A 72,089-nucleotide genomic window follows, 5' to 3' on the forward strand; every position below is an offset into this window, starting at 1 on the left:
ATTGGCTTAACTTTAGATGCTGACCAAAGTTGGACATTATAAATAGGCACATTTTAAATAAAAAATATTTTGAAATTTTGCTGACGTCAGCATATTTTTGCAAAATTGTGTTTTTTACTTATTTCTGCTGACGCCATCAAATTTCTAAAAATAACTTTGATCGAAAATGTGCTTTTCAATATTCTCTTGCATTCTGCAAAATTTCAGCATCTAAAAATTTTAAGCCAATCAAAAGTTATTTAAAAAATAAGTTTTGCTGACGTCAGCATCTTTACATTTTTTGCATTATTTATCTATATATCTTTATTTAGGCAAACAAAACAATTATCGAACAGCACTTTTCATATTCTACACCCTAATACGCTTCCAAAAAGGTATGAATGAACACCTCTTGGCGAGTGCTACAGTATTGGTGTTTAAAAATTACAGAAAATTTGGACAGGCCTTAAAATGCCTGAGAAATCCAACAGCCCTGCCTAAATCTGACCCCCCAAATAACTGCCATGAAAAAAATATCTATGTTTACAAACATTCCCTCGCTCCAAACCAAGTTGAACAATAAACTATATTGCAATAACTCTCGAAACAAAACATCTAACAAGATGACTAAAATGTGAAGATATCAATTAATGTGATAAAAAAAGTGCGAGCTGTAAAAATAATTACCTCTATTATTCTTTTTTATTAAAAGAAAGCCTGTGGTCTTATCTTTCCAGCGGTATATAATATAACACTATGGATACGGGCTAGACAGCAAATTGGTAAAGTGCTGAACGTTTTTGCAACATTTTAAAATCTGTCTGCTACAGGGAAGAAAAAAGTTGTAACTATTGATGAACAAATGTTTCTGGAAATGGAGGAAAACACAGTTGAAGGCTGAAACTTTGTATTTTTATCAGAAAAAGGGTGAGGAATTCAAAAATCACATTCGCTAATTTTAGCTCTTTCATTTTCATGTAGTTTTTTTTCACTTTTTTGCTTCTTTAGCATGGGAATATCCCAAAAAAAAGTTTTTATTTCTGCTGAAATAGGTTTTCTTTTTTATTTGGGGTTTCTCCTTTCAGAAAAACTTATTCTTTACTTATAACTTTTTGTTCTTCCATTTCCAGAGACCCCTTGAAAATGGGTCCAACCACTTTTTTTGATCATTTCAACCTTTTCCAAGCTATTTTCTTCAAAAACAAAGATAAAACAATGTAATGTCTTCTTTTTTCAAAAAAAGATATATCTTTCGTTATTTTGATAAATATACTAAATATTTTGCAAATAATATTCTAACACCAGCAATGAATTCTCCCTCCAAATTTCAGGTCTCTAGCTACACTAGAAAAAGAGATGTGCAAAATTAAATAAGAAGATTGGGCAAAAAAATTTTTTATGATTTGACACATTTTTCGAATTTTTCCAAGCTATTTTCCTAAACTTTTTTTTTGACAATGTTAGTCAAATTTTTGACACTAAAATTTGAATATCTTTACAACCACTTATCCTCTGGAAGCCTATGACCTCTTAGGAGAAGAGCGCAGATTCTTGACTGTTGTAACCAGAGCTGGTCTCTACACTTGTACTGTAATTTTCACGCTTATTTGTGTTGACAATGTGGTGCGACAAGAGTGTGAGAAAATTTGAAGGCCTTCAGAAGTTGAAATTTCTGAAAGTTGAGTGAACATCGAAATTTATAATTTGTATTTGGAGCGAAGAAAGAGTTTTGCATGCTAATATTTTGGAAAGTTGCTTTTCACATGATTATGAAGTAAGTAGAAAGTGTCTTGTTATTATTTTTAAGCAAGGAGTCCCTTTAAAGAATAGCTAGCTAGATGTGTTTAGAGGCATCAAAAAGCGCGCAAAAATGGCAGGCAAATCTTTAATGAAAATTACACACCTCTATGAATTATCACTTTGTCTTTAAACGTTGATTTTTAAAGGGCTAAACTCTATCACACAATCTTTTTTGGAAATTACCTTATTCAGGCAAACCTAATTTTTCAGAAATTCAGGAAATTTTCCAGGAAAAATTTCGGAAAAATTTGAAAATCAGGGAAATTTGTACAAATTCACGTATTTGTAACACAAAAAAAAATGGATCAGATTCACGCATTCATAAGGCCATATTTTAGAAAGGCAGGGCAGCATCCATTGGCTGTCAAAAAGGGCACTTTTTCTAGTGTTTTTTCCACTAAAAAGGCTGTTTTTACCAAAATTTTAGCGTTTTCAGTAGGGGCAGCGTTCGATAACCGGACTTTTTAACGTCATATAATTAAATTGATTCCTTGAATGAAATTCCTGGTATTATTCTTAACAAACAATTTCATCCATCAAACTAGAAGTTCATTTAACATTGCAATTATGCAATAATGGGTGTTTTGACTTGCCAAAAATTACTTATCGTTAGAACACGCTCTAGGCGCCCTATTTTCATTTTAATTGCCCATAGGGCTGGGCGGAGTTGTTGGTGATATGGCGGTCATATTAAACTCAAAAGGAAACCTGGTTCTCTTTATTATTTCCGTTTCACGGTAAAAGCCTACATCCCTTGCATGCCAAAAGTTGTTTTGATATGGATATCTTCGTGGAAAGCATGCTAATTAGTTTTTTAGTGATGACTACATTGTTAAAAAGTTTTCTTTTCAAAAATGACATTTTACATTTCTCATACGTCAACAATCTGCGACGTGATAGGGAGATTATAATTTACTCATAGTGTGCAAGGGGGTTCCAGGTCCCACCTAAAAATTCAGGTCCCACCTAACCCTAAAATTCCCACCCTCAATCCAGACTCCCAGATCCCAGCTAAAAATGCTATTCTCACGAAAAGTTACACTATTTAGAGGAACATTAAACAAAAATTCTTACAGTAAAATAATAATCTCTCATTGATAGAGAAAAGAAGCAAGGAGCAAAGATTACACGGTTGGAAAAAGTTTTGAGGAAAATGTATGGTCGCTATCAAGTTTTGAGAACCTTTTTCAGTAATGCGAAAAAAATTTCAGATTCATTACTCCACAACTAAACAACAAAAACATTTTGGACTTGTCACTGTTTCTTTTTTACTAACTTACTAATTTTTAATCGATAGAGTCGTTTTATATTTCAATGCGTTTCAAATCTTTTTCTCTGTCCAGTATATTTGTAGTTTGTGTCTAAGTTTGTTGAGTTTGTCTCATTTCCTAATTCGTTTCCAATGTGTACGGCCATTCGGTTACGGGGTTCCGAACCGGGCTCTCGGTCAACCTTTCAACTTCTTCTCTTTCTTTCTGCTGTACTTCACTGTATGGTCAGAAATTTTAAACTTTTTTGTTTACAATTTGTTTTATATTTCCCTTTTTTCTGTTTTTTTTTATGTACGAAATAGTGTCTGATCAACACTATTTCTTCAGAGAGTGCTTACTCTTGGTACCACACCTGACTCTAGGCTTTGTCTTCATCTTGTCATTTTCTTTTTCTTTTTCTTTGTATAGTTGTTTCTTTGAATGTTTTGTCTGTTTTGTATCACATTTGTTTGTATTGTCGGTCGATCAATTGGAGTGTGATGGTGTTTCAGTTTTTGCTGAGATTATGTTGAGGGTAGTGTTTTGATCCATGAGAGATTTTCAAACTTTTCTTAGGAATAAAAAGGAGAAAAGTTTAGTACTGTATAGTAAAAGAATTATTTATAGAATATAGAATTTAGAAAAAATTCTAATTAAATTGAAATAAAAAAAAACTAACATTAACTTTTACCAAAACACTAAAAATCCCACCTAAAGAAATTAATCCCCACCTTAACTTGTTTCTCCCATCTAAAACCTGGAAATTTCCAAATCCTACCTGGAAATTTTCGACCCAAAACACCAACCCCCCCCCCCCGACTATTCCTGGGGGGCGCACACTATGTTACTGATAAATTGGTAACTTTGGTTTGTATTTGTTTATGTTTGATTTTTTATTTTGAAGACCAGCCTACAGTTATGGTGAGTTTAAAGGAGAGGTGTCCATAATACAATAGACAAATCTATGGTACAAGATAATTTGTATCGTTTTACTGGCTGGAGTAATTTGTTATTCAATAGATCCTAGCGCTCTCCCAAATGACTATTCACCATCACCCAAACCGGTGGGGGGGCCTCCTTTAAAAAGCAATAAACTTTTTTTACTGTGTGTATTATACCGTAAGTTGGTCTAATGTCGAAATTCTTCTTCTATTTTGGACATCCTTCTTTAGAATAGGATAATTAGGAAGGTCGGAATCACTGATGGACTCCTCAACTGATTGCTAAGCAAAGAAAATTAGTTTCAATCAGCGATTCCAACTATCCTATCTCTAAAGAAGGGTGACGAAATTAGAAGAGGGATGTTTACATTAGACCAACTTACGGTAGTGACCACAATCTCGTACACTGTGTATTATCAGCTTTATTATGCTTACTGATAGTGCCTGATAATACTCTGGCATTGTCTGCTTTTCGAATGTGAAAGATTACATACATATTTCAGAAACAAAGAGACAAAAAACGTCAGATTTGATTTTTGACTGTACGAAACAGTAAATCGTATTGAAGCAAATCTGAAAAACCACATGGGGAAAATCTACTTTTAACCATTCTCAGGATACTTACCCATTGTATTGTTTTGAGTTTTATTCACTGCGGTCTTTTGTATGCTCAAGTCAGGGATTTAACCCATTAATTTGGGCTCTGGAGCCAGGTGCTCTACTATTGCACTATGGTCTATCAATCAAACATTGATTCTCGATAAATTACATATGATCGAATCTTAATAGATACTTTAACGATCGCCACATTGGGTATTAGACTTTCCTCACACTCAATCAAGGCGTGTCCCTGGTCTAGACTTTAGGTTCCCCTTTTATATAAGCATGGACAAGTAAACCTGCACTGTATGTGTTGCTCTTGGTTAGGTTTTACAACCTTCAGTATCTGCAGTTTTATCAAGGGAAGGTATAGTAACCTCTATTGTCAAAAAATGGCAATAGTAAATGAAGATATGTATAGGTTTTTTTTAATGTTTTTGCCAAAAAGGTGCCGATGTCATCAGTAAATTGATGTAGCTCCCTTGAAAATGTTTTCAAATGGCCCAAGGGAAAACTCAACCAAACTTAAGGCCTCTTTGAAGTGTTTTTGTCATAAGACCCCATGGCTTTAATTCCTATGCTTTGTGAAAAATATAGATTTGTACAACATCGAAAGCTCTAGTTCATTTTTTAACTATTAAGAATGCTATTTTTGTTTATTTTTTATTACACTTTATGAAGTCATGATTTGATTTGACTGAGAAATTACAAGTTAAGATCAAAAAAAGAATCTTGACTGTGTAATCACCGACATAGCCAGATTCATCATTTTACAATAATAATGTTTGTTTCAAAATTGTTTGCATTTAAAAGACACATCAATATTTTCGTGACGTTCGTTTTTCCTTCAATGGTTTAAACTTCCATTAGGAATTGGTAAACTAATCAATGGGAGTCAAATAGTAAACACAGGAAAAGCTATCGAATGACATAACGCTGCTTGATCTCACTATGCATACCAACTTTTTTTTACTATCAATAATTAACAGAGATCCATTTTTAACTGAATATTTCATAATGGACAACAATTTGTCATATTAAAACGGCGTTGGATTTATATTAACTTGTCATAAACAAATCAGTGTGTGTTCATTAAAATCTGATTCAAACACCCAAGGAAGACCACGTATAAATTTGACATCAAATATTAAAATCTTATTTACGTTTTCCATTCTTAGTCCATGTATCAAATCAAAAGCAAAGTATTTCACAAATGAGTTTCAAAATGTCAATTTGTATCATATCAAAAGCAGGAATAGCGTACTGTTCCCCTAAAAATGAAAATGAGTAACTGAAACATTATTTTTGCTTTCTGTTTCTGTTATATTTTTGTATCAAATTTCATTTCATTCGTTTATGTACAAATTCTTTCAGAAAAAATATATTTACATCATTCTTTTTCAAAATTATATATTGGGAATTCCTTCCCCTAGGACAATAAATTAAGGTATACAAAAATTAATTTTATAGATAAAATGCCATCATATGCAGCATCATAATAAATAAATAACTACGTTCAAGATATATTAAATTTCTATGATATTATTCTATCGTTTTTACAAAAGAAATTACAAAAAAAGTTATAGTTCTTCTTAATGTAATAGTTCACCAGTTTGGTAAAGTGGAGATTCTGGAGATCCAATAGGTGAATAACTATTGTTGAAACCGCTTTTCTTATCCTTCTTCCATTTCACACGTCGGTTCTGAAACCAAATCTTCACTTGTTTTTCCGTCAGATCTAACATAGCTGCAATTTGAATACGCCTTAATCTTGAAAGATATCGATTATTTTGGAATTCTTTTTCAAGTTCAAGAAGTTGGATACTAGTATAGGCTGTACGGATTCGTTTGCTTTTGCTACCTCCTCCTTGTTGTTCTTCAAGTTGTTGTTGTCGTTGGTGTTGTACCTGTTGTTGAAGTTGTAAGCGACGGCTATCTAAGTCTCGTACTGTTGAAAGAAAAAGGAAGAAGAATGTTAAGTTTCATTCATTGTAGCTTTACAGAAAGGGAGGGGTCATCTTGATAGTACTTTTCTCTGTAGTACGCGATCGTTTTGTCAAAACAAGAATGTTTTTAATGTTCGCGTCTTCATAAACGATCGAACGTTTAAAACATAATTATCAAACAATTCAGAATATCTACTTTGTTTGCAATTATCGCAACACGTAATATGTGTTTTTGGCGCGAAAATATCATTATTTCAGGCGCAATATTCTTCAGCATAAATATGTTTACAATATCATGCAAAGACAATTTGCGCGCTTTTACTTATACCTCAATGCGCGCCAAATTTCTTAAAATTGTATTTGTGTCCTTTTAAAAATGCAGAAAGTCAAGAAAATTTACCCTTCCAATGTAAAATTTGTTTGGGAGTCAAGAAAAGAGATCAAGAAAAATGATAGAATAATGAGATAATGAAATTTACCATAAAGCGCGGGAAATTGTGGTCGAGCTCTTGAATTGATCGGAGATGCAAGAGAAAAGATACGCCCTCTTTCGCTTCCACCATATAAATATCTTGTTGTGTGATGAGTTGCTTCTCTTGGTGATCCGAACGGCGCCGCTTCCCCTTCTCTGGGTCCGCTCTCACACGAGGAGCACATGCATAAGCGTGAGTGTGGCTGTGGTGGACAACATCCGCACAATGCGGAGCCATGGTGTAACGATGTGGAAGAGATATTTTGCGATGATCTTGAATAATCTTGATGTCCAGTCGGTGAGGGAGGTGAGCGAGGTGATGGCGATTGATTGTATCGGGATATCGGTGAAAGTTGATATTGATTTCCGTGTTCGGAGATCGGCGATGGTTCGCGTAATGATGGCGACGACGATGCGATCGGTTGTTGTTTGATCGGCGAGGTCTGTCGTAACAACTTCTCTTTCTCGTGAATGATCGTATCGATGAAAAATGATCGCGACATTTTTTTAATAAATTTTTCTTCACAAATAAAATTCCTTTTAAATCTATTTTCTGCTTTCTTCTTCTTCTTCTTCACTTTCTGCGTGTGCAGTGTACTGTGACGCGACGTTTCTGTTAATGATATATCAGAATTTTTTAACAACCTCTTTATAGATGTTGTCTTACTTTGGGCATGCGCACTTGCGACACAGATTTTAAACTATTTGACATTTCTATCTCTCTATTTATGCTATTAAAAAAGAATGTTCTTTTTCTTTTTCATCTTCATTTTCTCTCCCGTCCATTTAAATTCTTTTGATTTCTTTACTCCCATGAATATATCGATTTTTTTCCATTCAAATTTAATACTATAAACAGAAGAATAAATCAATCATTAAGAATTAATGTGAATTAATGAAATTGAACTTTATATTTTGTTTTTTTATGCGGACTGTTTCAAAGCTCAATAATCATGAAATAGGGGAAATAAAGTGAAGGGCCAGGGGTTCCTTCAAACTTTAACAAATAACAAGCATTCAGGAAGAATATGTTCCATTAGATCTCTCTACGGGATTTTCTGTAAATATTACCCCTACCACCATAGTTCGATAAAATCGATAAACTTATGGTCGATTTATGGACTTTTATTCATTCTTGATAGGTTTTTAGCATATTTTTCATGTAATATTTTGAATGCATGTAGAGTTCATCCTGTATGACTGTGACGTCACATGACAAGGGCTTTTTCAGAAAATGCTCCCTACATAGCAAATAAGTACATTACATTAGTATTTTCAGGTTACTTATTTTTCCAATTTCCTGTTGCCTTTTCCTGTTTTCCCTTAGATGCATGTCGAATTTCATCGAGATATATCTATTCAACCCTAAAGTCTCTAGTAATTTTTGTATGAGAGACCAACTAATATTACCCTAACCTTTTGGCTTCTTTGCACATTGCCCTACAGCGCGCCCTACAGTTTCTTATGGGAACTGACCCGGACAATGCAAAGTTGCTTTGTACCGGACGGTCACGGATTTTTTTCGACACTACCTTATCGGGGAAAACTTCGTCGGGGAAAATTTTCGTCACTTGGACAAAATTTTGTCACTTTCCCCGATAAGGTATTCCAAAGTGTTATAAAAAATCGCGTGGTAGAATAGAGATGACTTTAGTGCAAAAGTCCCTATCAATCGGCGCTAATTTCTTTGAAAGACGTTTTTGGAGCAGCAATTGATTTTATTATCAATGTACATTTTTAAGAAGGAAACCTTCCTGTGTTAGCCCGGGCTCCAAACTGAAATGGCATAAAATTTGTCAAAATTCATGAAAATAAAAAACCCGTTATAATGGTGTTTTAGAAGATACAAAAAGTACAACCAACCACGGAGGTGGTTTTTTTGCCCAAAGTTTTGACCCCCTCACTTCAAACGATTCGGTCGACGGGGCCCATGAATAGAAACCTTAAAAAAAGTTATTTGTATGAATATAGCCGAGATGTTCATGATTTTTCTACTGTTGATCATTATTGCCGAGGATTTCCAATAGAGAAGGGAATCATTTAACCCACTGGTTTATTCCAACAGAATTGCACACTTTCTCAGGCTTCGATTATTCTTAACTTGTTCTTGATATTTTGGTTGTTAAAGCCTTATGTTCTTATATAGTTGTTCATATAAAAAGAACGTGTAGAAAGCTAAAAAAGTCTTTTGTATAGATAGCCTAGATGTTCATGGGTTTTTCCAACGGTACTGCACACTTTCTCAGCTTCTATTAAATTTAGTTCTTCCAACACTAAAACAACCTTTGGTTGATTGAGCGCCAAAACCTGATTCAGGAACCATCAAAACAAAGAGAAAACAGGAAAAAAGGTTTTTTTTGTTTATCGTTACCACCCAATTTGTTTGTTATATTAAACAGATCAAACTTTTTCAGCATTTGATGCAATTTTAAAGAGTTTCAAATTCTACTTTTTTATTGCAACAAGTTTTGAATGTTTTAAAACAGAACAACTTTGAGGACATAAAACCTTCGAAAATGACGCTCTGTTCGCGTACATACATTATTTTCAATTCTTGAATATAACCAATTAAGTACTATTTAGCCATATACTTTGAGCATGAAGTTTTATCTTATCAAAACGGTTGAAATCTACTGCCGAGCAGTTCAGTCTTTACAAATTTTCATTATACGGGTGTGAAAACGTCTTTTTTAGCGTGAAACAATAATGGTCTTTTGTGCGACATACTTTTTAAACCGAAAATTCAAGCTGCGATTCTAGCAGAAATCTATTGAATATAGATTAAAGGAAAATAACTAAGGCCTACAGCCATCCATGGACCAATTACTGTACAGCCATCGCTAGAAGCAAAACACTGCGGTAATGTGCAAATTGAGCAGCTTTTAATGATGATGAAGAGTACACTCTTATATACATGTTTTATTTACACTCCTCTCTTAGACCTTGTTCAGACGTATATTTTGTATCGCTCCGGTGTGGTATTTGTTACGGATAGGAAGTGCTCATACTCATTACAGAACGTTTCGGAGCAAGAAAACGGAGCAGTTCCGTTCGGATGAAAATAGTGGAGCAAAACCGTTTCGATCTGTTTTGCTTTGTAACTTCTTCTTTTTTGACGTTTCCAATTTTGACCTTCACACAGTGTTTCGGAACCGTTTCATTTCGGAGCGAAACGGAACGTAGCGTGTGAACGTGGTCTTAGTATGGCCCTGTTGAAATCTGAAAGTTCGTCAGGTCATTTTGTGAGGGATGGAATTTCTTCGCCAGGTTATTTTGTAATGGAATTTCTGGTTTTGAACCCAGAAAAGTCAGTGCATATATTTTGGACCAGATAGGAAAATCTAAAGGTTTCAAACAATACTTTCCAGGTTACAGGCTCCAATGAGTGGTGCTTATTAGAATTGCATAAGATTGCTAACGTAATTTTGACTAGAAATGTTACTGTCACGCGCGGGCGTTCTGGATGGGAAATAAGTAGTTTGATTTCCCATCCAGGAGTCTCGAGTCTAGCCCTTCGGATTTGGAAGTCAATGGTCACCTCCATGAACGCAGGGATTTTTCAAAAAAGAACTTGCAACGTGCAACTTAAAAAAGAGCGCCACAATCTAAAGAGCACCTCGCCTATAATCTTGAAAACGACTTTTCCACTGAGAAGGCTTTGATTTTCTTGAAACCACCGTTTGAAATTTTTCTTTGTTTGTGTGTAACTGGTTTATTGATTGAGCGTACTTTTTCAGTTTTAAGCTTAAAAGTCTTTTTAACATGTTGTTATTTTCACCATTTTGTGACCATTTTTACATATTTTCTAAGAAATCGGGTGTTTTCGAGTCCGCAAAACCTTAAAATGTTCCTAAATTGTTCTTAACATTTTTGCCATTGAAGTCTTATGTTCTTATAGTTTTTCTTATAAAAAAAACGTGTATGTAAGATATGATATTTATGACTTTAATGTTTTCTACGAAAATACCCCGCTTGAGATAAATTGTTTAAAATTTACCACTACTGGCAAAATCTGGGGTTTTTTCAATAGAAAACATTACGTCATGAATATCATTAATTCTCAACATTAAGTCAAAGCGATCATCTGCAAATAATTTTCTGATAATCTTTTTTGAAGTTAAAGAAATCTAAGAATATTTTGATACTCTGCGAATTTTCAGTTGGTTATTGAAAAATTTCAAAAGTTTTTCCTTTTAAAGCGCTTAGCTTCTGAATTCATTGAATTTCGATAAATCAAAAGAATAGAAATTAGTTAATGAATGAAGAAGTCTTAAAAAAGGAGCTCATTAATTTTAATCAGGGTAGGGGTCAGACTTTTTCATTTTGCTTTCTTTCAATCAAAAGGATGTTATGATAATGTTTTAAATTATCTTTTCATTCCTTTTTATGATCTAATTTAAAGAAAAAGATCTTAAAAGGGATCGGGACAATAAAACTTCCCTGCTGAAAGCGAGACTCCAGAGTTAATTAAAAATTATCAATAACCAACTATTATTTGATACTTTTTCAATAGAATTTGATGTTCAGTTTTACGATGTTAATTAAATGTTTTTGTTATCTTGCATCCCCCCTAACTCCAGGATATTTTAGTATGCAAATCGCTGCATTAGTGTGATAATAAGTAAAACAAATCGTGTGTCATTTTGTTCATATCCTTTTTATTTCAGTTTTATTATTTGTCTCTTGCTGGATTTGATATTTTAGGTGAATTTATTAAAAATCACCTGCTCATAAATGAATTTCATTAAAAAATCATTCTCCGCTTTTTAAACTCACTTTCTATCAAATTTCGCCCAAATTTTCAACGATTGAAGTTAAAAAGTCTATTTTTTTGATTTTTTTCCTGGCTTTCCCTTCTACTGAAATCTCTATTCTTACCACCGTGCATTTCGGTTACCTCAAAACAAACCCAGAGATAATCTGATATTCCGATGGCGGATCGGCGACCGCCCATGCTAAAGCTCTAAAGATGTGGGCCAATTTCCCATCGGAGATGATAGATTGTCGGCCTTTGATATGCCGCATCCCCAGTCAGGTTCAACTACCCTTGTGCGTAAACCTAAAAAGATTTTGGTTGGACCCGCTAATCCCCAAAAACGGTAACCTAGAACACAGCCCTCCCGCGGTGAAATCCTTGACGCGGTCCTGTAAAGTTCCGTCATCTAAACATTCCAGATGTTGAAAACTTTCCCGACCTTAAAAGCTTTAGCGTGTCGGGTGAAAATCTCTGCATCTGGATACTAGATAAACCCAAAGATCTCGCAAATACCGTCAGACGGCCGTTTTTTAGTTTTTGAATTGTCGATGACCCATGGGATTTGCTCTTCTCGATCGGGTTTGGTATTTATGAGATTCAGGTCTTGGCTTTGCATTAATGCTAATTATTGTGTAACGCCACTAGGGCCACTAATAGATTGTAAAGAAAACCAGTATTCGAGGTTTCTATTTTTAACTTTATGACTTTATGAATTTAATTTCAAGAAGGGGGACCTTCGATGATGCAAGTCCAACATTTTCAAACATATGTTTGATTTTGGTTTTAAAGGTTTAGAACCTTGAGTTTGCTAAATGACCAACCTTTAGGTAAATACAAAGCCTTGCAAAAAAGCTCGGCAGCTATATCAGAACGAAAGGCGCCTATTATGAAATTATTTGAGTTTCGTCTGTTCCATGATAATGTACTCTTGAATTTTGTTAGTCACTTTTTAAATAATTTCCCTTCAATAAATATCATATTTCATCGAAATGTTTTGAAGGAAATTGTTTAAAAAATATGTTTATATTGATAGTTAAAGAACTTTTGATCGCATCTCATTTTCAAACGGTTTTTTGATTACTTTTCATGGTCATTCCAAAGCAGAAAAATATGTTCCACCCCTTAATTTCCACTCTACTATCAATTTTATTTGAGTTGAAATTCCGTTCCCCAAAGACAAATTATTTTCTCACATCTACTTATTAACAAAGTCCTATAAAGTCTCTTCATAAACTTTTTTGCCCTCTCTCAAAATAAAGTTTCACATAACGTAATTTTATTTACTTTTTGAGTAAAAATGTTTTCGCTAAATATTGAATTATGAGTTATTTTTCAATTATTTTTTTTCGCAAGCGAAAGCGAAATATCTACTTTGCAAATTGTCATTAGGTCTAATTTTCAAAGAATAAGGTTCAGGCTTTCCAAACTTTCTTTACCTACTTAACTTTGATTGAATTTTGACTTCAACTCGCATTGAATTAGGGTGAATTTTCACTGCACTGTAAAAGATCCAGTTTTGAGCCCAAATCTTTGTCCGCGGATACGGTAGTTTTCAAAACGAGTGCCCCCGGGGTCTCAAACAAAATCTCAACCGAAAACCTAACACCCTTTTAATGAGGATAGAAAATTATCAATTCAAGGTTCTGACGATTCTAAATTTGGCGAGGATAACTTCTGGCGAAGAAAATTTTAGCTGAAAAAATGTGAAAAAGCATCTTGAGAAATGAAACTTCTGCATAGGAAAATAGGATGAGGAGAGAATTAATTTTGACAGAAAGAAGTTTTGGCGAATTTGGCTAATTTCTAATATGTTTAATATTCAAATACTTCAAGATCTCTTTCGATGGCTCTCTTTGAAAAAATCAAATGGCATTAACTCTCAACAAGTTAAAATATCCCATTAGTACTAAGCAGTAACATAGTTTGTATGAGTGATTCTGGATTAATCGCCATGCTCGCCTCTTTTACATCTCCAAGCTAAACGTAATCAGCCATATAATTATTTATTGTTACAGTCCATTTAAAATATTTAATATTATCCAATGGAGGGGTTGAAGATTAATTCTCTCCTCATCTTATTTTCCTATGCCGAAGTGATGATGATGCTTTTTAGTTGTCTGTCACATCCCCTGTCTATTCCAAGATAGGTAAGAGTGTGACCAGAGTTACCTTCACCCTAAAGCAGTGACTCATCAAGAGCCATTTCTAAGTACTTGGATTTGCAATTGTGTACACGGGTGTTGCTTGCTCTTACCTTTAAGCTACAGTCGCTAAGGAGAAATGGGGGGGGGGGGCAGAATTCAACTTTGTTTGTCCAGTTGAGATTTAATTTTCTCACTGGGATTGACTTTCCTTATTTTTGATTCCATAATTTTCCAGCCAGGTTATTTTGTCCTTGAGCAATTTTAATCCGAGCAATAAAACTAGACCATAATTTTTCCACAAATAGAATCCCCACAACGACACTGAGACAGAGATGTTTTGTTTGAAGGTTTAGGGAATCAGGGGTTCATTAGTATCTCTTTCCTAAGAAAATCGTTTTGGTAGAGATTTTAAATAGCTGGTTCATTTCACCATAATGCAATTAAGCTTCGAAAGCTATTCTCTCTAGAAAAAAATAGTCTCGGATAATATTTTCAAATCATTTCGAGAACGGAAAATGAGAATTCGGATGTACATTTTAATTGAAAATCTAATCATAAAATATGAAAAAGATAACTTTCGAAGAATTGAAGGCAGATGAAAATATTTTTATGAGAAGAACATTAAATGTTAGTCTTTAATAATCTCAGTGGGTATTTAATTATTTTATTATTTTTCTCTTACTTTATTATTACTCAGAGTTTAAGCTACTAGTCTCTCTCTTTTCGTACCTTTTTAGAACTTATTTACGAACATTTTGAGGCTAATCAATTTAACAGGCCCTCTTAGATAGAGTTTATTATGTTCAATCGGATCTAGTGGGTAGATGGATATTTCAAAATGATATTTTTTAATTAAGAGAGCAAAAAAAGTTTTGAAATTAAATGAAAAGAATACGTGCATTTGAACTTTTCTTAATTTCATATTGTTTTTTGAATAAAAAGGGACTAATTAGACCAAAAAGCCGAAAGATAAGATCTTGATGTCAAATGTTAAATCATTGGAAAGAATCCTTGCCTTAATCAAGTTAAGTCTATTACCATTTTAAAGCCCGTTTGCTTTTATCTATTCCTTTTTACAGATGCTTTGATTCCTAGTCGAAAATAATCCCCAAAAGAAATCCCCCATTTTGAAACATTCAAATTCAAACGATCTTTTGAATATATTATAGAAATAATTTCCAACCTTCATAATATCATAGAAAAAAATATTATTATAAAGAAACGATAGCTTTGATTTCTTTTTCATTTGTGACGTCAAAATCAAAAGCCTTCAGGAATCTCTAACACTCGGTAATCTCTCGTTTTTACCGAGTATTAATTTTGTGAAACGTGTTTGCCTAAATAAGGGCCATCTATTATGTATTCTTTAAAAGAACTGTTTAACTTGTTTCATAAAAAACCGTGCACGTGTTTAAGCCGAAGAACGAGTCTATCCTACTGATATGTGTCTTTATTATCCTTTTAATTCATTTACCAGTTCAAAAAGAACTTTCGTAAAGCGATACTCGTCGTTTTAAATCGTCGCCGTTTTTAGGTGCGTTCTATAGTCAAAGGCTTAAATGTGAAAGCAATGTGTCGCGCTCTGGTTTAAAAATTGTCGGAGAAAAAATATTCCCCTTTTACTATCTTGATAACTGCAGGGTGCCAAAAAAGGTTTCGCGAAGTGATAAAGTGATTTTGAAATATTATAAGCTTACCCTTGAAACCATCGTACTTGAATTTCCAATCAAATCAATTTCTATTACACCCTCGTCTCGTAGACTGACTGGGACCCCTTCCCATTGAAAAAATTAGCCAAAATATTGGAAAAATTGTCCTCCAAAAAAAGATCAAATAAACCGATCTGCACTGCAAAGTCTTAATATTTTTCCCATCCCCACTAAATTTTCTAACTTGAAAACAAAAGAATCGAAATCCCCAGCCATAAGAACTATGGAAATATCAATCCCCAACGAGTTTCAGTCCATTATTTTTATCCCTACTGACTGTGACCGAATGAATCTTGCCGGGTCTGTGAGAAAGAGGTGTTCTATCGTGTTTCTTGAATCAAAATACTCAACCTTCTAAATTACCATCGCCTAAAAAACGTCACCGAATTTGCCAAAATTTATTCTCTTGCATTTTTGGGAGGCGGCTCGATGAATGAGTTTTTTTAAGATTTGGAGTGGTTGAATGTAGTGGTTTTTGCATAAAATAACAGAGATCAAGGCCATTTCTATGCAAATTAAAGGTTCCAAAATGGAATGATCCCAGTCAACGCATATCATTATCGTCCCTCCTTAGTTCCCTCGTTTTAGCCCTCTGAATTACAACCCATACAACCGGCTCTGATTAACTATACCCTCGTGACTTTTCACAAAAAAATCCATTTAGATTTCGATCGTTAGGTGCCGTCAGATTGAAAAAAAAGTTGAGGTGATCGTGAATCGAATTTTTCATAAGTGATAACGTGAGTTCTGTTTAGTAGAGGGCTAACTTTTATGGCCCGTAGCATCTTTCGTGGGACGCAACCGCATGTGTTTGGTTCTCAACTTCAGTTGAGCTACAATCTGACAATGTCTGTGTGTGTCTGTCTGTATGTCACAAAAACTTTAGGGCAGCCTCGAAACTTTCAAAAATGCTTGGATTTGGCACACTTGTTTCTTAGGTGAATATCTGGGGGTGTTTTTTTCATTTTGTGAAAATTTTGATATTTGGGGCCAGGGGAAAAGTTTTTCGCCAAAACGAGGCTAAAACTTTGGGGCAGCCTGGAAACTTCAAAAATGGTCAGATTTGGCTGAAATTTGGCACACTTGTTCCTTGGGTGAATATCTGGGGGTCTACTATTGGGCCTATGAATAGTTTGAAGCCACTGAAGTTGAGCCCAGTGCGTTGCGCACGTTCGACTTTTCTGAAAGTAGATAGGATTTTTAAACTTTTTTTGAGAAGGGGCCGGCGAATTAGTATATTGTGTGCCAATTATAGGTTAATGCTAATCTTTTCCAACTCATTTTCTTCTTTGCCGCTGCAACTTTCTGTAAATACTCATAGATTTATAAAGCCCGAAGGGCTAGATGGCGTGCTTTTGCTGAAAAGTGTGCCGAGGTTAGGTAGGAAATCCTACCTAAGTCACGTGACATTACAATAGAATTTCAGCGTTTGAACAATCAGAAGCTTCGCGGATTTTCAAAAACAATAGCAGCAGTATTTTTTGCGATATTAATTTTTTTTTGCTTGGAAGAGCTTAAAGCCATCTAGCCCTTCATGCTTTATAAATCTATGTAAATACTTTATGATGAAATGCTTATCCGAAAAAACTTAATCCTTCTTACACCATCTGTCAGTTCAACCAAAATGAAAGTGGATTTGAGAGGAGCATTATGTTAGTGCATATGCGTAATGTCGTAATGAACAACAAGATTAGGTTTGCCACCACAATCATCTGATTTGACCATAGCTTTGATAGCCCTGTTAAAATTAAATCTAACGACAACTTCACAAACCCAAGACCAAGTGGAAGAACCCCCGAAAAAGGTGGAAAGAACAAATATGACTGTTGAAACAGGCTCTACAATCGTGCAACTTCTCAGTTATTTCATAACTTTTGGAATTCCTCAATGTTAATCTTTCGATTTTTTTAGCCCCCCCCCCCTATTTATTAATTTTTCAATATATTTTTAAAGCTGTCAAAAAAGAGTATTTATTATTCCTTATTCTGCTCTAAATATGATACTAGGAGCTGATTATTTCGAGCTTTTTCCATAAGTTTCTTGTATGACTCTCGCGATTATCTTTCCAACAAAGAAAAAAATGTTCAAACTTAATCACTATCAAAAACATTTATTCGTGATCTCAACGCCATACCCTAGGACGACTCTGTGGAAACTTGCTTCAAAATTATACGCTCATTATTTAATTAGTGTATAAAGAAATCAATAATATATTTAAAAAAAGATGAACATAAAATTAACAATTAAAACTGGTAGTAGACAAAACCAAACGAATCAATCCAATCAAGCGGCCAATCAGCGAACAGTAAAGTTTCTCTATTGGTCATTGGTTGAGTTACTTATTTGAGGTCAAATCACTATGGTGATTGTAACTGAGAATGCATGTTTATGTCAATTAATATTTATGATTGCACCCTTTTTTTATAAGAATATCCAAAGTTTTTGAAGCCTTTTTTATTTTTAAGCCTAAAAATGTTCTTAACATGTTCTTATTTTCACCATTTTGTAAGTATTGTTGTCCATTTTCCTAAGAAATCGGATGTTTTAGAGTCCGCAAAGCCTTTAAATGTTCTTATATAGTTTGTACTTTAGTTGCTAAGAATGATACTTGTAGGTTTTGGTACTCAAAAGTTTCATGCTGCCCCGTATGAACGTCAATCATCAGTCAAATAAAATACGTTAAAATACAAAATTTATATTTGGTTTGTTTTGTCTTTTGTCTTTTAGGATTTTGGGTGTTAAAATTCATTGGGCATTTGATTGTTGTCATATGATGTGGGAAAAGTTTTAATGTTTTCTGAAATTTGATTAGCTTCTTCAGATATATACATAGTTATATATTTTATAGATTGTTCTCATAAAAAAACCTGTATTGTGATTGGTTTAGTTTATACATTGATCTGATTTTTTTCATTATTCAGATTGTCAAACGATGAATATTTCCAAGAATGAATGAAGAATATTATGAAGAACCTTGACAACCGTGTGAATTCAGTTGAAAAAAAAAAATTTTTTGACAGTCAAAAATATATTTTTATTAATGTTAATAGACATTTCATAACTTTGTCAAAAAAAAGCAGAAGAGAAAACAACAGGAAAAATCAAAGATGTAGTTTATTTTGTATATGATAAAAATTGATATTAAAATGAAGATCAAACTTCTTTGTCTTTTTCTTTTCAATTTTTGTGGTCTTGCGGTGGGTCAAAGTGAGACCGGGTAAGTCACTTTTATTTGAATCGAATAATTGTCAAAAACTCTTCAAGAATGAAATTTGTACAAAATCTTTTGTCTGAATGATCTATGTATCTATCATCGTGGTGGCCAAGGCTCTCTCTCCCGAAAAAAAGTAAATTAACTTCGAACGCGCTGTAATCTCTTTTAAAAGGTGGCCAAAATACGATTTTTGTCAATTTATATTTCTATCTAACCTTGAAGTCTTTACTGAAGTTAAATAATGATTTACTTTTAATTTAAATTTTTTGAAATACCTGTGGGACTAAATTATTATCTTTAAAAAATAATTTCTCTCGATGAGTCCTAAATTGGCAAGTATCTAGGTCAAATGTAATGTTACTTTAACCCTATTGGCCCCAAGCTTTTTTGACTTTGGTATCCCCAGGGGGGGGGGTAGAATCTACCACCCTCGATTATTTTTGATCTAGAAGAGCTATGGTCATGAAATTTGGTACAGATGTTCTCCATCTTTAAACAAATTTCCAGGAAGAAAAAAAAAATTGATTACGTCATTCAAAAACCGATGACGTCATCACAAAATTTCAACCTGTCGGAAAAAAGCCCAAATATATGGTTTACAAAAATGGCTATTACAATCGAACCAAAAAAGATAATTAGATTCTGTTTAAAGATTCAGAAAGATAAGAGGTTGTTTTTTAACATAATTGCCGGTTTTGAAATTTCAATAAAGACTTTCTCTTAAAATCTATGCTGAAGATGAGTAAAATTTTCAAAATTTGATGACGTCATAAATGATGACGTCATCATTTTCAAAATTTTTTTTCAATTTTTCAAGTTTATATTGTCAATGCCTATCAGGTGTGAAAATTTGAAAATGATTGAATAAATAGTTCAGAAGTTATCAGCACTTTTAAATTTTGAGTTTTAAGCGATTTTAGCTGGGTTTTATGTCATGTTTCACAATAAAGTCATAAAACCTGATCTGAACAACCTATGACCCTAAGATTTTGCACAAGTACTTTTAATTAGATTTTGTCAAAAGTCAGAAAGTTTCAAGTCGTTTGAAAAATTTTTCTCAGAGATATTCACAAAAGAACTCCAGCGTGGTAGATTCTACCCCCCCCCCTGGGGCTAATAGGGTTAATAGATTTCAAATGATAGATTTATGGACCTTTCTGTTACGTTTTGAGAAAAGTTGTAAAAGTTGTGATTTGATCAATCATGATTGGTTCGGTCATGAGAATATCTTATTTGCTTAAGTATGCAACAGAGATCCTAAAAAACCCTCTTGTCATTTTGAGTCTCCTTCGTCTGAAAAATTAGAAAATTGCCCCCTTTTTCTCTCAGCAACAAAATACAGTAATCTTTGTAGTATACCCAAAGACTGCAGATGAAATATGATGGATCGGAGAATCTATAACTAGCCCAGTAGAATTTTGAGTCAACCTAGAAAAGATTTTTATAAAAGGTTTCTATATACCGTTGGAAAGATAATTTTATCAACCTTCAAATGTGGGGTAGAGTCAATTATTTTTCCATCGGTGGAACCTTTTATAAATTTTTTTTTCTATTTTTGATGAAATTCTACTGGACTAAACGGTATTTCCTTGTTTCTAACCGATTTCGTTTCTTATAAGTTTACATTACCCATTTACACAATACTCAAAACAAATAGAGTGCATTCAAGCTATCATGCTTTCTGTTGCTTTCTATCACGGTATACTGTTAGTACAGGATTTCACAAAACCGAACCAATCAAATCATAAGCATAAGCAATCATGTTACTGTATAATGACAGAATTTTGTTTTGCACATGAATTTTCAAGAGGTCAAGATCTGTTTGATCAGACTTACACGTTCTTTTTAGAATAATATCTTCAATAATAAGTCTTCAAAATGTTCTTTAACTTTTTTAGATTTAAGCCTAAAATTGTTCTTGATTTTACCATTTCGTGAGTGTTTTCTTAAGAAATTAGGTGTTTTAGAGCCCATAAAGCCTTAAAACGTTCCTAACTTGTTTTTAACATTTTATCTATGGAAGCCTTACGTTCCTATATATGGGCTTTTCCAGAAAAAAATTGAATATGGGGGGGATGGAGGATATAACGATTTTCAGTGATTTACCCCTCGGACAAAGTGACTTTTGGCCCCCGGACAACGGCTTTTACCCCCGGACAAGCATCAGTTGACCCCCCTGGACAACCCAAATTACCCCCGGACAAGGCAAATTTTGATAATTTTCGCTACCCCGGACAATAAATCCTCCACCCCCCCCCCCCCATGTACGGACATTTATATACTGGAAGATCCCGCCATATGATACATTTTTAGCACGACTAGTTTGTTTATTTTTCTGTAGAGTATGTGGAACAAACACTGTATACTACACAGTTTACACATCCGTCATCAAAACAAGAATATCACCTCTGTATTACACCGATAGCTGCTGCTCTACAACGTGGGGAAAATGTGAATCCTGTCAAAGAATAAGGTAAGGAAAATGATACTAAAGTGTAAAATTTTCGGAAATTGCAAAATCCTTTTCAAGATTTTTTAATAATTTTTGATAGTGTAAGAGAATACTTTATAATTTAAATAAACCAGCTGCGCTGGAAGGTCAGCCCAATAAGCTTAAAACGATTAGAAGGAAGTACAATCAAGAAACCTAATTCGTTGTTAAAGTCAAAGAGGTTGAAAAGCTCATTTTGGCTGAAACTTAAGACGAAAAAATGTTTAACACAAAGTTGGATTTGTCCAAAAGTGGACATGGGATAGATGTTGGAATTTCACCTTTGGGGAGGGGATACTAGGTTTACGAGGTGACGGGTGTCCGAGCCGAAAGTCGACCCTTTGAGAGACAAAATTTTGATGATTTTGGGACCCTTTGAGAGACTTTCCTAAAATTTTGGTAGATTTTTTCCAAATTTCGGTTTGATTTTCACCAAATTTTGGTCAAAACTTCTGGAAATCGTGTCCTTTTTAGAGAAAAATTTTCGATTTTCTTGATTTTGGGACCCTTTTAGAGACTAACTTATGAATTTGTACCCCTCTGAGGCCTGAAAAAAGGTACCCTTATGGTTCGCATCCATTTTGCCTAAGTAAACCCCCCGGGAAATTTCACCTGAATCTGTTCGTTAGAATGTCTTAAACCTGTTCGTTATTCTCTGAGAAAGTATATCCGAGGCGGTCGCTTTAGATGTTCACTGTTCACTGCAGCTTTCGTCACATTTACACGCTTTTTTTTTTTATAAGAATGGTGTTTTTTCATTTCATCATGGATATTCTTAACTTTTTGACGAAAATTATCCAAAAATATTCTTACGGTATTCTTAGGCTAAGATCGAAATTGGCAATCTACAGGTTAAAATGCATTAAAAATGGCATTCTTAGGTTCAGTTGCTAAATTCCATGATGGTGATATTCTTACCATATTCTTAATTTTTTGGCAATTTTCATCATGGACATTCTTATAAAGCGTATTCTTATAAAAAAAAAAGCGTGTATCAGATTGATTTAAATGACGTGTTGAACTAAGTAGGCCCCTAGTATAATGTGAATGAGTGCATTTTATATTGAGGAAGCTGCGTCGAAAATTCCGTCCAGTTTCGATAACTCAATCAAAAGTTATGATGATTCCAAGTTTCTGTTAATGTTACGCCACACTTTGACGTTCATTTCTCTGCTTTCTTACACACAAAAACTCTCTCCAGACAAGAAAGCCTCAAAACCAATCATAAAAAACTTTCTTTTATATTGTCTATTTATTTACAATGCATTAGCTTCTTTCAATTTATTGAATAAACAAAAAATTTTCATTTTTACTACTTTCTTCTTTTATATAGTGTTCTTTTATTATTCTCATATTATGCGCAAATCGTAATAAATGAAGTGACGTGTTTCTTTTCTCTTCCAATAAATAGAAAATATTTTTCGCGTCAAAGTTTTACCGATAACTTGTTTTCCGAAAATAATCCGAAATCGGATTTAAAAAATAAGTCCAAATGCGCTGCGGATGCTGCTGCTGGAAAAAAAATCGCGGAACCGATTTGAAGGGTCACCGGGGCTGACCAATGAGAACCTGGGAGGTACCTAGGCAAAATGAGGGTACGGGTATTTTTTGGATCTTCAAAATCCCACTAAGGGTCCTAAAAATCACGTAATCTAACTCCAGTCTCTCTAAAGGATCTGAAAACAGCTCAAATTCCATTTCGTGACCCTCAAAGCCTAAATTTCTATAAGATAGTCTTTTTTCTCCATTTAAGTCCCTCTAAGGGTCTGTCTTGTTCCCTATATGCAGAGAGCCATACGTAATACGAAGTAATGAATTGTGGGGTGGGGTGTGGACTCTAGAAGATAAATGTTGGAGCATGTATGAATCCTTCGAGCTTAAGCATATTTAAGTCTGGAAGGGGAGATAGTAGATCTCTAGCTACAAACACAACATAGGCGGTTTTAGACCATGCCGGACTTGTCAGAGGAAGAGATTTGTAATCGTAATTTCATTGTCTTTGACCGAGCCTTACACTCCTTTGCTTGTTTCCGACGTACTTGCTCTATCATCTTAAATCCGTCAGTGCACAAACTAAAAAGTATTATATATTATTTTTTATTTTAATAATAGTTATAAGCTTGATCACTTCGCATTCGTGTCATCGCGACAACAAGCTAAAGAAGTTGTGATTTGTTGTGTGGGCTACGCGTACTACGATGGAAAGTCTTGCAGACCAGGTAGATATTTACATACCCAGCTGGCAAGCAACGTTGTTTCAACGTTTATCTAATGTTCATAACGTCCATATAACGTTAGATGAACGTTGAAATAACGTTATGTGCCAACTGGGTATCACTCAACCAGTAAGGGATATGTTCAAAATTGTGTAACCAATGGAGCGATGGCCAAGTGGTCGAAGACGTCAGCGTCTCAAACCAGGGATTCACAGTTCGAATCCCCGCTCCTTCTAATGTTCCGTTCAGTTCATAGATAGTCGAATGGCTGGCCGTGGACCCCGTGAAAACAATCAAAAGACTGTCTAAAAGTCCTAGATTACTTGGCTATCCATCTATCTATCTATCTATCTATCTATCGACGATTTTTAGGGTCAGAAGTGTGGGTTTTTCCAAATCGCTTCAGTCACTCTACCGTCCTCAAAAGTGCAAATACATAAACTCACTAATATGAACAAAACCGTTGTAGGAAAATGTTCTTCGGGTTAATGAAATTAAGTTAACTTCTTTCAATTTTACTTCATTTTCTATTTTCAATATACGAATATAGGCTAAACAACCGATGTCCGGTTATCTAATCGGTAAACTACTATCTAAAACTACAGTCGTCTAAACGACCGGTGAAAGCCTAAGCAACAGACGATCGGTTAATTTGAACTGTCTGTCATCATAACGCACAATACACAGTATTCTCCTTAAAGCAGATGTTAAACTCTTCGAGCCTCTTGGGAGGGGGGAAAAACGAAATTTTGGATAACTTTTGATACAGAAGTATCCCCCCCCCATGACAACTGGCCCGGGACAATATTGCCCAGGACAATCCTCCAGACAATTACCCCAGGACAATTGGCCTCAGATAATTGCCACCGGGGCAATTACCCTCTCCCCTTAAAATAAATCCCAAACAATTACCTTCGAGACAATTCTTGATCGTTACATCGTATCTTTTGACTATTTTCTTGTTATTCTTGAAGACTGCATTTAAGAATGTTGTATGAAAGTGTATAAAAGAATGCGGTTAATAGTATGATTTTTCCAAAAGCCACTTTTTATTCGAACCTCTCCTTTACAGTCTGCATCATAGACCCACTGAGAAACAAGCATGTGTGACCAAAAAACTATTTTTCGTAAATAAGAGCTAACTCAAAAATATGCAACGAATTTTCTTATAAAAAAGTATTTACCATAAAGTTCACTTGACAAAAAAACCCAGAAATTTTCTGTTTGGTCCGATGGAGCCAGTTTTTGAGTTTAATTTCATAATAAAGCATTAGAATTTCATTCCCAAAACTTCAAAATATCTTCAAGAAAATCTAAGAAATTCCAAAGATAAGTTTTTCTTTATAAGAACATTATGGCTAAAATTGAGTTATTTATCACCATAAACTTTGCCATCTCTTTGAATTTGAAATGATTATAGGGAGTTGAGAGGGGGATACAATAATAATGATATTGTCTAGGGAGTAATTGTCCCGAAGCAAATTGTCTGGGGGTAATTATCCTAGGGGCAATTGTCCTGGGGGTAATTGTCCTAGGAACAATTGTCCGGCAGGCAACTACCCGGGGGCAATTGTTACAGGGGCGATTGTCCTGTCACCGCTAAAAGTGAGCATTTTAGATAAAACAAGGACCTGTCTGTAAAATTCAACCATACACGTGACCAAACTGAAATTTCGCACACTGTCTTAGGTGGTCAGTATCTACCACTGGTGAAAATTTCAAATTAAAAGCTCGCAAGTAATTCCTGAGTTCCGGCGGGTTGTCAACGTTACAGACCGGTCTGCAAAGTACCAAAGACCAAGTTTTTTTCGACTACTAGTATCTTTTATTTGATTTTCTTTTCTTTAGAATGTTTATCAAAACCGATCGGCCCGAGTCATACTGCAGTCTCTAAAACCAATTGTGATAACAAAATGGACCTTGGTGATGAATGCGCCTCCGAATGCGAGGACGTTCGTTATGGGGTCCAGTACCCAGCCAGTTACTTTTGTTCAAATGCTGAGTGGTCTAGTTACAAAATCCAATTTCAATTCCTTACTATCGTATCCGGTGTTCTTATGGAATCGGCATGCGATGATTGCAAATTAACAACCTTCAAAATTTTGTACAAACAGTCTATTAGCAGGAGTTGGATGAAATTGGCGTACCATGTAAGTAATTGCTATCTTCGATTTATGACTGAGATTTGATTACGCTTTGCTAGAGTGTCTATATGAACAGAACTTGCGTTTAAAACAAAGTGTAAAGGAAATAAGACGTGTTCCATAGCTACGATCGAATGAATTCAAAGAATTAAGACATTAATGGGGTGCGCTCCGCAGATGATGATGATACCTTATCGGGGAAAAAATGTCGGAGTTTTATTTAGTCGGGGTTTTTTTTCGTCGGGGAAAAATTTCGTCACCTAGAAGCATTTTCGTCACTTTTCCCCGACCAAAATTTCAAATTCGTCACTTTTCCCCGACAAAGATTTCAAATTCGTCACTTTCACCCGACTAAACTGTCCAAAAGAAATGGTTTCTTTCACTAGCTCGAAAATGGATCTTTTAATTCGACGTTTAAGGCACTAATTTCGGTAAATAAAGGTGTAAAAAATTAGATTTGAACTTTGGTTGCGGTATAAAATTTCGGAGAAATGTTTTGGTCGGGGATAAATAAATCGGGTAAAAGTTTTGGTCGGGTGATGAAATGTTGGGGAAATATTTCGTCGGGGAAAGATTTCGTCACTCCCTCAAATTTTTTGTCACTTTCCGCCGATATTTTTTTCCCCGATGAGATAATTGACGTTTCTCAAACTATTTTGTTTCAGTTGAGACCAGGGCGTCTGTTGAAACTGAAGAAGAAAATCGTATGATACTGTAACTAAATATTTTCTTCTTTTTTTTGCATAGGACTTACATCAAACTGAACGAGTACAATATTTTGAATTGAATCATACACTGGCTATCAAAATCTCATTTCAAAGCCTAACACCAGATCCTTACAAAATTCATTTGGAGCTCTACGGGTGTGCTTCGTACAAAGGCTAGTTTTGTTTTGTTTTTTCAATTTTCCATAGCCTCAGCTTTGGTTCAGGTTGCAAGTAGGTACTTAGGTCTTCCAAAATTTAAGTTTCAAATCAAAATTAAAATAGCTGTGCCACAAGCTAGCTTAACACCTTAATAAACACCCCTGTCTCACAGCCCCGATGAAACTTTTTCCTACAGCGGGGATAGGGGATAAAAATTGTTCCAAAGGTGAAAAATCCAGTGGGGATGGTTTTGGAGTGCAATTCCTAAACAATAAATTTCGAATGTGGATATGAAATCAAAGTCAAATTCTCAGTGGGACTGAAATTCTAGGGTTTTTCTCCCCCGGGAACGAAAATATTGCCAAATTTTCCAGTGGGGCTTGGGCCCCAGTGGGTCTTTGACACAGGGGTGTTAATAAGGACAACCATAAAATTGTTATTATTCGGTCCCTATTCTCAATTACCCCTCCGGTGTATATAAGGTCCTTTCAAGCTGCAATTATTATTTATAACATTTTCAAATCTCCAAATCATGTAAATCTATTTTAAATTTGATTTTTGAATTTGTTCCAGGTGCCTACCCTCTTGGACTTGAAAGTGGCGCAATAAACGATGAACAGATTTATCAAGATGATTTTAATGGTGTAACATCAAGTTATAACCCACAAAATGTGCGTTTAAACTCACCTCGACAGAACGGTTGGAGACCATGGATTGACAGCATTGATAACGGTGTTGAGTATACCTTTGTATCGTTTAAACTCGATGACCTGGTAACTATAGATGCGTTAGATATCCAAGTTGGTAATCTGGACGAAGAGAACAATGCAAATACATTCCATATCTCGTTTTATGATTACTGGAATGAAAATGCAGCAAAAGGACCATTACGTTATACGACAATACCTGAAAGAACCTCAAATGGTCAAGGGACTCCCTTGGTTAGTCTCCCCTCTCTACATTTTTTTCTCTTTAACTTAACCTTTGTTCGTTCTTCCGTCTCTTTATCTGTTATCAGCTTTTCTAGGAAAACCCATTATTTCTTTCTGGTTTTTGTATAGTGATGCCAAATGACAGTACCCAAAAAGTGACGGAGTACGGTTTTCGAAAAAAATCTTTGGGGGATCACCAAATTCTGCCTAAAAATGAATTGGATTTTGTGTGAAATTACTTCAATAGTTTTTTTCTTTCTGAGTTTTGCATAAAGATAAAGGGCAAGGTTCTCTAAAAAGTGGCCGAAGCCGTTTTTTCTGGAAATTCTTTTTGGTCGTAAAAATCGGTAATTATAGTAATTATAACTTTTTCATTGATTGTATTACTAAAGGATATCACTACCCCAGCATACAAAAAACCGTTCGAGACTTGGCGTTATGTTTTCCCATATCCTATCTACACCAAACATCTCTATTATACCGTCCTCAACCATCAGACACCTTTGTTCCACAAGATAGAGTTTATTGGGAAGAGAGGCTTCCACGGTGAGTGTCTTTATGAAACTGTTCATCTAACGTTTACAGACCATATAAAAAGAACGACAAATAGCTATTAAAAAGCGACAAAAAGAACGACTAACCCTAACCCTAACGCTAACTATCATACCTCAACCTCCCGGGGGGGGGGGCAGTGGGTTTACCAACTGACATGATATATGCACCGAAAAATTGGCTTTTAGAATCGCACCCTTACAGTGCAGAAAAAATCGGTGAAATTCATACCCTTACAGTGCATTTTTTCAAATTTTAAACTCTTTTAGAGCAAAAAAAATCAACATTTTCGAGCAAAAATTTGCAATTTTCCCAGATTTGCTGAAATTTCCACCCTTACAGTGCATTTATCAAAAGTCCACCCTTACAGTGCATTTCTGATATTTTGAAAAACATACCCTTAACCGCCGCACATACCCTTAACCGCCGCTCATACCCGTCGGTCAATTTGCCTGACTGCCCCCCCCCCCGGGCTCAACCTTGGTCAGTGACTACCACCCCTAGGTACTTTACGTTATTTAACAACTAGCGGTTTAAAGAACGATAAATTACGCATGCGTATAAGTCTCTATTTGGGTGAGCTGGAAACATTAGATGAACTAACTCTTATTACTCTTATAATTGGCTTATAAAATTGGTCGGAAATCTAATCAACTTTTAGATGGCTCCTAGGCTTAGTTGAGTGTTAGATGTGACGTCATAGCCTTTCTATCATATGGGAGGTATATTGAAACAATAAAAAGTCCAGGAACAACTTCAAATTAGCCCATAATCATTTAGCTGATAATGAAAAAAAAATTAATTTTTGAGCAAAATATTGGAAATACTAAATTATCTTTTTTCACCCGAAACAAATTTTTCATGTTTTATAGAATATTTTCCTTTAAAAAACCTTCTTGTTAAAGCTCCCAGAAATGAATTATTATTTGATGTATGCTAAATAATCGATAATGAGCAAAATAACCAATAATTATAACTTTCCAATTGTCCCTATTTTTCTGAATTGGTATATTATTGGTCAAACGCACGCTCGAGCATGCGTAGTTAGAAAAAGTTTATCATTTCCCATTCTGGAGCTAATCAAGGGATAAAATTTGCAATATACATTAATTGAATCACTAAACAATCTGAAGAGTTATAAAAGGCGACTATCAATACTTTGCTCAAAAATCAAGCTTTTTTTCATATTCGTAGTCTTTTCTCATTTGATGTTAGTGAGAGAAGGGAGACGATGAGAGAAGTGTTGCTATTTATAAATCATACTTCATCGCAGAGGTCTCCGTACGGGAATCTTTTTATCAAACAGACAATGCACAATGAGTGTACGACGAAGCGATAAACGTGAGATACACTCTGGTACAGATTAACATTGACTATATATAGCATATATGCTTCTACTTTTTCAGCCGAACACTCATGGAAGATGGACCGTAATGACGTTTTTAAGGATATGGCTCGTAACCATCATTTTTATTCCACTCCTAAATACCGCCACTTGGCTCCCGAGGGACCAATACAAGGATTTGCTGAGAGCAAATTATCAGATAATAATAGAGATGACCAGCCACTTCAATCTTTACCTTTCGAAAATGATGACTGTTTGGTGAATGCTGATTATTGTAAGCATGGTACAACTTTTCTCATGGCTGCTAAACGTAAGTCGAGTTTTCTGTTAACCTTAAAAAAGATATGAATGATATTATATGAGCTAATTCATAATCGATTTTCAAGTCATCTGGGAACCGAACGCAGACCTCCCGCTCGGAAGGCAAGGACGATCACCACTATTATACACAATCTACCAATTCTTTTGCTAAGTAAGATTCCAGCGCTCAAAATAGCCGATTGCATACGATAGCCTTTGACATAATAAGCATAAATTAGGTATCATATTGGGGTTGTGAGAGTAAATTTTTCAGAGAACGAGATAATATACCAAGCAACCCCAGGCCTGACCCGAAAATTGGAGTTACTTATAAAAAGTGTGTAAGCCTCTTTTAATACACCGAAGAAAGGAATATCACTTTTTAGTGAATAAATTTTCATGTACTGTCACATCATGACACTGTCTATAAAATTCTAACTAAAATTTTTCCTTTTTAATCTTTTTATTTAGTTGAGCGCGAGGGTCTATACTCTCGTAGCCTACTTATCAATGCTGATCTCAAAACAAGCTACGTGCCAATTCCTGCAAGCTGTCAGCAGTTTAGTCTCAACAAACGTACTGCTTTTTACTTTCGCAATGTAAAGATACCGAAACACGCCAAAATACATACCGCTAATTCTGGTCTCTATTATGATAACTTGCAAGTTACTCAGCGTTCTTCTAATGGTTATTTGTTCTTTAACGTGCGTATTTACATCGGGCTTGATGAAAACTTCGTCAAAAGTTGTCATTATCGTTGGGATGTTGAAACACATTTTTTACTAAGTGAAAATTTCCAATCGAGGAAATTGGATACCAAATATTTTCGTCTTTTTCTTGGGAAAGAACTTCAAAAAGTGTTTAACTCACCTTGGTGGAGATATGGCATGTCTATCATCATATACATTCAACCTATGCAAGATCTTCCCGCTTATGAAGTAATGGTAGAAAGTCCCTGGTCTCTAAAGATATGGTATCAACAAGGTATTTTTGAGAAAAAGATGTTCGGTGTGCGAGAATCTTTTCTTCAAATACGGCAACAACGGCTGTTGAAAGTCTGTTTCAATATAATCTGCAGCGGAGACAAAAAAAAACTTTTGATAGAACTTTTTTTTTGCGTTTGTTAAAAATATTATAAGGAGTGGGATATTATAAAATATAAAAGGTTTAAAAAAAATTTTTTAAATGAAGATGAAAAATGAAAATGAAGAAAAAATCAACTTCTTGTAGGATTGTCCTACGATCGTCATTTTCATATCAAAAAATTTTCAATTTCAGAGTGTTATCACTTTGAAAAAACAATTTATTCAGTCAAAATACAACTTAAAACTAAGAAATGGGCTCCTTTTTGTTGTTTTTTTGATGATTTTTAGAATAGCTTGGTGATATACTTTGGGCTATATCTTTTGAGTGAACTAATATTTTTTCAAGAAAAGTTTTTTTACTGAGAGATGATAATATTCTAAGATAAAAGAATTACTATTGTGAAAATGGAAATTACAGCACAGTTTATATTCACAAAGTTGATCTTTTTCTTTTTAATTTTTCATCTTCATTTTGCAATTTTTTTATTTTCTTCTACTTAATATAATATCCCACTCTTGAATATCTTTTCAACAAGCACAAAATTGCAATCTAATTCAAGTTATTTCAAAAGTTACATCCCCCCTCTTCTACCCCTTAGCGTCAAATATTTACAAATTAACCAAAAATTTATCATTTTCTTTGCGGTAAAAAGTGTCTGGTTGTCACTTTTTTAAGAATTTTTAGTCAATAGACTAGCCCATTAAACCTGTTTTTTTTCTTTCTAATTTTGGAGATCCATTAACACAGCCCAGGGGATGGGAAGGATGTGCGGAACCATATGTGCAGCCAATAGGGTCTCAATAAGATTTTTACAGTGGAGAGAAATTTTGATCAAAGTCGAGCAAGAAAACCAACTATCGTTATTTTGAATTTTTTTTTATTAAAGAGCAAAAATAATTGGATGTACCAAAAAGATCACAACAATGAAACCAGTTTTTCATCTGTTTTTTTGGCTCAGTGACGAATTCCTTTTCGTTAAAATGGAGGCAATTTTAACTGATTTTAGATTTCGGCCAATTTTTTTTCATTGGCCGATGAAAATTATTGACAAAATTCAAAACTCATTACGGTTATTATCATACCCATTAGTTTTATTATTATCAACTTTTGTTCAATTTCTCGTAGTTTGTGACGATTTTAAGGAGGATTTGGTGAACAATCTACCATTGTCGTCATTCAGTTACACAGGATCACCTGCTAATTGTGATGATCCAAGTTACATCAAATTCAATGATGAAGAAAATCATTGGACTCCGTGTGACGGATCTCATTTAGTCTTACAGCTTTCTGGTACACCACACGTGACTATGATAGCTTTCAAAGGCCGACAAAGTGGATTTGTTAAGAAATTTGAAGTGTTTCACAGCTGGGATGGTTCTCAGTATCATAAGATCAAATTTTCTTCTAAAAATGTAAGTCTTTTGTTACTACCTTATCGGGGAAAATTTTGAACTTCGTCGGGGAAAAGTGACGAAATTTCGGCCAAGTGACGAATATTTTTCCCCGACGAAAATTTTCCCCGACGAAGTTTTCCCCGATAAGGTATAAAAATTAACTAATTCACTGCAAAAGTCATCCAATTCATCATTTACCACTCTCAAGATAGAATTCTTTGTGGAAGTATCTTCAAACTGTCTTTCCGAAACCATTCATTATTTTTCGAATTTCGTTAATATATAATTATTTCTTAATTGTATACGACATTTACAAGAGTTAGTATATATTTCACACAGTACAGTATCATGTAAGACAGCCGGCTGTACTATATCGAAAGGAAGATGGGACCGATTTCAGGCCCGGCTGAAGTGGGGAGACTGGGAAGACTTCAGCCTCCCAACTTTTGAGCAAATGAGTTTTTTTTCTCGAACTCATAGTGAATTTTAACACATTTTTTGTTTTCAGTTTCCCCACTTTTACGAACGAATGTTCCGTACCATCTTAAATTTGTGCTCTGTTCAGGAAGCAATTGAAAAATGGAGTTAAGAGGCGATAAATTTACAAACAACTCGTTGGGTGTTCATCATTTACCCTTCTTTACAAGATGAATCAGCTATTCATCGTCCACGAACATTTTTAAAGTGCTCAAAGCTATTTTTCTCTGATCGGTACATAACAAACTCGATTTCATTTTCCATCTACCAGTTTTAGAAAAATTTAATTATTTTTCATTTCGATATAGTTATGCCGACTGTAAGAGCCATGCAGGGTTGTCCTCTTTTTCTTTTTTGAATTTTATTCTTTCCGTTTTAGTACTTTGAAAAATTTTCGAGTCAATTGGAATATCTTTCTTTTCCACATCCGATCCGTATGAAATGGATCAAGATCAATGTTCTTGAAGTCATTGGTGATTCTCCGTCCATGAAACTCGATCTTATTGAATGTCAAGCAACTCGAAGTATGTATGATTTTTTTTTTTCTCAATCAATTGAATTGTGGATTTTTGGAAATTTAAAAAAAAAATTCCAATAATTCACCCATTTTGTGTGTGCGTGTGTTGAAAAACAGGATTAATGTTTAAAAATTGTCTTTGGTAGGTTCACCACCATAAATTAAAATTGATCCGACTGATTAATACTCAATTTGATTACATGCCATTTATTTCTCTTGTAGATTTTTTCGATGACTACTCGAAGAAAAAATATCCGAATCTCATGAAGTATAGGCGCAGTATATCGATGGATGTCGGTGGAGGGAATTATCAAGGTTTTCTTTATTCGGATAAAAAAGCTGTATTTCATAAAAACGGTGAAGTAGTAAGTCATACTTTGCATCCAGTATTGGACATTAATACGATTGATACTCGATCACCAAAGATGTATTATTTAAAGGATGGCGTAGGTGGTGAGGTTTGGAAACTTTGGCATGACGACTCACGCCTTACAAGTAACACAAACCTATTTCTTGTGACAGTTATACCCTTTACAAATTCGATGAAAACTACAGAGCTATTGCATGGCCCCAATATAACGGTAAGAAATTCCAATAATCAAAAAACCAAACAAGTGAACAATCGTCCAATACACTTTTTTGACCGTAGCCGCCAATTGCCGCGTGGGCATTCTTTTGTCCGTTTTACCACCCTAAAACCGTCCCAGTCTTTTTTTTTGCACCTAACAAAACAATAGAAAAAAGTGTAAAAAAGGATTGGATTGAATTTAGGGTGGTAAATTATATAATAAAGTGGCACGCGTCTGATTGCGCGACTACGGTCGAAAAGGTATATTTTAACTAGGATCTTATGTAAAACTCCTTATAATGAAAGTCTATTTTCAAGATGGTCGGCAGTCTGTCTTTTTCAAACATTGCTCCCTAGAGGGAAGAAAATATACCTATTAAAAGTAATAGCTCGTTGGTAAGATAATTTCAAGATGATTGATGTAAGCGTTGTAGAATCTTCTGAAATTTGAAAATGAAAATGAAAAAAAACCAAGATTAAAAAATGATTTTTTCTACTTGATCAAGTCTTTCGTACAAGAAGGGTTTAGAGGCTCGGTACTTATGTGCCTAAACACACCCCCTTCTATTATAGGCGCTGTGGTATAGTGGTCATTGACCCCACTCGCAGGGGTTCACTTGGCAAGTGAATGAACCTTCGCCTGGGTCAACCCATGCCATGTGAGGGGAATTGGGTAGTCAGTCTTAGGTGCTGATGGGGCGCTCCATTGAAAGCGTCTATAGTTGCGAAAATATCTTATCTTTGAAAAAATAAGATAAAATTGAAGATCTTGTAGAGAAGTGCTATGACTTTCATTTTCATTTTATTTTTGAGAAATTTTTTCACAGTGATAACGTTCGATGATCAAGGATTCACTTCAGTGAAAATGATAGTTATAGCACTTTTCTACAAGATTCTCATTTTTTTCTTCTTCATTTTCATCTTCATTTTTAGAATTTTATAAAAGATGTTTTTATCTCAAATTGTTCCACTCTCGATATCTTTCCAATGATACCAAATTTATAAAGATTGAAGAATTCCTTCAAAAGTTGAAGGTAAAAGAAAAAAGAGTGCACACTTATCGTGAATAGACTTTAATTAGGGCTAATTTCAAGGCATTATTATTGACTTGTCACAAAAGCAAGGAAAATAGAGCGTACTCGTTACTTAGGTCTAGTACTCGTTACTTCTTGTTACTTCTCGTTACCTTCTCGTTACTTCTCGTTACTTCCTGTTACTTCTCGTTACTTCTCGTTACTTCTCGTTACTTCTTGTTACTTCTCGTTAATTCTCGTTACTTCTTGTAACAAAGTAAAGTAACAACCAAAATTTTTCCTATTTTTGATGTATTCTGTCAAGCACCTGAAATAGGTCCATTTTTATCAATTTATCGCGCATTTGGACACTTTTCCGGTCGGCAGTAGCTTTGTGATCCACAAAAAAAAATCAACAGGGGTTAAAGTTTCAGGAAAGTTTAAAACCAACATTTAAAATCAAATCGAAAAAGATTATTCTGCTTTTTCAATCTTCAAATTCTCAGAAGATTCTTCAAAGCTTTTACATCAAAGCACTAAAATTATCTTTCCAACGAGGTATTTATAATTTATCTTCTTTCCCTTGAGACCATGTTTAAGTGACACGTTAGCCCTTTAACTGCCGATGGGTCACACCTTCATTTTTTTCCCTGGCAAATAGGTCGAACCTTAAAAAATACGCACTGCAGTTAAAGGATTAACAATGATACCTTGAAATTAAGCTAATTAGTTTTTGTCAATTTTGATGAATAAGGATAGTTCAAAGTAGACTTTAATCGTTTAGATCCAGTAACATACTATATCGGTATTTTACAGACCAGATTCATAAAAAAACTACTTGTTATTATATTTCATGACTTGAAAGTGCTGTTAACATGAAATTTTGGCCAGCTATAATAATTAGACCTCCCAACTTATTTAAATTATATGACAGGAAAGTGTTGTACACTTGCTTTATTTTTTCAGTCTGTATTTTCTTACTATTGTTTGCCATATTTTCCTAGTATTTTCATATTACATCAATCTTCAGGTAGGTCCACATACCAATTTCAGAGGTATAAGTGTACATTTATCAGTTGCGCTCTTCCAATGCGCTCTTCCAATGGGGAACTTGGTATTTCCATGAATTTATAGTATTTCTGAATTTTATAGATTTAATTTCATGGTCCATTCACCATGTATTATGTTTACTTTCAGAATATGACGACTTCTTCGATAGAGGTGTTTACATTTCAAACAACCCGGACAACCTTGTTTTCTCATCAGCAGCCACCATTGATGGCCTGGATTACATCTACCTATTGCATGATAGTGGTATATTATACACTTTACGCCTATTGGAATACGATAACGCGGAGCCACAAGATTATATTCCTTTCGAACCTTCCACAACTTGCCAAGCAATTGATGTCAGTCCTGATGGAATTTTATGGTGCTTAGATTTCAATGGAGATATTTATGAATTCGATCGCTTAGACGGTAATTGGCATCACCAATTCAATGTTAAAAAATACGGTTCAATCATCGTTCGTAATTTGGCAGTAACCATGACAACCTTAGAATGGCTTGACGCTGATGCAAATCTGCATACTTTGCATAGAGTTAATGGTAAGGCGTTCTTTTGTAGTTTTCAGAAACAAGGTTGTGATTTTTGTAGTTTTCCCAAAAATAAGTGTTATCAAATATTATATAAGGAGAATTTCTCAGCAAAATTTAAAAAACCGCAAATACTTTTTAAGTGCCTTAACTTAGTAAGTTACGGTTGGAAATTAGCGTTGTAATTTTTAACCCTTCGAGTACCCCCCCCCCTCCCAAACAAAAAATTATCCTAATCGACTTGAAATATGACAAATGTTCACCAAATATGAATCGACAACTTTATGAAACTTTGACATCCTTGATGACCGCATCGCCACCTGATGACGTCATCATTCTTTGAAAATACCGAAAATATGACCCCTCCCTTTAACTTATTTTCACTTTAATCTAATCATTTTTGCTCAAATTTTGTGTGGCAACTCCACGTGACATTGTATTTTTGAGGCACAGAATTAATTTCTTGTCACCTGTTGGTATAATGTATTTTACAGACCTGCCCATGATTACCCTTTTTGCCTAAATTAGCCCTAGGATACTGTATCTAGTGATCGGAAAATGCTATTGACTTAAAATTATGACAAGTGTTAGGTATTGATAATACAAGATTGTAGCCAAAATTTCAGCAAAATCAGACGAGTGGTTATGCTCAAATTGAGTATTTCGGGTAAAATACGGACCGGTCTGTAAAATACCAACTGGTCTCGTGACTAAATTGAAAGTCACTTGCAGATCTTGAGATTTTACGGGGGTCCTCAAGCCCTCCCCCCCCCACCAAAGATGCTTCCTTGTAAAAAATAGGAAGATGCTCGAAGGGTTAAGACTTAAGAGAATCTAAAGCTTGTGAATGGACTAGGCTGAGAATATAGTCTGAAAGCCATACATCGCTTTAGAGAGGTGTTTTGACTTAAGGTCGAAAAAAAACCCGACCCGAAGTCATTAGAGTTTTCATAAAGTAGATGATCTTAATATAAAAATATGAGCTATATCTTCTGAATTCGGCTCACTTAGTTCCATATTTTTAAGCTTCAAAATTGAAAATTTACTTTTGGAAAAGTGATTAGAACAAAAAACACGTAAAAAGATGTATTATAATGTAACTGTCTATTTTACACAAAACATATTCTTGATATACATAACTCAAGATTACGTCATTTTCCCTATCGGAAACACCCGAAAACACCGAAATTTGACCTCTATAGTGTTAGAATAGCAACTCAAATTCCGTTTTTTTCGGGTGTTTCCGATATGAAAAATGAGGTAATCTTGACTTTAAGCATATCAAGAATAATTTTTCAATTAAATGGAAAATTGAAATGACAATTTTCTCTTTCATTGTAGGAGTATTGGAAGATGACCAACAAGAACACGGCAATTTTATCCCCATCCTATCTTCCGGGTTGGTGTATACAGGATTCAACACTATTGGAGCTGGAACAGCCATATTTTGGGAGCCTGTAAATCGTCGTGTATTTGCTGTTCACCGTGCTAAAAATATATTCTATAAGTGTGAAATCAGGCAATTTATCGATGATAATTACCGCCATTATTCTCATATTTTTGGAGTTTCTTTTAACATAAGAAACGGTGGATTAGACTGTTATTACAATGAAGGGCAAGCGGTTGTCGGTAGCCGTAAAGCTGTTGCAGCAAAAGACAACCGACCTTATCCTTACCTCAAATCAGTGGTTGTTCGAGGACACTATTACCAAACTAGCGAAATGAGTAGTTATTTTTCAATCAGTCATTTGAGTGTGTGGAGAAAATTCATGTTTCGCAATAGTTGGCTTTGGCGATGGAGAATGGGTGAAAGTAAGTTTGTTGTTAATATCAGTGCTGAAAGTTCGTTCGTCTTAAATGGATTGGGATCTCGGTGAAGTATACAAAGAGGCTTTTCCATCACAAAATTCCGCTTAACCCTTAGGAGGCGAAAGACGTATATATACGTTTTGAAAAGGTCATTTTACCGATACACAGTCTTTTGGTCATAACTCCTGACCACTTGAGATTCAGAGAAAAAAGATCCGCCATTTTTTGTAGCTGAGAGAAAGAGCTTTCCAACGATACCAAAGTTGATACCTGAATCGTTTGTGCTGGTCGAGAAATTGCCTTTGAAAGAATAAATTTCCAGAAAAAAATGATGAACTTTTTGGCCTTTTTCAAAAAAGTTAGCGGCTTTGAAAGGTTAATTTACTAAAATTTCAAGAATACGTGCTATTTTGCCGTGTAAAATCCAATTTTCTGTCTCAGAAGAAAAACCTGGCTTTGACAACTATAATATGCTATGATTTTTGGAAGAGGGCAAAAGAAGACCACTTTATGGATTGCTGAGTTTTAAGAAATTGTTGTTATTTCCCAGTTGGCACACAACGTTGTTTCGACGTTTATTTAACGTTCACAACGTCCATATAACGTTAGATGAACGTTGAAACAACGTTGTGTGCCAGCTGGATTGAAGAACCCATGTCTTTCTTCTTTTAAGCTTTGGATTTGGATGGTTTTTCGACCACAAAACCTTCTGATGCTGATGGAATTACAAGAAGCACATGTTCAAGTATAGGTCTCCCTTTCTACGATCCACTCTGTTCTACACTTGACACAAACACAGAGGGCAAAACCTACTATCTTGGTTATGTGAAGGTAACTTTTACCCAAGCTTCAGTTATGTGTCAACGAGATGGTGGTCATTTGGCTGTTATCACGTCACAAAGCGAGGAAGAAGCAGCTTCACGCCATTGCAAAATTAACATTGAATCGGACGCTATCATGCTCGGATTACATGTTGATAATGGATGGGTAAATGGAGAAACAAGTCAATACCGTAACTTCGGGAATAGCCAGCCACACAATGCTAGAAAATGTGTCGCCATGAGTGTAACAAACGGAAATTGGATGTATTACAATTGCGCTACCAAACGTAGATTCTTGTGTGAAGGTATATTTTGTTTGTAAAAATAACACCAAATATGTTTATATGGTATAATTAAATTCACGACTACCGTGCACTAACTTTTGTTTTAAGTAAAAAATAACTTTTACTCTTCTTTGTGCTTAAAACTATAAAACTATATAGGAACATAAGTTTCGATGTACTCAGACGCTGTCTTAGATGACCAATCTATCACTGGTGAAACTGCAGTAGTTCTTGGTTTTGGGCAGGGGGTCGAAATGTATTTTACAGACCAGTCTGCAAAGTGCCAAATACTCGTGGGACCAAATTCTTTCCTTTACTAATAGTCACTTTTATTTGACAGCCAGCCTTCAGGAACAAATTTCAGTTAAGTCGAACGAGCCAATCGTCCGTGTTTAGCTTAACTGTTCTTGTCTGTAAAATACAAACCAGACGGGTGGTCGAACCAAAAATGAGCAATTCATCTCAATTATATCCATAACTACCACTTATTAACTACCTACATATTTTTAGGGAGGACTTTGATGGCCCCTCTCAATATGTTTGCTCTAGTAAAAAAAGTAGGAAGAAGCTCGAAAGGTTAAGAAATGAAAGCCAAAAAAAGGTTAATATACACATTTACAAAGTGACAGTTTTTTTGAGTTACTCGCCATTCCTAGCTTAATGGAATATCAATGCAAGTTTCCGGCAATTGTTTAAATGGAGGGGATTTAAAACGTACTGGTCTTCGCCTTCTTTGTTTCATTTTGGTTGGACAATGAGGCAAAAAGAAAAACCCTTAAAATTTATTTATAGCATTTTTTAATTTCATAATTTCAGCACCTGCTACACTTTCACAAAAGATTCTGCTGCCAGTGAGCACCATTATGTTCGATTTAAATGGTGAATGTTCAGCCACTGATGAAAAGTCCAACATCGCATTATACAATGAAGCCAATCCACAGGGAAAACAATTCATCGTCATACATATGGAAGATATATTCTTCGAAGAACAAGTCATCATAAAAAGTGTTCAACTTCGATATAAAGTTCAAACATTCCTAACGGGAGATGTTTCTCAAACTTTATATATAGCACCTATAGCAAGAGATCTGGTAAAAACGTGCGAACAAGCAGAAACGTTGAGCGACCTAGAAGCGGCCGTCCAACCATGGCCTATTACGGAATGGACCATTGATCCATCAACTGAAGAAATATTTTCTAGCTCGCCCAACATCTCCGCCTATATTACCGCCATGTATGGCAGTCAGCACCGCAACAAAACTTCTATCAGCTTAATAATTTTTTGGAAAGATAAAAAGGCAGCTGGTCAACATGTAGTTGATAATCTCATGCTTAGTGTCATCTATCGTCATTTTCCTGGAAGTTAGTATTCTCGTTCTTTTTCATTAAAAAATCGAAATATAAATGTTTTTATCTTATGTAGTTGACGCCAAAATGATTTAACGTCAAAATTATATTAATTCTGCATACCATGGTGGCTTCAGAAAGACATATTCTTTTGTTTTTTTTGATATTCGTGATTTCCCGTAAGCAAAACAGTTGTTCAGAATTAAATTTCCTTTCCAACAGTATATAATATGTTAGGGTTTTCGGAGGTGAGACTTTGTCTGATGACGTCAACAGAAACATCATTTTCAAGAGTGTCTCTCTCAATTTTTATTTTCTTTACTCCATGAGGAACCTCTGTGCAAAATTTTAGAGCTCTATCACAATTTGAAGTATCGTCTCTTTTTATGTGCTAACCTACCCCACTAATGGTTTGAACTGTTGTACGGAAAAGTCTGTCTATAATCTGTAGCCAGGGAAAAAAAGCTGTAAATTTTGATATAATTCGAATTATAAAGTACACGCTTTTTTTTATAACAATGGTGTAAATCCATTTCATCATGAATATTCTTAACCTTTTTGGGAAAATCATCCTAAAATATTCTTACAGCACATTCTTAGGTTGGGATCCTAATTCATACTAGATTTAACATTTAGTACATACGTCTCAAGCATAAAATGGCACTTTTGTTAAAGGAGTGAGCCTAACTTGAGGATAATTTATAATTTATAATTGAAAATGCTCTTAAAATGGCATTCTTAGCTTTAGTAGCAAAATTCCATGATGGTGATATTCTTAGCATATTCTTAGTTTTTTGGCAATTTTCATCATGGACATTCTTATAAAGTGTATTCTTATAAAAAAAAAGCGTGTAGTTTTGTGCTTGTTGAAAAGATAATAAGAAGTAAAATATTACCAAATATAAAAAAAATATCTAGTATAAAAACATTTATATTGTAAACTGAAAGTAAAACTAAGTCAAAGAAAGAGCTTATATTATAAGGCGAGTTGGTGGTCCAGAAACTCTAAATCTAAGATATTCATGACGTAATGTTTTAAACGGAAGCACCTGAAATAGGCAGGGGATTTGCCATTAGTTTTATCGTTAAAATTTAAAGTTAGCGGAAAGCTAATTTATCCTTTGGAGCGCCCGGGGCGTTTATTCGAAGTAATACGGTAAGGTTAATATGACGGTTTCTTCTTATTTTCAAAGGGAACTTTTTGGCAATTGATGAACCGACGAAAGTGGGGAAAACATATCGTTATTGGAGATATTCAACACCAAAAATGATCACGATAAATTCCAGATTCAAGCTCAACTTATTCTCGTCTCATTCATTGGTTGTTGCGTTCGGGATTGATCATGGGATTATACCCTACCGAACAGAATACTACAGCAATCCGCACTGGAAAACTTGGGAGGAGTATGAACATCGAAGAATTTCACCCCTATCGGTAAAGAAAAAAAAATTAAATTAAATTAAATTAAAAGAAATAAGAAAAAGGCTTTTATTCACCATGTTTAAGCTCTCTTGCTAGAATTGTAAGCTTTTTTGGTGTTAATTGTTGACGTGACATCAGAGGGTTGAATTAAATTTGACACCACTTCGAAGTTATTCTACCATTTTTGAAGATATAAATATAATCTAAGGCTAAGAAGAAACTGCCAAATTATTTTGATATTTTGTTGATTTGATTTGTTTTACATTATTTCTTTACAACGTAAGAAAACAAGGAGGTAATCAGTGAAGCTTTTGTCTTTTTTTAGGGTATTTGTTTTTAGAAATATAAGTAGTAAGTAAGTTTGCGACCGCAGTCGAGGGCGACCCGAAGGCTCCTTTTTCGTATAGCTGTCTACCCGAAGGTAGGGGAGGGCGCCACTCCTTTCCCTAGATTTCTCCTTTATCCGTCTCTTTAGTTAGTTTCTGAGCATCAAGCAGAGAGGCATCAAGTACCATTTTGAGAATCTTTGGTATGACCCGGCTAGGGGTCGAACCCACAACCTTGCGCACCGCAGCTGGATGCTCTACCTTCGTGCTATGGTCGCTTTAGAAATATAAATAGTCAATAATTGCCGTAAAAACAACTTTTTGTAACCTTTTTTTTTTTATCGTTTGGTTTTAGACCTCTTTTTCCCATTTTGTTGTTTATTTTAGGTTGAGATTCATGTTTTCCAAAGCATCAACGCTGACCATCCTATCATCGGTGTTTCTGACGTCACAACAAAATCACATTTGACCGCTCCTTTGCCTCAAAATACTTTCTACAAATACTATATAGGTTTGTCTCTTACTTACTCTTACTAATCTTTTCGTTAGTTTTGATTTTTTAGTTTAGTTATCCCCTTAATATTTAAATTATCCCCTTGATATTTAAAAACTCTAACTCCCCAAATTAATTATTATTGAATGGATTGACCCTTTCCATGTCAATGTCGAGTATATTCGAAATCTTTTTTTTCAAACTTGAAATAAATGTAATGTCCTAATTGAGGTTTTAACAGAAAAAAAAATTAAAAATTAGTCTCTTGATGAACAAAAGTCTCAGAAAGTCAATAAAAATCAGACTTTTTCGTGTGTTTCTAATAGAAAGAAAAACATATTCTGAACTTGAGCATATCGAGTTATATGATACCGTCAACTGCTCTAACTTGGAACGATTTGTCGAAACATGGGACTGGTTGATATCTTGCCTGTATTTTCACTTACTTTTATATATCTTGGACAACAAATTTGTTTTGATAACTCCACCAAGTTTATCAATCATTCTTCGTTCCTCTTAGAGTGTGCATACACTCGCGTGTGTTCCACTACGGATTGTTTTCATATTTCAATTTAAAGGCCTACTCGGTGCGAAAGAGAAATCGTGTATTTTTTGATACGCCGTTCATTTACTCAAATCAAATGACTTTGGAGGATCGGTGAAATGGTGGCCGAATTGCCGTCCCATGTTTCATGTCAGATAGTCCCAAGTTAGAGCAGTTGATGGTTTAAAGTTTGCTCATGAAATGGGTCAGTGAATGAAATATAAAGTAGCTCATATCTGATCTTCTATTGTTTTATTGTAGGAAGCCAGCGATTGGTTGCAAATGCTTTTTCTAACATAAAAGTACCAAACCCGAACATCTTATTCCTTTTCGGAAAACATGCGAAAAACCTGGGTATTGGTGCAAATCTTGCCCGTATTGGTTCTCAATCGAAAATCTCCGAAAGAGGTCCATATGGAATACCGTACTTTGCACACAACCAATTAAAACTTGAGTTCAACTACTTAAAAGCAGCAAGTATTTCAGCATTGACTGACCAAGGGGCTTTCACACTCGCATTTTCCGTCAGAATTTCAGCTACCACAAGAATGATTTTTCTAACTTTTGGCGAATTGAAAACGTGCGACAGAATTCTCTTTGACGATCGCCACCTTGTTTTTAGGTCAGTGTTTAACTTCGTCACCAGGCCCAATCTCTTTTTTTTGATTGATTAGGAGATTAGCCATGGTCGCCTCTATATTTTTATTGCTTGTTATTGCTTGTTACATCACTATAATTCTTGAGAACAAAAATTAAAGATGAAAAGTGAAGAAGAAAGATCTGAACTTACTACCCTTCGATCCGAGTAACTTCATTTTTGGTACTTCTTGATTTCAGATATGCAATTATTTTTCAAGTAGAATTATTGCATAGAAAGTTATAGATCTTGATCAACAAAATGGGGCGATGCCGGGGAATGAGTACTGGGGAGGACTTTTTCGTGTGACACCGGTTAAAAAAAATAATGGAATCACGCAAAGTTAGTTTTATTAAGTATTGTTTAAAACGTTCTTCTTTTCTTTTTATTTCAACAGTAAATCAAATTCCGAAGGCGAGGAGAGTGACATTTTACGCTCTGCGACAAGGTTGGAAGAAAATGTTTGGTATCATATCTGTATTGTGCATCTCAATGGAAAACTCGATATTTATCTCGACAGCAAAGTGAGCTTTAACTTTTAACAACTTAAAATTTTCAGTTATGATTACTTACACACGCCATATACTTTGGTTTAAATGGTTTAAATCTTACACATAAGCCTATAAACATCCATTTTTCCCAGTTTTGTTGTAGCTTGGCCAAAGATATGTGGATAAACTTAGAGATTTGAATTTAAAAAAGGTCTTTTTAAAAGTGATCCTACAATTATGGTCGAAATATATTGAGACTTTAGTGTATTTTAACGTTTTTCAGAATTTAAAGTTCGGGCGAGAAATTCTAATTTAGCACTTCAACTTTCTTCCATTGAATACTTATTAATAAGGTCCCAAGTCTTAAGTCTCAAGTTAAAACTCTACTTTCCAACTCTAGTTTAACGCGCTTAAAAATCATTTGTGGTGATTAAAATTTCACAGGGAAATATCTGTCTCAAATATTTGTGTGGGATTGTAGCAGAGCGAACGTAAAGATAATCTGAGTAGTCATCATAGGGATCATACATCATAAAACCGAAAAGCTTACAGTTATGGAGAAGCAGCCTAGAAATTAACTTCATCCCAAGGATTAACACAATTTAACGTTTTCTTTTTAGCTTGACGCAACAAGATACCAAGTGCAATTTAACCTACTCGGTCAGAACGACCCAAGCAAAATCTACTTCTTTTCTTCGCCTGGGCTCAACAATGGATTGCTTGATATGTTTGAAGGAGCCGTTTCATGCTTCCAAATGTATAATATACCCCTCCCTCATTACAAGTTGAAGAGTATCGCATTCTGCCCTGTGATTTTTGCAGGTTAGTTTTTACCTACAGTACAATGCAAATTTTTAGTTTCATTTTCAGTTTTAAGGGCTCTGACCATAGTGAATTTTTCATATTTGCCATGTACTAAATATTGATTAATTCTGCCTGGTGTAGTCAACAAAACTATGGCATCTTGAAAATAGTGCTTTTTGACCAGTTTTTCATTCTATTTTTTCGTAGAAAAACATCGCATGTAAATTGATACATCAATTTAGAAAGTTTTTCCAAAAAATTTCAAATAGTTCAATTCTTTGCAGACAATTAAAAAAAGAATTCGAATGAAAAAAGTTAATTACCCATTGAAGCATTTTTTGTAAAAGAGGGTAACGTAACGTGTAATGCTAGCTATGGAGACTCCCCTATATTAAGGGTGAAACATTGCATGAGTTATTTATTTGGTTTTCAATTCAGTTTCAAGACAAAATTGTGTTTCTCTTTTAGATCATGGGATTTATTGCAACGGTATTCCTGTCCCGCCTTCATCTTACTGTGAGTGCTATACTGGCAAAAATGCAAGATTTGTCAGCAAAACCGACTGTACTAATTATTGTAAGTTTTTGACATAACATTTCTCTAAAACATCCTGTCTTAGTCTCCAGGTGAAAATTTCAGGTCTACCAGAGTGACTTTTGATACCAGAAACGGATTTGACCGAGTTTGTGTGTGTGTTTTTGTAGGCAGGGGCTTTTTCAGAACTCGGAACTGTTGTGTGTGATCAATGGTCCTCAATAACTCGATAACTCAATAACTCAATAACTCGATAATCCCATCTCAACAAAGAGGATCCTAAATAATGAAGATTTTTAAATAAAAGAAGATCAATTTGAATCAACTTCTTTTTTTTCATTCTGCGCTCATTGAGATCATGAATTCATGATATGCACCATTACAATGTCTTCCATGGACCCAACAGCTGATTGGTTGAAAGTGACGTATTGACTGATTTTACGTCACTTACAACCAATCATCTATTGGGTCCGTGATGTAATGTCAGAAGACATTTTTATGGTGTATATCATGAATATCACAAAGAGAGGAAACTGTCAAACTATGTAAGTGCGACTTTCCTTTACATCCTAGACCATTCATCTATAAGCTGAATAATAAGCGCTAATGTTTTCTTCTTAGATTTTTGGAACCTTGGAGGTAGCTCCCTTCAATTAGATTTTGATGACGAATCAATAGAAACGATGGTCGAGAAGCGTCATGGAAACAAACCCCATGATCCTGCTGAAATTCTTATCACCGAAAATATGTTCAGAAAAGCCAGCCCTTTTAATAAAGCAATCTGTTCATCCTCTGCATCTTACAAATTCTTAACTTTCCCTAATAACTGGTATGTCAGTAACCTTCTCTCATCCTCACTTTCTGGATGCGTATCCAAGAATTACTTAATCAACCAGCAGGATCTGAACATGTCATCTATAAGCACGGTAGTATCTACATCATTGGCACCGTCGAAGAAGGTGTGAAACAACGGATAAAAGCTCGTATTTTGATCAAATCAAATGATGAACAATGTCCTTTTGATCTATATTTACCAATCGATTCTTGGTTCTATCTTTTGATTCACTACCATCCATCAACATCATACAAATATCACATACATTTCAATGGTCTATCGCTTCACATTTCGATGACACCTGCACCGTTATTAACATTCAGACCTTTACTGAAACCACGGAAGCCCGCATTGGAGATTCTGGTGTTGATGTTTGTCTTGATCAATTCAATAACCATAATCATTTTTGGTCACTGTCGTTGACCAGGCAGTTCTTTTACAACTGGAGATTTGGTGAGTAGACTCAGTTATTCATCCTCCTGAACACCAACTGAGTACCAACCAGAACAAAATGAACCGAGGAATGCTTGAGAAAGCAAGAAAATTTTTTGTATTGGTTGAGAAAAAAATTTCTTGTATTATTTTCAAGTAGAAATCTGAACAAATATTTTATGCTTAGAAATTTATAAGTCTGATCAACTAAACGAGGTTAGAGCATTTGGATTCCTCTCAATAAATCTATCATTAATTTGGATGTTTTACAGGATATCGGCGACCATGGGAAGGCATACTGACTAACAGTACTGAAATCACACCTTCTGCCATGAATAACCAAAAATGTTACAAAGAAATCGATCTTCAATAAGAACACTTCAGAATGCTTTTGATGTAGATGATGAGACATTAGAATATGAGATTATCCAAGATAATGACTGGGTTTCTTATCCTTCAGCTGAACCAATCAATGAAGATTTACTACGTAAGTAGACCCCAGTTTACTTTATAAATATAATTGGTTGTCTATACATTGTTGTGTGCCAACATGATCATTCCCGCACCGCCTTGAAAAGATTCGTCACAAAATAGACCGAAACCATTCCCATTGTTGAGGAAAATTATAGAAGCTTTATTATGCCTACTAAAACTTAGTCAGAAGATCTGCCGTATACTATCATCGCCTTTTGATTTGAATGATGGCGCTACTTTTTCCTCCATCAGAATTATTAAAGGCAAAAAGTAGTTGAGCTCCAGCTTCTGGACTAACTAAAACTCAGTCTATTGACTTTAAACCCGCAAGTTAATTCTCATCCGATCATTGACACTGTTATAAAACATTTTCGACCATTTTGGGGAGAGAGACTTTCCTGAAGTTAGGTTTTTGCCAACACTTTCGGAAATCAAAGACCCTGAGAGTGGGAATCTTTTTTTTTTGTGATTTTGGGACCCATAAAAAGAATGACTTATTGTTGCACCTTGAGAGATTTAGAGGTGTGAAAAAACCCGTATTTTTATTTAAATGTCCTGGGTTTACAATGAAAGGTATCAGTGATATACTCCAAAAAAAATTTTCTTTCGTGACTAGGTGCGACAGGTCCTTCTTGGGATTTCTTGGTGACGTCAGATATGAATTGGGTTGATAAATATGCTGATAAAAAGACCTGGTACTTCAAAGTCTTTCGAGAATTGCTGGTTGACATGGTAATAAAATTTTTTACAAAATTCTCTATTACGGTGGAGTCTCTATAACTTGAAGCTCTACTCGAATGTCTCCTTATCTCGGTTAAGTTGACAAACATTATTTCGAAATTTCCAGAACTCGAACGAATTTTCGCGCTCCTCTTGCGTGAGATTCCACTGTATTTCATTTGCAACAAATTACCGAATAAAGGGTTGTTTCTGTTGTCATCGTTGCTTTAAAGAAGAGATGAGATTGCTCCCCTTAATTCACTAATTCACGTAATTCTTGTTTCAGTTCAAAGAAATAATAGGGAAATGTCAGACTACTCTACATGTTCATGATTTCCAGTGAGTATCTTTATCTTCTTCTCAATCACATTCTCACCAAGCTCTCTTTTCTCACCATTATTCTAATTCTCATGATGAGTTTTTCATAGCAAAGCATTTGTAAAGCACAAACGATTACAACGCTTATGGGCAGAATTTACTTTTTCCAAAACAACTCTGTGCTCAATATTGTGTGGACTTCAAGAATATATTTCTAACCTAAAGGAGAGTTATTCATGAACATGATACTTGATGCCCCTCTGCTTGTTGCTCAGCAACTAAAGAGACGGATCTAGGGTAAGTGGAGAAATCCAGTGAAAGGAGCGGCGCCCTCCCCTATTATCGGGTGAACAGATAGAGAAAAGGGAACCTTCGGGTGGCTCTCGACTGCAGTCTCGCAAACTTACATATTCATGAATATCTTTTTCTCTTACAGTGAATCTGGGGATTCGAAGGCAGTGGCAAACATCACTATATTCCTCGGATGTAATGCTGGTCCTGAACTGGCAGATGCTATCTACAACAATCTGACTTATGCTTATCGGTTGAGAAATTTCAACATAGAAGCCAAACCAAATCCTGTTGGACGTGAGTTGATATTTTTACTAAAACAATGATCTCTACTCCTAAAATAACAGTTTGATTTAACAATGTTTTTTTGTGCCAGCAAGTCTGTTTTCACACATTACATTAACACGGCCTGTTTTTGTAAAATCTCTAAAATCCTATTCTAGAATACACGGGTTGCAAAATTATATTAGTGCAGTCAAAACATGTGATTACTCGAAAAAGTTCACGTGATTTTATTCCCATGTAACTTGCTTTACAACTTACAGCTGATAACTTTATTAGTGTCAATATATTCGAACTAATCAGAAATAAATATATCATGCGTGATTTTGCAGCCTGTGTATTTGAAATGTCTTTTCAAGCCCGGCTAGAAAACTAACGTAACAAACTGTCGTTGTCAAGATTTCTCGATTGAACCATGATTTTATGATTAGATTTTTAGACAAGGGAACTTCTCAATAATTACCAATACAATGTTTTCTTTTCTTTTAGTGCCTCCCTTCAACCCACCTGACTTTGAGATGGTTGTCTATAACGAAACTTCATTCAAAATTACCGTCAACGACCAAGCATGTATCGACGAACAATACCATTATGGATTTTATATATCCGGTACCATCAACTATTACCAGAGCCTCATTGTGGAGAAAGAATTTGAAGAAACAATTCACACGGGTGTCACTGAATTCTTTATTCACGGTTTGAAGATGGGACGGTCTTACCGTGTGAAATTCTATTGCTTAACGGTTCAAGGTTCTTCACCAGGAAAAGAGAAAACCATTGACGTCCAACCAGGAGGTAAGGTTCTGGTTAACAAAAAACAATTATCTTAAATCTAAACACGTCATTTTCGTGTAAACAAGAGGGTAACCTTAACAGTGGTTCTGTCAGAGGCCAAATGAAGGCTATAGTACCAGTCAGCTCAATGTAAAATCTCGTATCAGTACATTTATCGTTTACCGTACAATTAGGAATTAAAAAGGTGACGTAATCCTCACAATCAACGCGCTGTGATTGGCTGATCTACCAATACATACAGACGAAGAAAATGGCGAACTGAAAGTTTCTGTCAAGCAACAAAAAAAAAAGAAATCACACGGTATATACTTAATGTCGATGAAAGAGACGAATCCTTACACCACTCGAATCTACCAAAGGTAAAAGATGTACTTCATACATGTGCTTTGAATATATTTACCCCCTCTTATTTTTTCCAAAAACTAGCGTTAATCACCTTGATTGAACCACCACCAAAAAAGTACTAAACAAATAGACCTTTTTTTAAAGAGGCAGCCATGTTGAATCATTATGTACTCCAGCATAAAAACAATGATACAGCCATGCATAATTACTGTATCATGCATATTTTAAAAATTATGCATGGCTGTATCATTGTTTTTATGCTGGAGTACATTTCTATTTCTATTTGGTTGAGTTGCATGAGGCTTTAGAGGCCTATTCTCGCAACTATAGACGCTTACTAATGAGCGTCCCGTCAGCACGTTGAACTGACTACCCAATTCCCCTCACATAGCATGGGTTGACCCGGGCGAAGGAACGTTCACTTGCCAAGTGAACTGCTATGAGTGGGAATCGAACCCTGGCCTCCTGCACTGAAGCCAAGGTTGACTACCACGACACCACGACATAATTATTCAACATGGCTGCCTCTTTAAAAAAAGGTCTATTCATTCAAAAATTTGTTGTCAGTTATAGATTAGAACGATTAGAAGAACACAGGGCTTTCGTGGTTTGGGTGTTTGATCCTTTCAGGGAAAGTTTGAGCTCAGGGATAAAAGGTGCTTCTCATCACCATTGATGCCACACAGCCTTTCTTTATCCAGGCGGTGTCGGGCTCGATAGGATTGATAATTGGAACGGATCAATGAAGGATCAATAAAGGATCGATAAATTACTTATTGATTCCGATAAAGGATCAAGTAGGGATCGATACCAGATCGATACTCTTACATGGATCCAATCAAATTATCGATTGTAAAATTATATCTATTACTTATTGATCTTATCGATCTAATCAAACAATCGATTCTAAAAATATATCGATCCAATTGATATCGATCTCTTATCGATCTGAAAAATATATTGGTAGCAAAACAAAAGCAGATTTTTCCGGGTACTTTAGCGGATAATAAGGACTTTCCAAATTTCCATTGGGTGGGAATACACCTTTCCCGTAATTCAAAGTTCTCAGAAATGGTCCGGGAAAATGTGCGCTCCACCGTTGTGTATAAAATTGTTTGGGAGGTAAAAAACGTGTTTTTGCCTGCGAGGGGTTAGGGAAAGTGGGATTTCAGCCTCTAACTTTTGACTGCGATCTTCTTTTGGCAAAATATTTTCAGGGTGGTATAATATCATGAATACTTAAATTTGATGGAATTTTGTTCGACAGAACTTAAGAAAAGCTCAAAAAAACAACTTTCCCTAAGGGCACGCAGGCAAAAACGGGTTTGTTTACCTCCAGAGACCAAACGGTGGAGAGCATCAAAATAATGCGCGCGCATTAGTTTTACAAATTACTGGAAAGGTGTATTTCCTTATCTGATATTTCGATGGTGGATTGGTGGCAGCCCACGCTACAGCTCTAAAAGAAAGGAGCGGGCCAATTTCCCATCGGAGAGGAATGATAATCGGCCTTTGATGTGCCGCATCCCCAGTCAGGTTCAACTAGACTATTTAACTAGTCGACTAATTCACGCTCAACCCCATAGTTTCTTGTTGGGATACGATATTTCTTAACATTCTTTAGCCGTCCGGCCTGAGAAAGTAACTTTTTTGACTTCAAACTTAATAGGAATACACCAATCGATAAAAATAATCCAAGCGGTGCCCCTAATCTGGACAGATTCTCTTACGGGGTCCCATATGGTCTTTACTTTAGAGAGAATACGTGCCATGTGCGGAAAATTAGAATCTGTTCAGAGATTACTCTCGATCGGGCTATCGTTAACTGCAATAGACGGACAAATAGTCATTGTTCTAATTGGATATATACAGATTTATTTTGGGTCAGCAAAAATTTCCCAGTTTGCAGAGTACAGTATGGCAAGAGGCTGCACTCCAGGAAAAATTTCGGAAAACCAAGTTCTGTGCACTGGAATAACACACCTGATAAATTTTGGTCCAGACAAGGTGCACCTATACTTCGAAAATTCGCCCAAAAAGGCAAAAAAAGAATTGTTAAAATTATATACGCCTGCACTTGAGCTTGAGGAAAAAATAGCTGAAACTCTGCTGCAAGTCTGAACTTGCACCTGAAAACCTGAAAACCTCAAAATTTTGCACCTACACAGCAACTTTCATAATCAACCATCCTTTTTCAGAGATTTATGGAACATTTTACACGGATGATTAATCTTAATCATCCGTGTAAAATGTTCCATAAATCTCTGAAAAAGGATGGTTGATTATGAAAGTTGCTGTTTTAAATAAATCATATCATGTTTTTAATCAAGGAAATCTTTCAAGGAAGCTCTTAGATATTTGGGGAAATTTATTCTGTTTTTTATAGATTTTTTTGACGGATGAGAAAGTTTGGGAAGTGGTCAGATACATCACACTTGATTACACCTGTAAAGTTATTAGTATTAGTTATTAGTCATTATCAAAAAGTTTATATAAAAACACTCAACAGACTTTTCCTTTGTAAAAAGGGGTTGGTTTTTGGAAAATTTCCTGAAAAATTCCTCCTGAGCAGAAAAATATCAAAATGAATATCAAAACAATCAAATTTATTTGGAATGATCAAAATTAATCATTTTGACAAACTGAAAACATTTAACCACCAAATTAATGATTTAATGAAATACTTCAAAGTGTAAATAACCTTACTCAAAATAAACAATAACCTGTAATTGAAATAATGATGTGACAATGAATGAATATTAATGTTAGATTTAAGAGTAGTACTCTCGGGTACCTAATAGCCGGGGGATTTGGAATAAGCAGGGGGGTTGGAAAAAATCTCAAAATTTAATAAGCGGGGGGTTGGAATAAAAATGTCCTGGGTGGAAAATGTTCGAAAAGGAGGCTAATACAGCAAAATTAGGGCAAAAGAGGGAACTTTCAAAAAGATTTTCCCAAAACTCAATAAGCGGGGGGTTGGAATAAGAATGTCCTGGGTGGAAAATATTCGAAAAATTAATTAGCGGCCCCCCCCCCGGCTATTAGGTACCCGAGAGTAGTCTTATTGCGAGGCTAGAAAATAGTGTTTACAGACTCATGCACTCAGAGTCAGTTCTAAAAGGTTAAAAATATTTATCAACCAAAATGCTTTAGTATAAACACCAATTTTTACGATCCCTTCGAGATGAAACCACATTTCAAGCCTTTGCATTTTTGTCGTCTTACTTCAATCACGTAAACTTATTTGAAAAATAAAATAGTACACATTTTTAATTATATCCAGCTACAGCAATAGATGCCCTCTTTTCAAAAGATATTTTTCTAGCAACATTCCATTGATGTATGAAGAATTCAACATAAAACGTAAAATGTTCCTGGGTCATTAGTTTGCCAGACGTCTTGACACATTGTAGAAAGCTATTAAACTGCTCACAGATTGAAGTGTTCACTCCTTTGAATCCTAACAAACGGCGTGATTTGTATGTGAGTGAACATTTATGCGTGTAGCCATGAAAAATGTCATGGAAAAATCTTGTGTCAGCAAAAAATCCATTCTCTCTGTTTCTGCAGTACTCCTCCAAGGAGCAAGAGAAGTCATAAAAAAAATTTTCTGGTGCTTTTTCTAGATACGAGTAAAGCGAGTTGGCAGCATCCTTGCGAACCTCAGACGATGTAATGATGTGGTATCCCCAGCAATGGCCGTGACTCGGACAGAACCAAAGGAAAAGGTAAGTCGTACCTTTGTGTGATACATTAGGGAAAATCTTTGAACATGGTACATCAGGTGTATCATCAAAGTTACCTTTCTTTTTCTCATTATCACGGTCAATGGAGAACACACGTGGCTTCCTGATCTGATTACCGTGATCAGTGAAATAGTAGGCTCTCCCTGTTTTTGCTGGGTTGTAAACGTCGAACATGGATGATGCCTGAGGTGGAATGTTATTTTCCTCTAGCTTTTTTCTCATCGATACGAGCTTGGTGATAAAATCTTTCACGTAGGGATCAATGATACCATTTGAGAGATTGGTTGTAATAACATACCAATCTCCCAGCTCGGGAAAAAAGTGCTTCGTAATGCAGTGAAAGGTATCTTTGAATGTAGCATCTTTCGTTACTTCAGAGTCGACTGCCTTTTTGAGCATTTCAATATATTTTTTAGGTATTGTGTTGGTCATGCTGGCATCTGTGGTCAATACGTGAAGAACTTTCGCCAATGAACCGCGTTCAAGTTGATGCACTGATTGGACAAACAATTTGTTGACTACATCAACGATCACTTTGTCTTTGCAATCATGTTTGACCATTTCAAGATGTTCATCGATCTTTTCTTGATCAAGCTTGTTCTTCCCCATCACATGGTTTGCCAACTCTGAGATTGCCTTGTTGACATCAGCTCGTTTACCGGTCGTGTTGTTGTTATTGATGAAGGTGCGTCCGTACCTTCGTGTGAGCGTTTTGATTGGTTCACCTTCTGCCGTCTCGATCGGAACCACGTCAGACTGTTTCAATGTGATTCCTATTTTGGTACCGTCTGCAGCCAAGCATTTTAGTTTGTCGCCGCAACCGAAACATTTTTTCCTGAAGTTGATTTTCATAGATGATGCCCAGGAAAACCACCACTTGATGAACGTGTTTCTCGACATGAAAGTCTTTTTTGATTTTGCACGTTTGTATTTTCGTTTGTAGAACTTTACAAAACCGGAAAATGTTTGGCGACTGGTCATAACCAAATCCACAAATTCCCATCCCATTTCCCAACTGCAGGCTACACTCGGGGATGAGCGATAAATACAATCTTTGAAACCATCATATTTTCGAATGCACGATCCTTTGATGCACCTTCGCTTGAATATTTTGGCATCAACAGCACCAGCTGAGGTATAAAGCGTGGTTTCGCCATCAGGAATCAAATGACCATCGGGAATATCTTCGGTGAACCATACACCCTGAACGAAAGGAAAACAAACTTTATGGTAGTACTAAATTACAGTATAATTGAAATTGACTTTGGAGTTGCATGAATTTATTCCGGTTCTTCTGCTCAAACAAGATGTCATTATGTCATTATTGTCATTAAACTTCGATATACCGAATTACGAACAAACTATAGTCAGAAGTTGAACTTTCTGTTCTTCTATTTTTGTCATTATTTTTAAAATTTCAAATTATTAAATTTTTTGAATTTGAATTTTCTCAAATAATAAAACATTATTATCCAGTTTTAAAAGTGGTGGTCATACCTCACATTCACACGAGCCTGTCTTGTCAGGTATTAATTGTATATCTTCCCGTTTGAAAATTTTCAGTGAAAATTCCTCAACCTTTGACATCAACGTTTCGTAAAAGGGATCTTGATCGACTGATTGTTTGCTTGTAGCGCAATTGTGAAACTGCCACTGCTTGACCTCCTCGTCAAACACCTTTTCATTTGGTTTCTATGAGACAATTGTTATTTAAGAGTATTAAATTATTCACTATTTTTTTACATCGATACCAGGGGGGGGGTCCACATTCAAAAATGGTAGTGTGTATTTGTATATGATTCGTAGGATATAAACTTGTTTGTAAATCTCATTTTTGCTAAAGTAGGCGTTAGAAATTAAATTTGTTGTTCTATGGCCAGATCGTAATATGGGTCGGTCGGTATAATAAAAATAAATATTTCGAAATATAGGGTCGACAAAGTGCAAACAAATCATTTCTTGAATTTTATCTGGATCAGAAATTAACCCTTTTTTACCTTTTCCTTTAATGAAGCTCGAAATGTATTCAAAAGTACTTAAGATTTAAAATTTTATACTTATTAATGCTAATTTTTCGCCCTAAAAAGAATATTACTGAAGTACCTGTGTGAAGACAGGTTGAATATTTGCATCGTCGTTTTCTTCTACTTCTTCGTCATCATCGGCGTCGTCGTCGCAATCTTCGCTTGAAAACGTCAGCGTAGATACATCAAAGCAGGATTTGAGTTTCTTCAAATGAGTGCAAAGGTCATCAGTTTCGAAATACTTTTTTGCACTTCTCTCCCTCGTATCAGTTGCCTGGCAATATTTGTCATGACAGGTGATGATAAGGGTTTTTGTTTTTTTTTGCCAGAAAAAGGGTCACAAGGCTTGGATGCCCAACATCGTCGACGACCGAAAATTTGTGAACATTGCTATTCGATGGTAATTTGACAATGGGTTCTTTTGCCAATTCTTCTCCTTTTTTCAGTAACGTTTCGTTTAGATAATACGGAGGAAGCGATAAATGATCTGATTCGTTTGGCACAAACATCATCGGTTTCTTTATAAGGATATCCTTGGCCAGTCGAGCATGACAGCACTTTACACCTTCCCAATCATCATCTCCTTCTCCAAACATTTCCTCCATTGAATCTGATAGCATTCCAAACAGCTGAAACGAACATGATATGATAGGGCCTCCGGGGGTTCCTCTTATGGTCACATGAACGAAATCCTTCTCCTAAAGATAATTAAATGTCAATAATGAGATAATATTTACTTAGTACGACTTAGAATAAGAGAGTTCCTTTTGGGTCAATTGCTTAGTCCCCCAGTAGATAATACCAATGATATACCTTTTGGATCAAAGTTGAAATACTCTTCTTCGCAAAAGTCTGGATTTTCTTCTTCATCAAATTTTTTTATTGCGATTCTTAAATTTTCAGACTCACGGATAATTGGCCTAACAGAATATGTATAACATGCCACAGTTTTGTGTGCTACATCAAGTAGAAATTTGTATTTTGTAAGTGGCAAATATTAAAAGAGCCCTTAAATGCTGAAAGTTGGCTAAAAAATTGTAAGTGAAAAATACCTTGAATTCTCCGGTCTCAGCATCGTAATTGTTCATCAGTATAACCTGCGATGATGAGTTCTTCAACCTCCAGTTTATGCAGCCATTAGCAAATAATTTCTCAACAAAAGTCAAATAGAGAGTCTGTTGTTCTGCCGAATACAATTGCTTTGACAACTCGTCAACTTCTTGAGGGTCGACTCCAAGACTTTGGCAAAGCAAATTTTTATCAATCACGGGGCGAGCCTTTTGCACATTATTATATTTTCTCCTTTTGCGTGGCCTCTCCCCCGATGAATTGTCGATTTGAACATAAATATTGAGCATTGTGTTAAGGGTTGTGATGACATCGTGCTCACTTCCATTCAGTGCGACAGCGTGAACGATTCTATTCCTAGGTGAACCAGGCAGATAGCGTGTCGATGAGGAAAATTTTTGATCAAATTTGACTTGTTGCTTCGAGGGGTCGTCAAGAGTCCAAAGCCATTTGTAAAAATTAGGAATGCTGCATATCATTTCTAATTGCTCCCTGAAATCCAAGGAGCTTTCTGCCACCCAATCAAATATTTTGAGATTTTTCTCCATATCTTTTCCGAGCGCTGAAAGCTTGTATTCTCGCAATTTTTCCCCCAAACTTTCTCGATGGTCCAGCATTTCTTGAGTATACCATAACCTAAAAAGTAGAGATGAATAAATCCCTTAATTAATCTCAGCTCGCGGAAGCTCAGCTCCCGTCAAATTTTCCCCTATCTCAAAAATTACATTTTAGAAAAGGTCCATGATAGTCCTAGGATGTAGGATACGATGTTTATCAAAGAACCAAATAGCAAAAGTTGGGAGGCGTTGACTCTCGTGGAAATCCCGTTATTTTTCCCCATCTCAAAAATTACGTTTTAGAAAAGGTCCATGATGCAGAAGGATTTTTTTTTCTACGCACTGCAAGTCCACTGAACCTTTCTTTCACAGCGTCTTAAATGATCACGATATATTAGAACAAAATTTACGAAATTCGAAAAAATCAATGCTACTTTGAACAGAAATGTCTCGGAATCCTATGGAGTTAGATCGATAGCTCAAAATCGTTGAACCGGTGGTGGAACCGAGCTCAAATGACTGCGATCGAATAAGACTCACAAAAAAATCTTATTTACCCTACTTTGAACAGAAATATCTCGGAATCCGAGCTCAAATGACTACGATCGAATAAGACTCACAAAAAAATCCCATTTACCCTACTTTGAACAGAAATATCTCGGAATCCGAGCTCAAATGACTACGATCGAATAAGACTCACAAAAAAATCCCATTTAACCTAGTTTGAACAGAAATGTCTCGGAATCCGAGCTCAAATGACTACGATCGAATAAGACTCAAAGAAAAATCTCATTTAACCTACTTTGAGCAGAAATGTCTCGGAATCCGAGCTCAAGTGACTACGATCAAATAAGACTCAAAGAAAAATCCCATTTACCCAACTTTGAACAGAAATGTCTCGGAATCCGAGCTCAAATGACTACGATCAAATAAGACTCAAAGAAAAATCCCATTTACCAAACTTTGAGCAGAAATGTCTCGGAATCCGAGCTCAAATGACTACGATCAAATAAGACTCAAAGAAAAATCCCATTTACCCAACTTTGAACAGAAATGTCTCGGAATCCGAGCGCAAATGACTACGATCGAAACTCAAAGAAAAATCCCATTTACCCTACTTTGAACAGAAATGTCTCGGAATCCGAGCTCAAGTGACTACGATCGAATAAGACTCAAAGAAAAATCCCATTTACCCAACTTTGAACAGAAATGTCTCGGAATCCGAGCGCAAATGACTACGATCGAAACTCAAAGAAAAATCCCATTTAACCTACTTTGAACAGAAATATCTCGGAATCCGAGCTCAAATGACTACGATCGAATAAGACTCACAAAAAAATCTTATTTACCCTACTTTGAACAGAAATATCTCGGAATCCGAGCTCAAATGACTGCGTTTTCTACTCAACACGATCACTTTTTAAGCCTTTGAATGGTGCTTGGAATTGATTTCAAGGGTTTTCTACTGAACAAAATCATTTTCCAAGCTTTCAGATTGTGTTTGGAATTGATTTCTACCGAAAACTAAAAATTTAATTTTATTCATTGTTTGACGTTTCGGTGTCTTCTTTGCACCATGATCACAAGTATAGTAAAAAAAAAAAAAAAAAAAACTGAATTTCAATTTACAACATTCAAAAAAATCACAAAATTAAAAAATTACTACCAGGTAATTACAAGTTGTTAAATTTCACAAAGGAACGCATACATCCTAAAAGAGCTCAAGGGGGAATGAAGAGACATGCTCATTCAAGTTGTATGACATGCTCATTTAACAACTTGTAATTACCTGGTAGTAATTTTTTAATTTTGTGATTTTTTTGAATGTTGTAAATTGAAATTCAGTTTCTTTTTTGTTTTTTTTTACTATACTTGTGATCATGGTGCAAAGAAGACACCGAAACGTCAAACAATGAATAAAATTAAATTTTTAGTTTTCACTTTTTTTATCAAATTTATCTGGCCTAGCCTGGATATCCAGCCCGCAAACTTTTTTTTGATTTTGATATTTCTTATGTTTACGGTCTGGTTTACCTAGATCGTCTGCATTCTCATCTGAGGATGATTATGCGGATATTCTGATTGGTTGGTCCAAGCGAATCAGAGATCTGAATGGTGGCGCGCGTATAAGAAATTATGCGAGCCGACTTGAAGTGTTCGCCTAAATATTTAGGTGGACCGCGCGGGCGATCAGCAAGGCGCATACGCTGCTTTGCAAATCTCCCTGACTTTTCTTCTTCAAAGCAAATAACAATAGAATATCTAATTATCTCCCTTGGGTGTTTGACCACGCATCCAATAAATAAAAATAACAATAATGGTAGGGAAGAAGTGTGAAGATCAAAACATGGGAATTTTTAGATGTTCTGTTGCATCGTGTAAAGAACTAAAGGTATATCTTTCTTTTGCTTCAATTCTTCTTTTCTGTTTGCCAATTTTGCATTGCTGTTTTGTGTTGGATATTTTGAAAAAATTTTTCTCCAAAATTTACTTTGCACTTTCTGTCTAACAGACTTTCCACCACACTGTCTATATTTTATGGTCAAGGCTGCCATTCTAAATTGATTTATCACTGCTGGGGTACCATCTTGAAATTATGCATGTCATTATGTGCATAAATTTATTTGCAGCCATGGGATTCATGCAGGAAAATCTGTCAACAGGGGTTCACCTGATTTCTAGGTGAACCAAGCTCTATAATTTTAGAACTTTGTCTGGCTGAGGTAAAACTTAACTTTTTCTAAAATTTTGAGCTTGGATATCCAGGCTATATCTGGCCCAGCAAGAAATTTTTTCATGATTTCTACCGTTTTCTACTGAGTCAAATCATTTTTCAAGTTTTCGGATGGCGTTTTGATTTAATTTCAAGCGTTTTCTGCTAAAGTTAAATCACTTTCAAGGTTTTGGATGGTGTTTAGAATCGATTTAAAGCGTTTTCTACTGAACAAAATCATTTTTCAAGCTTTCAGATTGTGTTTGGAATTGATTTCTACCGTTTTCTACTGAGTCAAATCATTTTTCAAGCTTTCCTATGGTGTTTGGAATAGATTTTCGGCGTTTTCTGCTCAACAAGATCACCTTTTAAGCCTTTGAATGGCGTTTTGAATTGATTTCAAGCGTTTTAAACTAAACAAATTCATTTTTCAAGCTTTCCTATGGTGTTTGGAATCGATTTTTGGCATTTTCTACTCAACACGATCACTTTTCAAGCCTTTGAATGGTGTTTGGAATCGATTTCAAGCGTTTTCTACTGAACAAACTCATTTTTCACGCTTTTGGATGGTGTTTAGAATCGTTTTCAAGCATTTTCTACTGAACAAAATCATTTTTCAAACTTTCGGATGGTGTTTTGATTTAATTTCAAGCGTTTTTTGCTAAGTGAAATCACTTTCAAGGTTTTGGATGGTGTTTAGAATCGATTTAAAGTGTTTTCTACTGAGTCAAATCATTTTTCAAGTTTTCGGATGGCGTTTTGATTTAATTTCAAGCGTTTTCTGCTAAAGTTAAATCACTTTCAAGGTTTTGGATGGTGTTTAGAATCGATTTAAAGCGTTTTCTACTGAACAAAATCATTTTTCAAGCTTTCAGATTGTGTTTGGAATTGATTTCTACCGTTTTCTACTGAGTCAAATCATTTTTCAAGCTTTCCTATGGTGTTTGGAATAGATTTTCGGCGTTTTCTGCTCAACAAGATCACCTTTTAAGCCTTTGAATGGCGTTTTGAATTGATTTCAAGCGTTTTAAAAACTAAACAAATTCATTTTTCAAGCTTTCCTATGGTGTTTGGAATCGATTTTTGGCATTTTCTACTCAACACGATCACTTTTTAAGCCTTTGAATGGTGTTTGGAATCGATTTCAAGCGTTTTCTACTGAACAAACTCATTTTTCACGCTTTTGGATGGTGTTTAGAATCGTTTTCAAGCATTTTCTACTGAACAAAATCATTTTTTCAAACTTTCGGATGGTGTTTTGATTTAATTTCAAGCGTTTTTTGCTAAGTGAAATCACTTTCAAGGTTTTGGATGGTGTTTAGAATCGATTTAAAGTGTTTTCTACTGAGTCAAATCATTTTTCAAGTTTTCGGATGGCGTTTTGATTTAATTTCAAGCGTTTTCTGCTAAAGTTAAATCACTTTCAAGGTTTTGGATGGTGTTTAGAATCGATTTAAAGCGTTTTCTACTGAACAAAATCATTTTTCAAGCTTTCAGATTGTGTTTGGAATTGATTTCTACCGTTTTCTACTGAGTCAAATCATTTTTCAAGCTTTCCTATGGTGTTTGGAATAGATTTTCGGCGTTTTCTGCTCAACAAGATCACCTTTTAAGCCTTTGAATGGCGTTTTGAATTGATTTCAAGCGTTTTAAACTAAACAAATTCATTTTTCAAGCTTTCCTATGGTGTTTGGAATCGATTTTTGGCATTTTCTACTCAACACGATCACTTTTTAAGCCTTTGAATGGTGTTTGGAATCGATTTCAAGCGTTTTCTACTGAACAAACTCATTTTTCACGCTTTTGGATGGTGTTTAGAATCGTTTTCAAGCATTTTCTACTGAACAAAATCATTTTTCAAACTTTCGGATGGTGTTTTGATTTAATTTCAAGCGTTTTTTGCTAAGTGAAATCACTTTCAAGGTTTTGGATGGTGTTTAGAATCGATTTAAAGTGTTTTCTACTGAACAAAATCATTTTTCAAACTTTCGGATGGTGTTTGGATTTAATTTCAAGCGTTTTTTGCTAAGTGAAATCACTTTCAAGGTTTTGGATGGTGTTTAGAATCGATTTAAAGCGTTTTCTACTGAACAAAATCATTTTTCAAGCTTTCAGATTGTGTTTGGAATTGATTTCTACTGTTTTCTACTGAGTCAAATCATTTTTCAAGCTTTCCTATGGTATTTGGAAACGATTTTCGGCGTTTTCTACTCAACACGATCACTTTTTAAGCCTTTGAATGGTGCTTGGAATTGATTTCAAGGGTTTTCTACTGAACAAAATCATTTTCCAAGCTTTCAGATTGTGTTTGGAATTGATTTCTACCGTTTTCTACTGAGTCAAATCATTTTTCAAGTTTTCGGATGGCGTTTTGAATCGATTTCAAGCGTTTTAAACTAAACAAAATCATTTTTCAAGCTTTCCTATGGTGTTTGGAATCGATTTTGGCATTTTCTACTCGACACGATCAATTTTAAGCCTTTGAATGGTGTTTGGAATCGATTTCAAGCGTTTTCTACTGAACAAACTCATTTTTCACACTTTCGGATGGTGGTTTGAATCGATTTCAAGCATTTTCTACTGAACAAAATCGCTTTTCAAGCTTTCTGGCGGTGTTTAGAATCGTTTTCAAGCATTTTCTACTGAACAAGATGGTGTTTTGATTTAATTTCAAGCGTTTTCTAATAAGTGAAATCATTCTTCACGCTTTCGGCTGGCGTTTGAAATCGATTTCATGCGTTTTCTATGGAACACAATCACTTTTGGAGCCTTTGAATTGTGTTTGGAATCAATTTCAAGCGTTTTATGCACTTTCAAGGTTTCGGATGGTGTTTTAAATCGATTTAAAGCGTTTTCTATTGATAAAAATAATTTTTCAAGCTTTCAGATTGTGTTTGGAATTGATTTCAACTGTTTTTTATTGAGTCAAATCATTTTTCAAGTTTTCGGATGGCGTTTTGAATCGATTTCAAGCGTTTTCTACTTAACAAAATCATTTTTCAAGCTTTCCTATGGTGTTTGGAATCGATTTCCGGCGTTTCCTACTCAACACGATCACTTTTTAAGCCTTTGAATGGTGTTTGGAATCGATTTCAAGCGTTTTCTACTGAACAAACTCATTTTTCACGCTTTAGGATGGTGTTTGGAATCGATTTCAAACGTTTTCTACTGAGCAAAATCGCTTTTCAAGGTTTTGGATCGTGTTTAGAATCGTTTTCAAGCATTTTCTATTGAGAAAAATCATTTTTCACTCTTTCGGATGGCGTTTTCAATCAATTTCAAGGGTTTTCTACTGAGCAAAATCATTTCTCAAGCTTTCGTATAGTGTTTGGAATTGATATCAAGCGTTTTCTGCTAAGTGAAATCATTTTTAAACCTTTAGATGGTGTTTGGAATCGATTTCAAGCGTTTTCTGCTAAGTGAAATCACTTTCAAGGTTTTGGATGGTGTTTAGAATCGTTTTCAAGTATTTTCTATTGAGAAAAATCATTTTTCACTCTTTCGGATGGCGTTTTCAATCAATTTCAAGGGTTTTCTACTGAACAAAATCATTTTTTAAGCTTTCGTATAGGTGTTTGGAATTGATTTCAAGCGTTTTCTGCTAAGTGAAATCATTTTTAAGCCTTTAGATGGTGTTTGGAATCGATTTCAAGCGTTTTCTGCTAAGTGAATAAATCCTCCCGTTAAAGTTTCAGATGGTGTTTTAAATCGATTTAAAGCGTTTTCTATTGAAAAAAAAAAATCTTTTTTCACGCTTTCGGATGGCGTTTTGAATCGATTTCAAGGGTTTTCTACTGAACAAAATCATTTTCCAAGCTTTCAGATTGTGTTTGGAATTGATTTCTACTATTTTCTACTCAACACGATCACTTTTTAAGACTTTGAATGGTGTTTAGAATCGATTTCAAGTGTTTTCTACTGAACAAACTCATTTTTCACGCTTTCGGATGGTGTTTTAAATTGATTTCAAGCATTTTCTACTCAACAAAATCGCTTTTCAAGCTTTCTGGTGGTGTTTAGAATCGTTTTCCAGCATTTTCTACTGAACAAAATCATTTTTCAAACTTTCGGATGGTGTTTTGATTTAATTTCAAGCGTTTTTTGCTAAGTGAAATCACTTTCAAGGTTTTGGATGGTGTTTAGAATCGAATTAAAGCGTTTTCTACTGAACAAAATCATTTTTCAAGCTTTCGGATGGTGTTTGGATTGTTCGAATGGGACCAGTGGCGTATTATCGAGTTGTTGGAAAAAGTTGTTGACAGTTGGGTGGTTGCTGGGAGGTGGATTCCATGCGGTAGGACCTTTTTTTGGTAGTTTTGCGGGTGGTTGCTGGTCTTGGTTTTCTTGGTGGGCGTTATTGATTTGGTTCATTGGGTTAAGTTGGTTGAAGTATAGGGAGGTGTCAATTCTTGAAACTTTTTTTTTAAGAAAGAAAGCAAAACTGACAAGATATTCAAAGCCCGGGCGAAAATGTTCGTTTTGATTTCTAAATGATTGTTGAGGCTAAAATTAATACACCGGCAAACTCCGTAAATTTGGCGCTTGATTGCCGGCAAAATCGACACTGGATAATTGCCGGCTTGAATTTAGTGTCTTTGTTTTGACATCGCTTGGAGGGTCACAAATATAATATGAATAGGTCGCGGGTGGTCGGTCGGTCGGCACTGAAAAACATTAAAAAAATTTGCTCTGAACATGGGCTTCTCCAGGACGAGGTCGCGGGTGGTCGGTCGGTCGGCACTGAAAAACATTAAAACAATTTGCTCTGAACATGGGCTTCTCCAGGACGACAAGAATCATTGAGTGCACAATCTGCAGTACGATTCAAATTGTGCGGTCAGTCGGTGGTCGGCACTGAAAAACGTCAGAAAAATGGGCTCTGTACGAGTACAATTCAAATTGTGAGATTTGTTTTCTTTTTCAGACTGTATAATCCATTGATAAAGAGATTGGCTGAAGAAATTCAAGTTTATTCGATATTGGCTGAAGCATTTCTACTCGATCGAACCACCATATTCTAGGTAATATTTAATAGGCCATTTTTTAAAGAGGGCTGGGACATGTTGAATGTTTAAGTAGTCCAGGCATAAATTAAGTAGTCCAGGACTAAATTACGTAATTTACCTAAAAGCAGATGATCAGCCGCGCACTGAGTTTTTATCTGTACAGCTGTTACCTATACAAGTATTTGCGCGGCAAGCTAGAATGTAGAGATAACCATCACGTCTCAGACTTTATAACCTAATGATTGCATGTGTACTTTCTAGCTTGCCGCACTTGTACGTGTACTTTCTAGCTTGCCGCACTTGCATGTGTACTTTCTGGTACTTTCTAGCTTGTCGCACAGACAACAGCCGTGCAGATAAAAACTGAAAAAAGCTGATCATCTGCTTTCAGGTAATTTCATTACGTAATCGTCCCGCTCTTAAATATTTGAGTCCTACGTCATAAATAATGGTGTCGACTTTGAAAAATGCTCTATTGGACCGATTGAGATTTTGCATTAGGCAGCCATCAAAAAATTGTTCTATTCGCGTCACCCGCCCGCATCATATTTTCCGCTGATTTTCCGGTGCGGAGACGCAGGAAAAAATCCAAGAAAAGCAATTTGTTCTTTTAAGGTCAGAAGTTAAATTTTGAAAGATAATTTCAGTCAATTAAGTTCTGTGAAATGCATTTGCAATTTGACTTATTTCTTTACAATTTTCCTTTTTCAGGGATTTTTTCTGAAATCACCATTGGTTCAAATACATACAATCGATTTGCACAGCACAAGTTAACTAACTTGCACAGCACAAGTTTACTAACTTGCATTACGAGTTTACTAATTGCATTACGAGTTTACTAATGGCATTACGCGTTAACTGATTACATTACGTGTTTTCAAAGTTTATAAGGATAAACTCAGATAAACCCTAGCTTTTTACTTAGAAATATTTCAACAATAACAACAACAGTGCCCAGAGTGTTAAAGAAAATATATTAAAGTGTTTACACATTGTCTCTTTCATTCTTGTTATTTCCCTGGCTTACCTAAATGATAACTATTGAGAATCATCGCATTTCGATCGGCATTTTTAACATGACTAGTCAAATAAATTTGCGCTCTATATACCGAAACATGAAGATCGGTTCTATGGTGACGAGTCATAGTTTTTTTTCGATTTCTGAAACTCTCTCCCTTTATGACTGCTGTCTTTTTCTGTTACATTTTATTGCTTCAGTCTGGAGATGTTGAAGCGAACCCAGGGCCTTTACATATTCGGAAAATAGTGAAAGCTTCAACTCATCAGGGTAATGCGATGATTTATGGTCAGACTGCAGGTTCTCAATGTATCTATTATATCCAAAGAAAGTCAGAATTTCATAGACATTCCAGCTGGTTACAATAGTGGGATATTTTTGTGTGGGTCAAGTGGCGTAGCTTTCATGTTTCACAATTCGTCTTATTATTTATCTGATTCGCATAGTCGCAATTCAGAAGGAATGTGTGGGGGAAATAATGGGACTTCAATCTTACTTGTATTCAACACAAAAATTCGATCTCGAAAACTATTTGAAAGCGTTTCATCTCGATCAATTCTCAAATGAGGAAGTTGCGACGGAAGTTCAATATATTAAAGTTATTCTCAGTCAGGATTCAGCTGATAGCCTAAAAACACATTTTCGTAATTTAGTAGTCCCGTCTAGAAAGCGTGTATTAGATGACAATCGTGCTAGAGTAAACAAATCTCGCTCTAATCGTACTCCTCAAAAAAAGTCAGAACAAAATGAAGAGAATCGAATTAAAATGTCCATCTTCCGCTCAAAGCTTACACCAGAACAAAGGGCAGAACACAATGAGAAAAATCGCTTCCAAAAAAAAGCTTCTCGGTTAAATCAAACTCCAGAAAAAAGGGAAAGCATAGCGGTAAAGAAGATTGCTTCGATCTAAACTAAATCCTGAAAAAAGAAAAACTGCACAGAAAAATTAGCAGAGACGGAGATCTATAACTAAGCGAGCAAGAAATACTAGCAGTCAAACTCGAATAAAAAAATTTAAAAATCAGATACGGCAAGGCCCATTTTACATTTGTGTTGTATGTAATAGACTCATTTATAAAGTATCAGTGATCCTTTTCCATGAAAAAAAGTATCAAGGGACCAGCGTCGAAATATTTCTTTTCCGTGTAGATAGTTTTGATGACAAAGAGTATATTTGCAAAACCTGTCATAAACAACAGCTAATTAAAAACAAGGTCCCTTGTCAAGCGGTTGCAAATGATCTACAAGTTACAAATTTGCCAGAAAGGTTTTCAGATATAAGAAGACTAGAAAAGGTCATCATTGCAAAACGTCTGTTGTTTAAAAGAATTACTATAATGAGTAAAGGACAGGCCCCGAAAATGAAAGGTGCCATTTGCAACGTACCGATAAAAGCAGATGACATTTGCAATATTTTACCCCGTGGAATGGACAATAATGGTGTGGTTAGAGTCGCTTTAAAAAAGAAAATGACTTTCAAGTCAAATGTTTACTTTGAACCTGTAAGACCACTTTTTGTTAGAGATGTATTGGAATTCCTAAAAAATAACAATCCACTGTATGCGGATATTGAAATTAACGTCAACACTATCCCAGATTTTTTGGTTAACTCTGTCAACGAAAATACTCATGATAAAGAGCATAGTGACATTTCTTTTGACATTGAAGCTGTACCGCAAAATAATCAAATTAACCTTGAAGAGATTGAAAACCCTTTAGATCGTTTTCGTATACCGGCATCTGAAACAGTTTTTGTACCAGAACTTGCGCATCATGTTGTGGACGAGTCGAACGTTACTATAGCACCAGGAGAAAACAAAGAGCCGTTGCCGATAATACCTTATTGGTATATATTTTCGCGTGTTACAAATTTTCGCGAATCGCGAAATTTTTTCGAAAAAACGTGTTTCGCGTGTATTAAATTTCGCGATTGCTGACTTCTGGAAAATTTTCGCGTGTATTAAATTTCGCGATTCACTAAACTAGGTATTTTCAGAAAGTGGGAATATAAAGCAAGAAAAAGACTGATTTTGCTTGAAACACAACGTTTTTGATGTAAAAATACTAACAAAATACTAATAAAATTTTTTCGCGTGTATTTAATTTCGCGATTTTGTAATTTTGAAAAATTTAAACAGTATTAAATTTCGCGAAAATTGACCAAAAAACTCGCGAAATTAAGTACCCGCGAAAATTTGTAACACGCGAAAATATATACCAATAAGGTATGTGATAAAGATTGTGAAATGCTTGCTCATCCACATTTATTTCCAACCGGAGTTTTCGGATATAACTTTGACCGAGAGGTCAAGCAATATATGAGGTTTTGAGCATGCATACCTCGTGTTTTTTTTAATCTTAGGGTGAGGCTGGTTATAATAGCATACTTCTCCTGTTTCATTATACCTCCATGTTTTATATTTTCATATTACCTTAAGTGGACATAAATTTTCGCGTGTACTAATTTTCGCGAGACGAGAATTTAAAGATTTCGCGTGGATTAAATTTCGCGAATCAAGGGTCTTTAAAATTTTCGCGTGGATTAAATTTCGCGAAAACGGCCTTCTTTATTTAATTTTGCGACTATATAAATTTTAACTAGAAAAGAGATGTGTTTTTTAATCGAAAAAGGCAGACAAAGTCACTCAAAAGCTTTCAAAAAACTTCATAACGATTGTAAAATTCCAAATAATTTCGCGTGGACTAATTTTCGCGAATCAGAGGCCTTCAAAATTTTCGCGTGGACTAAATTTCGCGAAAATGGCCAAAATTCGCGAAAACCGCTAAAATTTATCCACTTAAGGTATTTGGTAATGGTTTCGCTCTTGGCGTAGGCTATAAAGATTGGGAAATCACGAAATATTTATGTCATAATTTACAAGTTTTCACGTTTATAAAACGTAATTTGACACTGATCAAAATGCTGTTCTATTAACAACAAAAGAAATGAAAAGCAAAATTTGTCGAGATGATAAATAAGGCAGCGCTACAATCTTGTATCCAGAGCCACTTTATTTATTTTACTGATGGGCATTGGTACACTCGTGAGCGATATCAGAATCATTAAAGCGAGCATAGGGACTGTGTACGAGTTTGGTAGCGCTATTCTTGACATGTCTTGACATTCATTTACATGGTAATTACTTTAAGCGTGCAAACTTTCGCGAGCAGAAACTTTCGCGAGGTCGAAAAATCGTGAAATTTACGACATTTAATTTCGCGAATTTTGGGGGAAAATAATTTTTCGCGAGCATAAACTTTCACGTATTGTCCTGTTAAAAATTTTCAAAGACATTTACTTTCGCGAAAAGGGCCAAAAATTGGAAAAGTTTGTACGCTTAAAGTATATCAACTTTCTCTTTTTATCGAGAAAAACATCGTTAAAAAAGAGTAATGTGATGTAGTAACGTAGTGCTATGCTAATGATTACTTAATCTTTTCAGAAAATCCCCTCATTTTGGGGGATTTTCATCTAGCCCATGTCAGGAATAATTGCTTTATTATCCTTGTCCCCAGTGATTAGATCTGGGGACCAGGTTGTTTTTATCCGTTTTTTCCTCACTCTGTTTTCTTTCCCGTCCTTCAATCTGAGTTTCTGTTCTTTGACATTGTGTTTACTTTTGTGAGTGTTTTGAGTTCTGCATATTTTTGAAGCATTTACAAAAATTTGAAACTTTTGCCCCTGATGGGATTCAAACCAACTAAAGGCAAAGTGTCTATTATCAGAAACCTGGCGCAGTAACCACTCGGCCATCAAGTCACGGCAGAAGCACGGAAATCAAAAAATTCATGAACGTGTAATTTAAAGACCATATCTGTTACTCCAAACCCTACAAGGGTGCTAACCCCCAACCCTACACGAGGACTTACTCTCAACCCTAGCTGGGAGCTAACCTAACGGGGCTCCAACCTGACCGTCTCTAACTGAAATGATCGTTTAACGGATTGGAACTAAAATTTCCTCAACAAATCAATATGGAAATTACGGATCGAAAAACATGTCTTTCAACAATATTGCCGACGAAATTAATACCACCATTAAAACAAAGGGCATTTTTATAGAGCCGCTACCATTTCTATCCCTTTCCTTGGTGTGAGCCTGTTCGTGTAATGACTCCTGTACTCGATCCCCATTTTTTGTATATATAAAATTGTTCGAAAAATGGTTGAACTATCATTACTGTATACTGTATACTGTATATCAAGTCAAATCAATAATAATATTTTTTTTATGTTTAGCACTTGTGAATCTGGTATAAAGCACCTTTGCTTATTTGCACTACCCGACAAGGATATCGAGGAAGGGAGCGAAATCACATATCCCTATTTGGATGGGCGTGATAAAGAGTTGTTTTGGCGTAAGGTATCAAACTTTCAACCAAGCTTTCTTTTTCTACGCACGGGGTAATGTGAAATTTTAATAACAGTAATGCCTTTCGAGTACTGAAAAAAATCGTCTCCATTTACATAAGCCTCTGGTTGCTTTAATTTAAGAATTGTCTTTGATGGTGTACTACTTAACCGTTGGTTGTAATGAATGTAAATTATTGATTTTTTGTTTTGAAACTTTTGTTTTGTTAATGTTCTGAATTGTTATTGACAAAAGGTATGCAAATATATTCTCCCCTACATAGACATAAACTCACCCTCAATCAGTGGAAAAAGGTCCGCCCTGTTTTAATGACTCTGAAAATCTGAAAATCATGACGCAAAACATTATCCCACTTAGGAGTTGGCTCAATTTTAGCCAAACGAAATAACATATTCATACCTTCTGCAGGAACAATCGTATGATCCCCCATTTCACATGACATGGTGTAACATCGTACATCAGGTATGTCCAGTTATTCTTTTATTTGTGACGGATTTCCCTCTGATCATAGTAAGAAAGTGCGAGGGTATGGTAATTCGCAGAAAAATTGATGTTTCAAACTGAAAAGAATAAGAAACTTTCCCGATTTTTGCAAATTTTTGCGTTGTGCAATATCTCGTTCTACCAAGTATTCAGCACTTTATAAATGGTTGTTCGACAAACATATCATAACTTTTTATGCATAAAAATACATTTTGAAATTTTAGTACAGAGTGTTACAACCAGTCAGGACAACATCAAAGATTCAAAAGCCATCCGAGGTTGGTTATAAGCACTTTAAGGGGAAGACTTTTCACGCCAAGAGAGTTTCTACTTGGAACAAATTTTGGATAGAAATTTTACGAATCCTACAAAGATGTTCATTTATAATAAAAAATTTGCGAAATCTTATTGCAAAAGACTTTTTACCAGGACCGTGGACATTTCTGCCTACGAGACTTCCTTGAGAAAACCTAAGTAGGCAGTGGATTCCAAGTTAATTCTCCCCTAATTCTGGTTGTGGAAGCTATAGTGTTGGATATTTACTTACTAGTCTGAATGTGTTTCATTTTATCATTTCTTTGTTTGAGTCTGATACAGTTTTATTTTAATCCACCTCTTCCTCCCACCTTGTTTGGTTTTTCATTGTAAAAAGAAAGCAAGATTTGCCTAAGATTTGACACCATAAGCTTGTTTCTTTCATTTGTGTGTTTCAGAATTATATCTTATGGTAAAGAATGTGGTTTTTAATTTCAGTTTCGTTTCTTGTATTTTTTAGTCAAGCCATTCAGT

At 35.2% G+C, this 72,089-nt stretch overlaps 3 protein-coding genes across 3 annotated transcripts; 2 read left to right on the top strand and 1 right to left on the bottom strand.

Annotated features, from left to right (window-relative positions):
* Positions 1 to 6,012: 6,012 nt before the first annotated feature.
* On the bottom strand, positions 6,013 to 7,642 carry LOC136804229 (homeobox protein Hox-B2a-like). Its single transcript, XM_067060931.1, has 2 exons — positions 6,996 to 7,642; positions 6,013 to 6,518 (listed from the first exon to the last, which is right to left on the bottom strand). Exons 1-2 carry the CDS (start codon positions 7,489 to 7,491, stop codon positions 6,163 to 6,165), a joined length of 852 nt encoding a protein of 283 aa, XP_066917032.1. The 5' UTR covers positions 7,492 to 7,642; the 3' UTR covers positions 6,013 to 6,162.
* Positions 7,643 to 18,617: 10,975 nt separating this feature from the next.
* Positions 18,618 to 42,004, top strand: LOC136804230 (uncharacterized). Its single transcript, XM_067060932.1, has 17 exons — positions 18,618 to 18,814; positions 21,153 to 21,284; positions 23,415 to 23,521; positions 25,367 to 25,668; positions 26,410 to 26,542; positions 27,102 to 27,469; positions 27,853 to 28,006; positions 29,419 to 29,667; positions 30,129 to 30,641; positions 31,869 to 32,155; positions 32,994 to 33,138; positions 33,354 to 33,712; positions 35,910 to 36,320; positions 37,650 to 38,120; positions 38,791 to 39,243; positions 40,039 to 40,584; positions 41,763 to 42,004. The coding sequence occupies exons 1-13, from the start codon at positions 18,723 to 18,725 to the stop codon at positions 36,150 to 36,152; spliced, it is 3,084 nt and encodes a 1,027-aa protein (XP_066917033.1). The 5' UTR covers positions 18,618 to 18,722; the 3' UTR covers positions 36,153 to 36,320; positions 37,650 to 38,120; positions 38,791 to 39,243; positions 40,039 to 40,584; positions 41,763 to 42,004.
* Positions 42,005 to 46,784: 4,780 nt separating this feature from the next.
* On the top strand, positions 46,785 to 55,571 carry LOC136804231 (uncharacterized). Its single transcript, XM_067060934.1, has 9 exons — positions 46,785 to 47,109; positions 47,361 to 47,575; positions 48,179 to 48,294; positions 48,569 to 48,621; positions 49,037 to 49,188; positions 49,663 to 49,968; positions 50,142 to 50,327; positions 53,940 to 54,041; positions 54,476 to 55,571. Exons 2-7 carry the CDS (start codon positions 47,434 to 47,436, stop codon positions 50,159 to 50,161), a joined length of 789 nt encoding a protein of 262 aa, XP_066917035.1. The 5' UTR covers positions 46,785 to 47,109; positions 47,361 to 47,433; the 3' UTR covers positions 50,162 to 50,327; positions 53,940 to 54,041; positions 54,476 to 55,571.
* The last annotated feature ends 16,518 nt before the right edge of the window (positions 55,572 to 72,089 follow it).

This window comes from Clytia hemisphaerica, unplaced genomic scaffold (assembly GCF_902728285.1).
Source record: "Clytia hemisphaerica strain Z4C2 unplaced genomic scaffold, Clytia hemisphaerica genome assembly, whole genome shotgun sequence".
NCBI classification, from domain to species: Eukaryota; Metazoa; Cnidaria; class Hydrozoa; order Leptothecata; family Clytiidae; genus Clytia; species Clytia hemisphaerica.

Coding starts and splice junctions, on each gene's coding strand:
- LOC136804231 (XM_067060934.1), top strand. CDS start 47,434: ATGTTACAAAGAAATCGATCTTCAATAAGAACACTTCAGAATGCTTTT. Junction 48,622..49,036: donor CTACATGTTCATGATTTCCA/GTGAGTATCTTT, acceptor TTTCTCTTACAG/TGAATCTGGGGATTCGAAGG. Junction 49,969..50,141: donor CATTGACGTCCAACCAGGAG/GTAAGGTTCTGG, acceptor CCGTACAATTAG/GAATTAAAAAGGTGACGTAA.
- LOC136804229 (XM_067060931.1), bottom strand. CDS start 7,491: ATGTCGCGATCATTTTTCATCGATACGATCATTCACGAGAAAGAGAAG. Junction 6,519..6,995: donor ACAATTTCCCGCGCTTTATG/GTAAATTTCATT, acceptor TTCTTTCAACAG/TACGAGACTTAGATAGCCGT.
- LOC136804230 (XM_067060932.1), top strand. CDS start 18,723: ATGATAAAAATTGATATTAAAATGAAGATCAAACTTCTTTGTCTTTTT. Junction 23,522..25,366: donor TGGAAAGTCTTGCAGACCAG/GTAGATATTTAC, acceptor TCTTTTCTTTAG/AATGTTTATCAAAACCGATC. Junction 26,543..27,101: donor CGGGTGTGCTTCGTACAAAG/GCTAGTTTTGTT, acceptor AATTTGTTCCAG/GTGCCTACCCTCTTGGACTT.